The following is a 59,730-nucleotide window of genomic DNA, read 5'->3' as shown; positions in this document are numbered from 1 at the left end:
TCGAAGGAGAGGCTCTTTTTGTCCTCCCCTTTGCCGAACAAGAGAAGAAAGGAAACACCCCCTGACAGAGCAGAGAACGCCAATTCAGGAAGAGGCAGCTGTACTCTCCCAAAAGCAGCCAAAGCCCTGCTTCCGCCCAGGAGGAAAGGGTCCTCCCCAAGCCCGGCTATGGGCCCCACACCTTTCAAGCTTCAGCACAGCCCTCTCCCAAGTGAGCTCCTTCAACAACGGCTCTGCAGCCCTTGCCCCTGCCGCTTCTCGAGCTCGGCAGTAGTGCACAAGAAAGAAGCTCTTGCCTGTGGCCCCACCAGGCAAGGTGAGAGCTGCCTGCTTCCCTCAGCCTAACCCATTTTTTGCCCCTTTCCTACCTCACTTCCCCGCTTGAGCCAGTGGGCCAAGAAGGAGCAGCTGGCAGGAAGGCCAGAAAGGGGAAGCACAGGCTGTCTTCCTGCCCATTTTCCATCAGGGCTCCTTTTGCATGCCAAGGACACGCCACAATCGGCTTGATTGGTGGGCTCTTTCGCCCCGCCTCTCAAATGCCATTCATTTGCTTGCCATCGGTCCTGACACGCACCCGTGATGGCCTGCTGGAAAGTCAAGGGCTGATGTGCGAGACGTCAGAGCCTCCAGTCTCCTTTGCCGGCCGGAAGCATCACTGATTGCCGGGCCTCTTTTCCTGCCCAGAAAGGTGGGCATGTGGCTGCTGAGGGAACACACCAGGGAGGCTCTTGGCACCATCCTCATCGACCATGGGCTCAGCGTCCATTGGTGTCCAATGCCCGTCTCACTATTTCCTTCCATCTTTCCCTCTCTAGTGCAGAGCGCCTTCCTTTCTGTAGACGAGCTCTGCGCCGAGCTACCAGATCGTCTCCCTGTTCTCTCTGGGCTCTGCCTCTCGTATTCGAACCCACCGTTATGCCCAAAACTCGGGGGGGAAACTGTTTTCAGTGTTAAAATGGTTTTTCATTCTAACCTGGCCTCACTCTGCAAGGGAAACTAGATGGTCATCTGCACTTCTTTGAAGTCCCTACCTTGTCGCCTAGAGATGATTCATCCTGTCGGCTCCTCTGTCTGTTTTATCGGGTTCCTTTGTCGTGTAAACTGGCCTCAGGCACATCTGTTGCTTACAGACATGTATCAGGGCAAAGAAGAAAATTACTGACTAAACTGTCTAAACAAACTGTATAAAGAGTCCTTACAACTGGTTCTCAGGGCTCCCACTTCTTTGCAAGCTGGCAGCCTGCATACATGCAGAATAAAGTTTCCTTTTAGATCTCACTCTTGCCTCATGCTTTGACCTCTAGCCTAGGGCTTTGGGGGACACTGTACCCCAGGGGAATGGGGTTCCTCAACAACTGGCATCACAAACAGGATGGCTTGGAGCTCCAGCTGGAAAGGGTGACGACGGAGAACAGGATGGGGCCACAGCGCTCATGTGAACAGTAAGGGATCCATCTAAACTCCCCCGGTCTGCCTCCCTGTTCTCATCGCCGGCTGAACTGCCTGGCGGTTCGAGTCAGCTTTTGTTCCTAAATTTTCTCCAGGAGGCTTGAGAGGGATTTAAAATGTTGGGTGTAGCCAAATGGGTTGTTGCTGGCTGACTGGTGGCGAGTCCAAGCGCATGATTTTGAGTGAGCGAAGTCTGGAACGGAACCACAGCCGCACTGGCGCTGTCAGTGCTACTGAACCACTGCCCAAAGCAGGGGCGGTTTCTCCCCGGCGCGTAAGAAGTGTGAGTGAAGCTGACAGTTTCTCTGGACTCCCCCCCACACCCATCCTTGGAGAGGGTTGTGTTGCTGGACGCCTGTGCTGCACTTGGACAGGGTAACCCCATTAGGCTCCTGTAGTAGACTCCTAGCAGGACATCACCCCTGTTTTTTACCCCTCTTAGTTTAACCCAGAGACTCTCAACATGTCCATGTCCTACATCCATCTCCACCTCAGTACAAGTGTGTCCATTTTTAATATAGAAGGCAACACCTGCGCCCTTTCTTACCTGTCTATCCTGCCGATACCAACATTCCCATCAGGTGTATTATCCCACCACGTTTCCATGACGCCAATGATGTCATAGTCTCTATGGAATTCTTCTAGAGTCTCTGTACCATGGAGAGGAATTCCACAGAGACTTTAATAATCTGCACCCCACCATCAACTTACGCCTCGATTACAACATGCAAGAGATACATTTCCTGCACACTACAGTACTAATCAAGGATGGCCTGATCAGTACCACACTGTACCGAAAACCTACTGATCGCTATACTTACCTACACGCTTCTAGTTTCCATCCTGCACACGTGGCTAGATCCATTGTTTACAGTCAAGCTCTTAGGTACAATCGCATATGCTCTGGTCCAACTGACAGAGACCAAAAACTACAAGAACTTTACCAAATGTTCATAAACCTGAATTACCTACCAGGAGAAGTAAAAAAACAAGTCGACAGGGCCAGACAAAAGCTACATGCCCTAGAAAGGAAAGCTCACTAAAAAGCTTTCCCAGCTGGCCATGATTGTACAGTGGTTAGTACTCTGCACTGTGGCTGCAGAAACCTTGGTTTGAATCCCGGTCATGGCAGTGATAGCCCAGCTCAGGGCTGGTACTGCTTTTATTTTCCCCAAAAGGGCGGTGAAGCACGGCAATGCGTCACCTGAAGAGTTGGTGAAATCTCCATCCCTGGAGGTTTTTAAGCCCTGGCTTGACAAAGCCCTGGCTGGGATGATTTAGTTGGGGTTGCTCCTGCTTTGGGGAGGAGGCTGAACTCAATGATCTCCTCAGGTCCCTTCCAGCCCCGGGTTTCTGTGGTTCTAAGCCCATAGCCACAGGAATGGGCCTGGAAAACACAGGGTCTGTCTGGTGGAAGCTTTGTGGGGTCAGGTGCTGAGAAAGCCCCGGGCAGAGAGAGGGAGTCCTGGGAGACACAGGATCTGCAGAGAAGCAATAAGGACACAGTCCATGCTGCCAGCTGAGGGTGAGAGGTGTCCAGGGGGCAATTTCAGCCAGCCCCAAAGGGTGAGGGGCAGGTGGGGAGGGCTGGAGCCATTGTTCAGGGCTCTGCTTCCTGCAGTTTGAGTTCAATGTCAGCGGCACCTCCTGGGGCTGCCTTACTGAGGCACAGCCCTAAAGCTCTCTGAGCTGCTTCCCTCTCCTGTCCTGCACGAGAGTGAGTGGGGTGACTGGCACCTGGTGGAGCCAGGTCTTTGGCCCAGCCAGATGGAAGGGTTCAGGCGATCGGTTGGTGCGCTGGAACTTGGCAGTGTGCCCAGAGATCCCTGGAGTCCTGATGCTGGTGTGATCTTGTGAGCCTGGGGCAGCCCTCCCTGGAAATGCCGTGTCTCTCCTGCTGAAGGCTCTGGTGCAGTGAGAAGTGATTTAAACTCCCCACTCGCATGTACACAGGGCTCTTCTGACCCCAATAGGCCCCCTGCCGCCCACCCCTGCAGTGTGGGAAACAAAAGTTTGTGACCAAGAGAAAACAAAGGAACGGGACAGGAGGTGTTACAAGGCAGGTCACAGACATACTAAGCCTGCAGAAGCCTTCTTCCACGCCGTGCTGGGGAGTTTGCAGGCCTGATATTCCCTCTACAACACACCCCCAGCTGGGGCGGGTCATTCAGTGCTTTTCTCAGAGCTCTGATTGTACAAAGGTGACCCCAGAGGGGAGGAGCAGGAACCTGGGAAAGGTGCAGCCTCCCTCTGACCTTCCTGGTGATATGTGGCTTGTGTTTCCTCTGTCCCAGCCACAAGCTGCCCAGCATGTAGCCTGGAAGCCTCAGGGTTATGTGCATGGGCATGGCCAAACCCACCTGCTGAGCCTTCAGCTGGGCCCAGCAGCAGCCAGAGCAGTGACCCCACCACAGACTCCCCTGCCCTCTTCCACACACTGGTCACAGACAGCCCCTGGGCAGTGTCTCAGGATGTGTGCTGCTGTGTTGTCCTGGTTACAGGATGTGGCTAAAACACAGCCCTCACTGTGAGCAGCATTTGAACCTACACAGGGAAACCCCATTGGATTTCAAGTCCAACACCTTAACCACTCAGCCATCACAGCTGTGCAACTTTTCTCTGCCCCCCAGGCCAGAGGCCCTGGTGAATGCTCAGTGGGCTGAGGCTGGTCAGGAACACTGCCAGACAGCTGGTGGGGTTTGCTGCCCTCCCCTTTCCTCAGCCCCGGCCCCGGCAGTGTCCCTGGAAGCTGTGTGCTTGGGTGGCTGCTCAGGAGAGATGCAGGTGCTGCCTGGCTAATTAGCAGAGCCTCACGGGCAGCAGCCGGTGTTTCTCTTGGAGGTGCACATCTGCCCAGGCCTTGGTGCACAGAGGAAAATGTATTCTACATCCCCAGGGAGCATTCGAGGGAACTGTGGCCCTGGGGCAGCAGATGGTGGGGGAGCGGGATCATGCTGCCCCGGCTAAAGTTAAATGTAAAATCGGAAAAATCACAGCTTTCTAATTCAGAAAATATTGTTGCCACAAGGTGCAAATAGAAGAACATTTTCATTTACGCTCAGCAGGTTTCCAAAAGCCGGCACCTAGGCACACTTCTCACAGTGGAATCACTTCCTTTGTTATCCTTCCCTCACATCTCTCCCCAGGTGGAACTTCTCCCAATGGCCTCCTTTGAATTTGAACGGCAGCATTTCTAGAGATCCCACACATGGAGCCAAACAAAACAAGGATTAAATGGTCAGCCTGGGCTGTGCAGCAACAATGTACATGTGCCAGAGACACCACAGCGACCTCATGTGCAGCCGCTCTCCCGTCAGGGCTGGTTCTCTATACAAGGCAGGGCACAAACACCCTCCTGAGCTCCAGCTCTGAAAATGCCTCGGAGAAAAGTCATAGAATTAAATAAACAAGAGACTGAAATTCTGTCTGTAGCCAGTCTCAGCTCAGGGAAACACCACTGCAGAACTATGAACTCTGCCTCCTCCGACAGGTGGACTTTCCCCATTTAGAGACCATCCCCGACTCAATGCAAGGGGCCAGATCCTTGCTGCACCTGGTGCAGCTCTGGAGGACCCCAAAGGAGCATCGATGTCACATTTCCACTTTCCCCTCCACACCCCGATCCTGCAGAACTGAGAGCAGCACCAGCAATGCTCTCAGGTGCGCTTACCGGTCTCTGATCACTCGAGGCCTCACCGTCAGCGGCTCATCAAATGCGGCTACACCCGCATCTCTGTGGCTTGCTGTCCTCGCACAGCGCATCAGAGAATGCAGCTCACACGAGCGTTTTCTTCACACAAGTGTTTCCTACAGGCTGAGTGCTTGGGTCACCACCCAGGAGCAATTCAAATGCCGCCCAGCTGATTAGCAGAGCGCGCCCAGCTGGCAGTGTGTGTGTTCATTGGCGGTGCTGATCCGCACATGCCTCGGTGTCTGTCTGTCCCATCCCTCCCCTGGGAAGGGCAGGTCGTTTCGACAGGGCTCATTCCCGCCCCCACACTCTGCTGTCTCTGCTCATGGCCTCTCGTCTGCAGGCTGCTCTGAACATGCTCACCAAGTGCCAGGCCTGGGGGTAAAGTGGAGACGGGATCCTGAGTGGTGTTGTCCCTCCTGGCTGGGTGCAGACAGCCATGGGGAACTCCAGCTCCATCCAGGTAAGTACCGGCCTGGAAGAGGCCAGGGTAGCCAATTATGTGGGTAGATGTTCATTGTTGGGGTATCACCAATTCCTGGTGCTCTTTTCCTGCCCAGAAAGGTGGGTGTGCGGCTGCTGAGGGAACACACGAGGGAGGCTCTTGGCATCATCATCACCATCATAATCAACCATGGGCTCAGCGCCCGTTGGTGTCCGATGCCTCCCTCACTGTTTCCTTCCATGGCTCCCTGCTGTGTGAGCAGCAGCCCAGGAGAAGGCCCAGCACAGTCACCTCCTGAATGGGTGGGGGTGGGGGAGGTGGCACTTGGCCGGACCAGATAGAAGGCTGTGGCCAGGAGCAAGAGGCTGGCAGGGAGGGTTTTGCCTGGGGTGGGTGAGAGAAGAGGCAGTTCCCTTCATTCTGAGCAGTGCTGGGCGAGATGTGCCGCTCGTATCTCTCTCTTCCAGGGTTACGATCGAAGCAGAGGGAGGGGAGGAGGGAGCTTTGCTCCAGGCCTTGCCCCAGGGCCGTGTCTCAGGGTTTCCCTTTCCGCTCTGCAGAGGCAACGGGTGAAGGGGTTTCAGGGACAGCCCTGGCCCTGGGTGCCCCACCCCTGGGAACCACTGGAACAGCTCCCCTGCTCTGAACTCTCCAGCACAGCCCAGTGGTTCTGCAAAACAGCTGAGAGGCTGCCAGAAATATTTGGCCAGGCACCAGTGAGTGCTGGTTCCCTCCCCTCCATTTGCCTGGCAGGTGCACGGCCAGGGGAGCCACAGTGCCTTGCTGGGACTTTTCTCCCAACTCATTTGGGTTTTGTCAGTGACAAAGGGACACGGGAGGAGAGTGACCCTTCTTGTCCTGCCCTGCCCCACCTGCAGAGGTTGCCATCTTCCAAGCAGCTGTCACAGACGCCTTTTCCCAAGCTCCAGGCTGCAACTGGATTCTCTCCACCCCTCCTCTCTCATCCGCCTTTTCCTGCCCCATCATGGGCTGGGCCTGCCAAGGGGGGTCTCCTCTGCTCCCCTGCCAAGCATAGGAGAACTTTAGGGAATACGTAGAACAAGACACCACTAGGGATTAAACCCCAGATCTCCTCCTTATGCGGTAGATATGGTGATCAGCTAAGCCAGGGCGCCCCTCTCTCAGGAGTGCTCTTTGGTGACTGGAAGTCGCTGTGTTAGCCTGTATCTTAAACCAAACAACAGCCCTATGGCACTTTAAAGACGAGTGAAATAATTGATAAAGTGATGAGCTTTAGTGGGGCTGACCGACATGGGCTGCCCATAGCAACACCTTCCAGCTCCCCAGCACAGACGTAAGGGGAGCCGGAGTTGCAGCCCAGAGGGCACTGAGGATGGGAGGAGTTGTTGGGTTTCTTATGTGCCTTTTTTGCTCCAGATCCTTAGGGGGTGTTTACATAAGTGTCTGCCAGGGGCAGGACATGAGCCCTGCAGGGCAGGGGTGGGTGTGGCAGTGACATCACAAGGGCCTGTTGAAGAACCTTAATTGATTGGTTAAAGGCGGTGGGGAGGCGGTGACCTCAGACAGTCCAGAACAATAGGGCCATCTCAGAGCCCAGGAGAGGAGAACTGTCTGCCAGCTGGTCAGCCAAGGAACTCCTCGCACCCGGAGATGGCCGGCTTCCCAGTGACCGCCGTGCTGGGAGCAGCAGGCTCAGAGACGGACGGCCTCCTGACGGAGCACTCTGCACTGAGCTCCCCCTTGGTGCTTGACATAAAACATCATGGCTGTATTGTCCATGAAGACCCAAACCACTTTACCTGCAAGGTGAGGGCGGAAGATCTCGCACGCCCTGTGACCCACCTGTAACGCTTTGACATTTCTGTGGAGGGGCACCTCCTGCACGGGCCAGCTACCTTCGGTGCACCAGCTGCACCTGCGCATGCAGCAAGCGCACACACATCTCCACTGAATGGACACGAGCAACCGCCTGGAGAAGAACTGATAGCAATAAATAGAAATCAGATGGCAGAATGATAAAGAAAACTCTATGGGCAGCAAATTTAAGGACAATAAGAGGGAGTTATTTAAGCACTTTAGGCTAAAAAAGAATCAGTATTGGTCTATTGCTAGATTGAAATGGAGAAAAACATGAAGTTTTGTGCGTAAGCTTGTCTCTTTCACCAACACAGAATCACAGAACTGAAGGGAACCTCGAGAGGACAGCTAGTCCAGTCCGCTGCACTCATGACAGGAGCATCCATTCATTCAATAAAAGCTCTTACTTTGCCCACCTTGTTGCTACTAAGTTTAGACATTTTAAATGCAGCAAATCTGAAAAGATCCAAGAGTTTTAAAGGAGCTAGCCAAGGAGCCTGCTAAACTATGAATGTTGATTGTGAGGAACTGGAAGAAAGTGAATGTGCCAATGTTTAAACAGGGAAAACAGAATGAACTAGGTAGTTCTAGGCCTGTTTGCCAGAACCTGATTTCAGGAAAAATAATGGAGCTTCTGGTATGGGACTTGATAAAAAAATGACAGGAAGATAATGCTAATCACATGGGTTTGTGGAGAACAGCTCCTGTGAAGCTAACCTGAGATTTTCAGCAGATTACAAAGCTGGTCGAATAACATCATAGAGTTGATACAATTGACTTATTCTGGTGTAAAGCACTTGCCTTGGCACCACACAACATTTTGATTAAGAACCGAGAATGATCCAATATAAACACAACACACACGACATGGATTAAAAGAACTGTCTCACCAATTGGTTTCAAAATGTAAGTGTAAACAGGGAGTCCTACTCAAGCTGAGGGTGTTTCTCATGAGGCCTTACAGGGACTCTTGACTCACCGCTATGTAACATTTTTAGGCGTGACCTGGAAGGCAACATCAAGTTATTATGGACCAAGTTAAGAGAGGACACAAAGGGTGAATCCGCACTAGAAACTAACTTCAGAGTTAACTTCCGAGTTCGGCACGACTTCGAAGTAGGGAGCAGAGAGTCTACACACATTTGCCCTTTGGGAGCTAACGTCGAAGTCTTTACTCCATTCCTGGGGATGGAGAAGTGCCCAGCTTCGAAGTCTGGTGTGTGTCCATACTCAACTTCATGGTTATTTTTGTAGTGTAGACGCAGGCAAAGACTGCGGGAGCAGTAAACAATGAAGGGTACAGACAGGTCACTAACCCAAACCAATCTGGACACCTTGATGAACAAAGTGCAATCAAATATGTGTTTCTGTACAGCCCAATTTAAGGTCACACATATAGGAACAAAGGAAGGACCATTATGACAGGGTAGGAAATTTACTGGCAGTGTGGGGGCTCAGGCTAGAGGGTGGGTGGCTGGCCCCAGCAGGGTGGGGCTTGGGCAGCCAATGGCTCGGGTGGCTTGGCCTGGAAGGCTGCCTGGCCTGCTTGATGGCTCATCCTGTACCGCCTCCTATCTTGTTGGCCCATTGGGAAAACAAGGGGAACAGCTGAAGGCTCAGCAGGTCGGTTTGGCCATGTCCATGCACATAACCCTGAGGCTTCCAGGCTATATGCTGGGCAGCTTGTGGCTGGGACAGAGGAAACACAAGCCACGTGGCACCAGGAAGGTCAGAGGGAGGCTGCATCTATCCCAGGTTCCTGCTTCTTCCCTCTGGGGTCACCTTTGTACAATCAGAGCTCTGAGAAAAGCACTGAATGACCCACCCCAGATGGGGGTGTGTTGCAGAGGGACTTTCAGGCCTGCTAACTCCCCAGCACGGCATGGAAGAAGGCTTCTGCAGGCTTTGTATGCCTGTGACCTGCCTTGTAACACCTCCCGTCCTGTTCCTTTGTTTTCTCTTGGTCATAAACTTTTGTTTCCCACACTGCAGGGGTGGGCGGAAAGGGGCCCATTGGGGTCAGAAGAGCACGGTGGACATGCGAGTGGGGAGTTTAAATCACTTCTCTGCACCAGAGCCTTCAGCAGGAGAGACACGGCATTTCCAGGGAGGGCTGCCCCAGGCTCACAAGATCACACCAGCATCAGGACTCCAGGGATCTCTGGGCTCACTGCCGAGTTCCAGCGCACCAAACGATCGCCTGAACCCTTCCATCTGTCTGGCCCAAAGACCTGGCTCCAACAGGCGCCAGTCACCCCACTCACTCTCGTGCAGGACAGGAGAGGGAAGCAGCTCAGAGAGCTTTAGGGCTGTGCCTCAGTAAGGCAGCCCCAGGAGGTGCTTCTGACATTGAACTCAGACTGCAGGAAGCAGAGCCCTAAACAATGGCTCCAGCCCTCCCCACTGGCCCCTTACCCTTTGGGGCTGGCTGGCATTGCCCCCTGGACACCTCTCACCCTCAGCTGGCAGCATGGACTGTGTCCTTATTGCTTCTCTGCAGATCCTGTGTCTCCCAGGACTCCCACTCTCTGCCCGGGGCTTTCTCAGCACCTGGCCCTACAAAGCTTCCACCAGCCACACACTCTGCTTTCCAGGCCCATTCCTGTGGATATGGGCTTAGAACCACAGAAGCCTGGGGCTGGAAGGGACCTCAGGAGACCATTGAGTGCAGCCTCCTCCCCAAAGCAGGAGCTACCCCAACTAACTCATCCCAGCCAGGGCTTTGTCAAGCCAGGGCTTAAAAACCTCCAGGGATGGAGTTTTCAGCACCTCTTCAGGTAACGCATTGCAGTGCTTCACCGCCCTTTAGGGGAAAATAAAAGCGGTACCAGCCCTGTGCTATTACTGTCATGACTTGGATTTGAACCAAGGTTTCTGCAGCTACAGTGCAGAGTACTCAGCACGGTACGACCATGGAAGATTTCCAGGGAGTTTTCCTTTCTAGGGCATCACCCCCCAGTCTGGAGCCTGGACCACTGCTCCAGCTGTAGGCAGGACTCTTTGGGCTCCAGGGGCACAAAGCAAATTAACAGCCAGCTGCCCAGAGAAGGGCTTGAGCCCGGCACTGCCAGATTAAGAGCCTGATGGTCATCCAACTTCTGCTGGTAAAATGGGCTTTTCCTTTTGGCCCTCGATACAAGTGCAGTCAGGGCAGCATTAGAGGAATGTAAAATGTTCAAGAAGACCACATTGGAAAAGGCTGGGGGAGTTGCCTCAGGTGGGAAGCAGATGGTTCTGTCTTTTGTTGTACTTTTACATAACAGCTGTTCTCTGTGCAAGAAAGTGCCTCATTCTCCTGAAAAGAAAGAACCCTCTGGCTTCTTTTACAATGTGTCTCTTTTGACACAGATAGGCTACGTCTACACGTGAAGCCTACATCGAAGTAGCTTATTTCGATGTAGCAACATCGAAACAGGCTATTTCGATGAATAACGTCTACACGTCCTCCAGGGCTGGCAACGTCCATGTTCAACTTCGACATTGCTCAGCACCACATTGAAATAGGCGCTGCGAGGGAACATCTACACGCCAAAGTACCACACATTGAAATAAGGGTGCCAGGCACAGCTGCAGACAGGGTCACAGGGCTGACTCAACAGCAAGCCGCTCCCTTAAAGGGCCCCTCCCAGACACTGTTGCACTAAACAACACAAGATCCACAGAGCCGACAACTGGTTGCAGACCCTGTGCCTGCAGCATGGATCCCCAGCTGCAGCAGCAGCAGCCAGAAGCCCTGGTCTAAGGGCTGCTGCCCACGGTGACCATAGAGCCCCGCAGGGGCTGGAGAGAGCGTCTCTCAACCCCTCAGCTGATGGACGCCATGGCGGACCCCGCTATTTCGAAGTTGCGGGACGCGCAATGACTACACAGTCCCTACTTCAATGTTGAACGTCGAAGTAGGGCGCTATCCCCATCTCCTGATGAGGATAGCGACTTCGACGTCTCGCCGCCTAAAGTCGAAGTTAACTTCGAAATAGCGCCCGACACGTGTAGCTGTGACAGGCGCTATTTCGAAGTTGGTGCCGCTACTTCGAAGTAGTGTGCATGTGTAGACACGGCTATAGAGCCCTCAGCCTACAACCTATCCACCCTGCTCCTCCAGAAGACAGCGACCCACACCTTAAAGCTGCGTCTACACGTGCACGCTACTTCGAAGTAGCGGCACCAACTTCGACGTTAGGCGGCGAGACGTCGAAGTCGCTAACCTCATGAGGAGATAGGAATAGCGCCCTACTTCGACGGTCAACGTCGAAGTAGGGACCGTGTAGACGATCTGCGTCACGCAACGTCGAAATTGCCGGGTCCTCCATGGCGGCCATCAGCTGGGGGGTTGAGAGATGCTCTCTCTCCAGCCCCTGCGGGGCTCTATGGTCACCGTGGGCAGCAGCCCTTAGCCCAGGGCTTCTGGCTGCTTCTGCGGCAGCTGGGGATCTATGCTGCAGGCACAGGGTCTGCAACCAGTTGTCGGCTCTGTGTATCTTGTGTTGTTTAGTGCAACTGTGTCTGGGAGGGGCCCTTTAAGGGAGCGGCTTAATGTTGAGTCCGCCCTGTGACCCTGTCTGCAGCTGTGCCTGGCATCCCTATTTCGATGTGTGCTACTTTGACGTGTAGACGTTCCCTCGCTGCGCCTATTTCGATGTTGGGCTGAGCAACGTCGAAGTTGAACATCGACGTTGCCGGCCCTGGAGAACGTGTAGACGTTATTCATCGAAATAGACTATTTCGATGTTGGCTGCACATGTAGACGTAGCCTAAAAGGGGCAAAAATTATACAGCACACAAAAAATTCAATAAAATCACAGAATCATCCACACAGCACATCAAATACATTTGGAAAAAAAGGCATGAAACATTCAAGAGCATATACATAAAACTCAAATTGTTAACACACACGAAACACAAACTGGGTAAAAATTCTCACACGTCTCTGTACATAGACATTTTTTCGAAGAGAAGAGAAAAGAGAGAGAGAGAAAAAACCAAGGAAGAAATTACACACCAAACCCACTGAAGGAGCTGGAGCTGGGGGAAAGCAAGTTCTTCTCACATCACAGCGCCCCCACAGACAACTCGCAAAGCCTCCCCTTTGTGCAGCCCATTACCCAGAGGTTCTTCCAGCCAAATTTCAGCCCCAGAACCAGGGGCTCCAGGAGCAAAGGCAGCGCATGGATGAGGGACTCTGGACACACCACGCAATGCATTGTGGGTATGTAAAGGAGCATCACTGACTCTGCCCCAGAGAGCAGAGGAGCCGGGGTCTCCCAGCTGTGGTGGCTGCCCCAGAACAGGGGTGATGACAGTTTTTATGCTGTGCCCCCTTTTTGGCCCTGCACTAAGCTGGTCCCCACAACCTGTGGGAGAACCATAGGAAGGGATGCTGGCCTGTGTCTGGTTGTGTAGATCAGTCTATTGCTGTTGGGGCAGAGAGGAGATTGTGACTTTCATTCCCCCTTGGGCAAGTGTCTGTCCCTTTCCCAGCTGTGTACTGCACAGCTCAGGAGCTGGGAGAGACCAGAGCCCCTGAACCAGCCTTGGGAACAGGCCCTTCCCTCAGAGGCAGCTGCCCTATCTCTGGCTGCAGATGAACCAGGGCTGCCCAGTCCTTGCCAGGGCATTAAACAGGTGAGTGTCACACTGTCAGGCTGACGTTGGAGACAGGCTGGGCCCAGCAGCAGCCAGAGCAGTGACCATGCCCCAGGGTCAGCATTTCCCCCAGGCACAGACTCCCCTCACCTCTTGCACACGCTGGTCACAGACAGCCCCTGCACAGTGTCTCAGGGCCTGTGCTGCATTATTGTCCTGGTTCCAGGATGTGGCTAAAACACAGCCCTCGCTGTGAGCAGGAATTGAACCTGCGCAGGGAAACCCTATTGGATTTCTAGTCCAACGCCTTAACCACTCGGCCATCACAGCTGTGAAACTGTCTCTGCCCTCTAGGCCAGAGGCCCTGGTGAATGCTCGGTGGGCCGAGGCTGGTCAGGAACACTGCCAGACAGCTGGTGGGGTTTGCTGCCCTCCCCTTTCCTCAGCCCCGGCCCCGGCAGTGTCCCTGGAAGCTGTGTGCTTGGGCGGCTGCTCAGGAGAGATGCAGGTGCTGCCCGGCTAATTAGCAGAGCCCCACAGGCAGCAGCCGGTGTTTCTCTTGGAGGTGCACATTTGCCCAGGCCTTGGTGCACAGAGCAAAATGTATTCTACGTCCCCAGGGAACATTAGAGGGACCTGTGGCCCTGGGGCAGCAGATGGTGGGGAAGGGGGATCATTCTGCCCCAGTGAAAGTTCCATGGGGCAATCCATGGCCAGTGACCACAGCCCTGTATCCCCCAGAGCCCCCTTCAACCCATCAGAGGTGTGTCAGGAGCCCAGCCAAGGGACGCAGACGAGGGCCCCTCCTGGAGTGAGACTGAGTTTAAGGACTTCTGACGCTCTGGGGAATGAGGAGCTGCTGCTCCACATGACTGGCTGGTGCCAGGATGCTGCAGCCTTCAGCCACCTGTTCTCTGGCCTGAGCTCCAAGGGTCACCCCACCTGAACAGCTGAACTACTGGGGAGAAAAGTGAAGGAACTGTGGCAGGCCAACTACCAGGCCCAGGATGAGGCCAGCCACTCGAGGGGCAGTGGCCGCTACCTGCCCCACTTCCAGGAGCTCAACGGCCTCCTGGGACCCAAGGAGGCAGCACTGACCACCCACGTCCTACAAACCACCAGCTCAGATGGCGCTTGCCAGGGGGCTGCAGGTGTCAGGACCAGTATCAGGCAGCAGCTCCCACCCAACAGGCACAGGAACAGAAGCCCAGAGCCATGACAGGGGTTCCAGCAATGGGGCCCTCATCATCTCTGTGTCCTGAGAGGTCTCCATCTGGGCCCCCTCCATCTGGGCCTCCCTTCAGTTCCTCTAGGGACACCAAGGTAGGTTTTGTGCATGTTGGATGCCTGGCACAAGGGGAGGGGAGGCCAGCAGTGGGCCACTCACACAGCCACCAGCTCCAGTCTGGATGCACCCCACATGGCTGTGCTCCCTGAGCCTCGATGGGGGCCTCATGCAACACTCAGCACCTGCCCCTGAGGACAGCACCACAGGCTGCATGCCCAGGGAGGGAGGCTGAGCTACACTGCATATGTCCCACCCTCGCAGGGACCCCCCAGCCACACAGATCCCTCAGGGACCCCGGGCCAGATGGGGGGACAAGGTGGAGGGGGGCACACAGCCCCCAGGGCCAGGTCATGGTACTGATGGCCTTTCCCTGGGTCCCCTTCTGTCTCCAGAGCTGCACCATCCAGGGGCCAGACAAGGCCTGTACACAAGCCAGAAAGGCCCAAACCAGAGGGCGAGGGGGCTGGAACTGCACCCCTAAGAGCGCCCACATGGGGCCAGTGCTGGGGCATGTGCTGGTGCCACTGTGGGGAGGAGGAAGCTGCTGCTGTCACTGCTCACAGCACCACCCTGCAGGACGTGACTGCTGTCACGCAGGAGAGGCTGGTGATGGAGCAGGAGGCCTGGGGTTGGGTGGCAGGCAGCCTGGACACCCTCACACAGGCTTTGCCCACGTGCCTGGCTCAGCCTCCCACCCCATCACCAGTCCCTCCCACAGCCCCTGCAGCTCCTCCCTCCACATGTCCCTCACAGTGTCCCACAGTTCCCCCCACCCCTCCACCCACAGTCACTGACATTGGTGCCCTGCTCCCACCCAGCCTTTCCCCATCCCCTCCCTCCCTTCCTGTAGCCCCCAGTGAGCCCAAGCCTGAGCCCACTGGACCCCTTCCTTGTCCCCACTTCCTGATGGTCCCAGCTCCATCCCAGCCCTTGTGAGAATATGGACTGTGGCCTCCCACCCGCTCCCCAGAGCCCTTTCTGAGTTCTGTTACCCCACCCCCTCTCCAAGACCTCCTCTAAGTTCCATTGCCCCCACTGCCCACCCCAGGACCCCAATTGTCTATAGTCCCCCATCCCTCTTGTTAATCGTTTACACTTCTGTTTATGCAGTTTGGAATCCATTGCCAGAGTTTCATGAAATACTTTCCTTAGCAACACTCCCTGTCCCTGGTGTCTATTGGGAGGCCGGGAGGGTATGGGAGTGTTGGGGCGGGCGCTGATAGTGAGAGTTGGGTGCGTGGGAAGGGAGTTGTGGTGGTGGCTGGATGTTGGGGGGTCACATGGGCCCCCGCACAAAGGCCTCCCAGAGGAACTTCCTGACCTGCACCCTGACCCTCTGTGCCTGACAGTATGGGAAAGCAGCCAGCTGCTTGGAGCCGTGGCCAGACCCAAAACCCACCCCTGCATGAACGGCTGTTGCTTTACCTCCACGGTGTTGTGGAGGGAGCAGCATGTACCCACCACATCTGGTACATTGCGCGGGATGACCTCCAGTATCCTGAGGGGGCCCTGAAAGTGCCCTTCAGCCACCTAATATTGCAAGCCCAGTTTAGGAACTAAATAAAAATGTCCTGGCTGGGCTCAGTGTGTCCCATGTAGGGCCAACTCAGCCACTCATGCAAGGGGTAAATGGCATTGGGCATTATATCGGGGGGCTAGTGGTGTCCCCATTTGGTAGCTCCCAGGTTGGGATGGATGTCTTCTCCTGCATGCTGCAGCAGAGCCATGAGTTGGAAGATACGGGCATTGTGGGCTCACCCAGACAAACCCACCCAGAATGCCATAAATTGCCCCTTGGTGTCCACGCAGGTCTGGAGCACCCCAACATGGTACCCCTTGCAATTGATGAAGATGCCTGTGCTGCATTCTGGGGCCTGGATAGCAATGTGGGTCCCATCCAGAGCTCTGAAGCACTTGGGGAAGTCCAGCTTCTCAGCCCCCATTAGGGTGACTTGCAGATCCCAGACACGGACAACCCAGTAAAGTAGGTTGTTTTTGATTGCCCAGAAGACCTGAATGGTGTGTGGGGAGAACATGTCCATGTGTGCGTGGTGGGGTGCTCCATGCATCCCCTTCCCCTCCCCTCACCTGGCCCCAGCCACCCCACGCTGTCCCTCTCCCCTGTCTCTGAGGGTCCCCCTTGCCTGGTAGCCCTCCTCCCCATGGTGGGGAGGTGCCCCAAGCATCCCCTACCTCCAGCAGAACAGCCGCAATGGTGGCCCTGCCCACCCCCAATTGATGGCCAAATGACTGGTGGCTGTCCAGGGTAGTGAGCCTCCACATAGCAATGGCTACCCACTTGTGCAAGGGGAGTGTGGGTGCACATGTGTGTCATGGTGCTGGGGGGCAGGGGTGGGCCAATGACTTAGCTCCAGAAATAGCCTCTTTGTCATACTGAAGTTGTGGGGCCAGCGGGTGTCATTCCAGTCCCCCAGAACCAGCCTGTCCCATCACTCGCTGCTGGAGGGTGGCAGCTCGGAGCAGTGCCTACAGGCTGACCATGGCCTGGATGGGTCGGGCATCAGGGAGTCTCTGGGGGCCATTGTGTGCCACCAAGTGGCTTCTCCATGTGGTTGAGTTCTTGGTGCTCTGGGTACAAGCCAGCCCTTGGCATATGCAGAATGAGTGTGTTTTGGAGGAGCCCTTTAAAGGAGCACCAGGCTGCAGCCCCCAGAAGGGCTTATCTGCCTTGCTAGCGCAGCCACGGCATTTTCTGGCCCTTTTCTCCCAAAAGAGCACCCGGTGACATGTGGCTGCTTCCTTGCAAACCAAGGGCCTGGTCTTTTCAAAGAGCGGCTCACAATCTCCTTTCGCTTGGGGCGTGCGGACGCTCGCTTTCAAAAGCTGATCTGTCAGAAGGTGGCTTTGGAAAGTTTGCCTTTTGACATCACTCTGTGGTTCAGATTCAGCCAGCCACGGAGAAAAGGGTAGAAAAGCAGAACCAGGTCCCCTCGTGAAAATTGCAGCATAATGTAACAAAGGAAATGTGTGTGTATATCAAAAAAGGATAAAATTCTTTTAGCAACTAAGGCTACGTCTACACGTGCAGCCAACATCGAAATAGTCTATTTCGATGAATAACGTCTATACGTCCTCCAGGGCCAGCAACGTCGATGTTCAACTTCGACGTTGCTCAGCCCAACATTGAAATAGGCGCAGCAAGGGAACGTCTACACGTCAAAGTAGCACACATCGAAATAGGGATGCCAGGCACAGCTGCAGACAGGGTCACAGGGGGGACTCAACAGCAAGCCGCTCCCTTAGAGGGCCCCTCCCAGACACAGTTGCACTAAACAACACAAGATACACAGAGCTGACAACTGGTTGCAGACCCTGTGCCTGAAGCATAGATCCCCAGCTGCCGCAGAAGCAGCCAGAAGCCCTGGGCTAAGGGCTGCTGCCCATGGTGACCATAGAGCCCCGCAGGGGCTGGAGAGAGAGCATCTCTCATCCCCCCAGCTGATGGCCGCCATGGAGGACCGGGCAATTTCGACATTGTGGGACGCGGATCGTCTACACGGTCCCTACTTCGACGTTGAACGTCGAAGTAGGGCGCTATTCCGATCCCCTCATGAAGTTAGCGACTTCGACGTCTCGCCGCCTAACGTCAAAGTTAACTTCGAAATAGCGCCCGACGCGTGTAGACGCGACAGGCGCTATTTCGAAGTTGGTGCCGCTACTTCGAAGTAGCGTGCACGTGTAGACGCAGCTTAAGAAACAGAAACTTTTAAACACCATTTTCACTCTCTCTGCTCCTGAACATTTCATGCAAAAGCAGCTAACGCAATTCTCCCCACTCTAAAAACTTCTTTTAAACTTTACAATAAAAAACAACCACTCAGACTAGGTTCTCTTCTTCTTGCTTCCAAAAGAAAACAAGAACAATCATCAAGAACAAACAGCAGTACTGCTTGTTTACCTCATGCTCTGAAGAGAACACTTCAATTCATCATCATGGTTGGCAAGACCAAGAACACCCACATGCACTTCTCTACCTACACACTACAGAAATGATCCCTAAAAGTACAGTCTTAAACACATACTCCTCAGCTGCACACCCAGCAGAACAGGCACAAGCTTCCTGACCATGGGGAACATTTTCAAACAGCTGCTTCCACCCTCCTCCAACTAAGGGACAAAAGTCTAAAATCAACCACCCCTTTCACTGAAGCCCAATTCACCCGCTTTGGGACACAGTGTATCACAGGTGGTTGCATGTGGCTGTTTGCAGACACACCCCTCCTGATTAGCATACAGCGCCCTTTGGAGTCAATCAAACCCTCTCTCTTTTACTTCCCCAATCTGCCACTTTTCTTACAGGCTCTCATGTGACAGGTATCAGGCACAGAGGACTCTGACAGGTTAGTTCCTTCTTGCCAGCTGTGCAGGTGATGTAAAAGGAAAGTAGAGAGGCACTGAAATCAACAGGCACCAATTGAAATGAAAACAAAATAGCAGTAAGTAGTTTTTTAAAGACTAACAAAAGAATTTATGAGGTGAGCTTTGGTGGGACAGACCCACTTCTTCAGACCAGAGCCAGCCCAGAACAGACTCAATATTTTTACACAGAGAACCAAAAACAGTAATCAAGGTTGACAAATCAGAAAAAAACTATCAATGTGAGCAAATAAGAGAGCAGAGTGGCAGGGCGGGGTGAGGGTCAAGAATTAGATTAAACCAAGTATGCAAAAGAGCCCCTATAATGTCCCAGAAAATTCGCATCCTGGTTGAAACCAAGTGTTACTGTGTGGAATTAGAATATGAAAGAGAGTTCAGCACTTTCTCTTTCCAAAGCAGACTGAAAATTCTTTTTCAATAAGACGCAAACTCTTCCGTCATTAACAGAATGGCCCACTCCATTAAAATGTAGACTAACTGTTTTGTGGATCAGGAGTGTTTTGATGTCTGTTTTGTGCCCATTAACTCTTTGTCGCAGAGAGTTTGAAGTCTGTCCAATATACAAAGCACCCGGGCATTGTTGGCACATGATGGCATAAATGATGTTAGCAGAGGAACATGAGAATGTGCCTGTGATTCTGTGAATACTCTGGTTAGGTCCAGTGATGGTATCTCCAGAATAGATATGTGGGTAAAGCTGGTAGTGGGCTTTGTTGCAAGGAAAAGTCCCAGAACTGGTGTTCCTGCGGGATAGACTGTAGATATTGGTCAGAATCCTCGTAAGGTTGGGAAGTTGTCTGGAGAAGAGAACAGGCCTGTCACCAAGGGCCTTCTGGAGTGTGGCATCCCGATTAAGGAGAGGTTGTAAGTCTTTGACAATGCATTGCAGTGGTTTGAGTTGGGGGCTGTAGGTGATGACCAGTGGTGTTCTGTTCTTGGCTTTTTTGGGCCTGTCTTGGAGTTGCTGGTCTCTGGGTATTCGTCTGGTCCTGTCAAGTTGTTTTTTTTATTTCTCCTGGTGGGAAATTCAAGTTTATGAATATTTTGTAGAGATCTTGTAGTTTTTGGTTTCTGTCAGTTGGATCAGAGCAAATGCGATTATATCTAAGGGCTTGACTGGAAACAATGGATCTCGTTATGTGTGCAGGATGGAAGCTAGAAGCGTGTAGGTAAGTATAGCGATCAGTGGGTTTCCGGTACAGTGTGGTACTGATCAGACCATCCTTGATTAGTACTGCAGTGTCCAGGAAATGTATCTCTTGCGTGGAGTAATCGAGGCATAAGTTGAAGGTGGGGTGTAGATGGTAAAAGTCTCTGTGGAATTCTTCTAGAATCTCTATACCATGAATCCAAATCATAATAATGTCATCAAGGTATCTTAAGTAGAGGAGGGCTAATAGGGGATGAGAGCTGAGGAATCATTGTCACTTCCACAGCTAGGTCAGTGCAGGGCAGCTGATGTTAACCTAATGGTGTAATATAGACAAGGTCTTTGTCTCACTTCCCAGGTGGTGTTTCCAATTCAGCCGAAGCTGGTGGTGGTGGTCGTATTTGGCTAAAATCAAGGCAACTCATCTTTTAGGCTCTTGTGGACCCAGCTCAGGCATCCTGATGCTCATGGTCTTCCGGCCCCAAATGGTGAAAGCCTGGTCTGTGCCCTTTGCCTCGGGCTGGAAATATTATTTACTAAGCGATGATCCGTCTCTTTCTGGCCCAACCCAATCTGATGAGGCCATTTTTCAGGGCTGGGATGAAAATGGTGTCGGGTCCCAGGAGTTGGGGGTCAATGTTCCCTCTGACCTTTTCCATCCAGGTGTGGAATGCATTTTATGCACACTCGTGTCTGAGCAAATGTGCACCATCAGTAGAAACAAGAAACCGAGCTGGGGATGCTCTGCTAACGGGCTGGGGAGCATTGGAAACTCTGCTGAGCACTCGCACGAGCCCACAGCTTACAGGGAACACCGACGGCAGCTGCAGCACAAAGATGGAACTTGCTCAAGTGGGTGATTTTTCTCCCCAAGTCTCTTTTTGTAAGGCAGCAAAAAGGGAAAGGTGGCTGGGACCCCCCAGTCGTTTGTCTGCCAACTAGGCCTGATTTGGGACAGAACAATTTAGGTGACTTAACATGGAGTCTTGGCCAGGGGCCTGAGACAGGGGAGCGTAAGAGGGGGAGCAGCAGAAGGCGCTGCTGGAGAGGTGCCAGTGAGTGCACTGTGGTTTGGTGGGAGTAAAGTGAGTTCGCTGGGTGTTTGCCCTTTGATGCTGAGTGCAGGTGATTTCTGTGATGGTGTCAGGTGGGATTGTGTGTCTGGGAGGGTTTGATCCCTTGTTCCCTTGGTTGCCTTTGATCAGCCTGAGGCTCAGCCTGCCCCTGTGTGGCTAAGGAGGGGGAAGGCCTGAGCTGGGTGAGCAGCTTTAAAAGCCACAGGCAGAGCAATCGGGGAGGGATGGAAACAGGGAAGTGTAAAAGGGAGTTTGATGGGATCAAGTTAATGCCTTTGGCTCTTTCTGAGCCCCTTGATGCTATTGAAATCTCCACAGCAGTTCCCATCCCCTGTGTGAGCAGAGAGGGACTCAGCCTGTTTTCTTTTCTCCCTTCCCTTCCACACCCCCAGGGCGTTGCAGGCACCACAGACAGGTGTGTGTCTCCCTCCCCGTCCCGTGGCATCCTTCTGGCCACAGGCTGAGACCAGCCAACTAACCCAAGGCTCAGCTACCCGGTGGGGCTGGTGACACAGCTCCTGTGCTGCATTACAGAGCTGGCATTCATGCAGTTCTCAGAGCAGAGAAGAGAAGCCTGGTGCAGATGGTGGGTGTTGGCCCCTTGACTGTGTGGTCACACTGCCAGAGTGGGAGGTTCACCTTCACTCTCCCGAGAGGTTCATATCTGAATTCTGCCTCACTCTTGCCCCTGCTCTAACAGAAATCCAAAGCAACCACTGGTGCGCTGTTCGGTGAGGCATTGAATCAAGGCCAGTTCAGCATGTGGAGAAAGCCACTCGACTCAGGAAATGGATTTGAACCCACCTTTCCTTCTGGAGGCCAGAACATCCAGGGAAAGGAAAGACAGTATTTTACATCTGGCACCTTAGACCACGCAGCCATCCCGACACTGCTGGAAAGAATGCTCTTGAGCCACTAATTTTCTTTAATATTTTATAAGTCAGGCAGACAGTTTCCATACCCAACTGTAGCACAACTCTTTCAACACCAAACAGCCATTCTTCAGCACAGCAGGTTTTTATACACAGTCACCCTGACCTAATGCTCGGACGTGCTTTGACTTTAGCTGAAAAGAAATGGATGAAGGAGAAACTGCCAGTTTGCCACCCTGAGGGTTGGAATTCTTCTATCATCATCTTTGCTAGGAGGTGGCAACCAAGCACCCAAGTGATGGGAGCTCTTATTGGCTCATATTCTCCCCCATCCTTAGATATTAAAGTTTCATGAGAGAAAAAAAAAAAGCAATGAGGAAGAAGGCAGAGCTCTTAAGGATTCTTCCAGAAATGAGCTGGCCCCACAGAAGAGGTAGCAGGACTGTTTCTACCTGGCTTAGAACAAGCAATTATTTACAAGTTCAACCAATGTGCTAACCAGTACACTGCAGAAAATACACACTGGTGTTTTGGTGCTTTTATGAAGTGTTCTCGGGAACCAGTGCATCAGCAAGTTTCCCTTCGAAGAACGGGCAAGCAAAGGGCACAAAGAACTTCTAAAAACTTCATCAGTAGCAGTGGTGCAACAGCTTCTCCAATTTACCTTTTTCACAAGGAGGAGAAACAGAAACAAACCTTCCAACCAACAATGTTCATATCTGCTCAATGTTTCCTGCCACCGCCCAGGGACCCCTTCAACAAACCAGGAAAGCAAAATGCAAGACCCTCAATGGATTCTCTTCTTGCCATTGGTTGCACCCACAGCACTTAGGAGAGGCAGACGTGGTGTTCCCAGGCTCCAGCCCCAGTGCACAGGAGGTCCAGCAGCACAGTCACAGCCCTGCCAGGCCCAGGAGAGGGAGCAGATGCAAACAAGCCCTAAAGGCAGAGTGCAGCGTGTAAGCTGGGGGAGAGAAGAGTCAGTTATACACAAGCAGCCGGTCCTCTGGTGTAAAGCACAGAGCTCAGGACTCTGCCTCTTGCAATCTGAGTTAAACTCCTCAGTAGGACTGCCTCAGTGTCCCTTCCTCACAGCAGTGCAGGCTTGTTCCACCTTTACTGCTCTACCCAGCTCTGAGCCCCTGCACAGGTAATGGCGCACAAGCTGCCTGCTTCAGTGACTGCTCCACTCCTGTCCCCAGCATGTGCAAAAGCTTTCTCCCAATAGCATGTATGTTCCATACTGTTCAGGGGGTCACCGTCATGCCTGCCCTGCAGACAGCCACAGACACCCCAGCCAGGCTGCCACCTCCCCTCCGGCAGCCCCAGGTTTATTTAACACAAACCATCACCTTCCCCTTCTCAATGACACTTTTCCCATCACACTTTTGAACTCTCCATCTCTTGTCCTTGTGTAAGTGAGTCGGATGAGCACCGAGCTCCACATTTCTCACCGTCCCCTGGATAATCATAGCTCATGTACATGCCCAGTGCACAGCTGGAGCGAATGCAGAAAGCCCTGAAGCTGCAGAGCACTGAAGGGGGACAGTCAGCTGGGGAAAAGTTTTCTTCTCTCCTCCTTGGGCAGGTGAGGATAGAAATGAAGAGAAGAAAATCCTCTGCCACACTCCAAAGAGGATGAAATTATCCATTTGCACTGTCTTTGCTTCCACCAAATCGGAGAACAAGAACAGCCGTGTGCTACCAAAGGCCAAGACATCAGTGCAAGCTGGGAGAGACCTGCTGTATTGGCTGAGAAAATCAATATCAATGCAAGAAAGAAACTGCCTAGAAGGGGATGTGATGTGTACCCATGACACTGGGGGAGGGTGGAAGCCTTCTCACCATGTACCAGAGGTTGCAGTCACTACCCCAATTTACCTCACAGTCTGCTGCCCAGCAGATGGAGTCAAGGGTGTATAAGTGTAGGTGTGTATAAGTGTGTATAAGTGTGTTGCACAAAGTCCAGGTCTCCTCAGGGTCTCTCACAAGTACTGAGATGGAAACACAGGTAATATCAGGAAATTCTATGATATAAGTCACTGATAGCAACTCCAGTTCCCAATTCCCTCTCCTCCAGCCCAAAGGCAGCTCTGTGGCGTAAACCGCCCTTAGGATTTAGCCTCACTGTCCCTTAACCCCTTCCCCTTGGTGCCAAGTGGCCCCAGTTCCCCAGCGGGGGCTGCCCTGCAGAAGGGTTTAGTACCTCACAGGAAGTGCCCCCACACCAGCTCTCCTTTGACACTGGAGAGTTTGCCTCTGTTCCCGCACTGAGAGATCCGTTATTTTCTTACAGCCTCTCCTGTGCCAGGAAGGCTTCACGGGCTGAATGACGAGTGTGTCAGGAAAGTGCCAATCAAATTAGCCAGTGATTCAATTTAAATGTAAGACTGAATTTCCCGCCCTTGTGCTCCTGGGCAGCCTCCTCTGTGGGCAGCACCGTGTGAGCGCGGTGAGCCCAGGGTCCGTCACAGACCACACAGATGGGGCTTTGATCCTTTACACAGAACAGTTTCAGAGCCTACTGATGCTCCCCACACACCCCGTCCCCTCCGGCTCCCTTCACTGCCAGCAAACTCAGCCCTCTGAGCAGTTCCACTACGTTTGCAGCTGCCTGTTGGGCTGGAGGTGTCTCTGCCACACAATCTCTCTGCACTGAGGGCAGGAGGGGGCTGGATCGGGCCCCCCCCAGCACTGGCTGAGGCAGGCTGGGCAGAAGTTGTACCCACACTCTGTAATCACGGGGTCCTTGAAATGCTCCAGACAGACGGGACACGTCGCTTCCTCCTGGAGACTTTTCACAGGGCTCACTGCATCCCTGGCTCCCTCTGGGCTGGGGAACAGGGCTAGTTTCAACTTCCTCAGTTCAGACTAGGCCCGGCCTGCTGCAAATACTGGGCATTCCCCTTCCCGGAACTGACTCGGCTCTTGGCTGAAGTGGGCAGAGCCAGCTGGTGTCATTGTAGCCCTGGGGGCTTTGGGGAAAAGCCGACCACACTTGGGCGCCCAGACTGCAATCTGCCACTTGTGCTGCTGTGGCAGGTCACTGGGGCTGAACGTGGACACCAGAATCCCCCACTCCTGATAAGCTGCCAGAACTGGGTGTGTCTAAGGGGTGATATTCAGCCCTAGGCAGAATTCAGTGAATTTAATATATAGTTCTGACAGAATTAATATTTATAGTATTTTACGTTTATCTCCTGACACGCTCCCAGCTGCAAAGGTTTTATCCATTGCAATGGGCAGAGCCGTGGGAAGCTCTGCATGGTAGGAGGTGAAACAATACGGTGCTCAGTCAGTATTTACTGAACGGCAGCAGACACCCATTCCAAACTCCAAACTTTGTAACCGTTAAAACCAAAACTGTCAAGAGCAGATCTGGAACCCTCAGAACTCCACAGCCTGAAATCCAACTCTGCCAAGGGCTCCCGTCGCCTCATTCCTCTGGGCCCTGTCTGTGCCCTTCAGTAATTCCAAACTGGAATTTCAGTTTCTGGAGTGAAATGGATATTTACTGGCATCTACTGATCACAGAATCATAGAGTGCTAGGACAGGAAGGGACCTGGAGAGGTCATTGAGTCCAGCCCCCTGCCCTCATGGCAGGACCAATCACTGTCCTAGACCATCCCTGATACACATCTACCTAACATGTTCTTAAATATCTCCAGAGATGGGGATTACACAACCTCCCTTGGCGATTTATTCCAGTGTCTGACCACCCTGACAGTAAGGAACTTTTTCCTAATGTCCAACCTACACCTCCCTCGCTGCAGTTTAAGCCCATTGCCTCTTGTTCTATCCTCAGAGGTTAACAAGTTCAAGTTTTCTACCTCCTCCTTATAACATCCTTTTAGATACCTGAACACCGCTATCATGTCTCCCCTTAATCTTCTTTTTTCCGAACTGAACAAGCCCAGTTCTTTCAGCCTTTCTTCATAGCTCATGTTCTCTAGACCTTTGGTCATTCTTGTTGCTCTTTTCTTGAGCCTTTCCAATTTCTCCACATCTTTCTTGAACTGCGGTGCCCAGAACTGGACACAATACTTGAGCTGAGGCCTAACCAGAGCAGAGGAGAGCGGAAGAATGACTTCTCGTGTCTTGTTCACAACACGCCTGTTTATACATCCCAGAATCATGTTTGCTTTTTTTGCAACAGCATCACACTGTTGACTCATATTAAGCTTGTGGCCCACTAGAACCCCTAGATCCCTTTCTGCTGTAGTCATTCCTAGACAGTCTCCCCCATTTTGTATGTGTGAAACTGATTGTTCCTTCCCAAGTGGAGCACTTTGCATTTGTCCTTATTAAACTTCATCCTGTTTACCTCAGCCCATTTCTCCAATTTATCCAGATCATTTTGATTTATGACCCTATCCTCCAAAGCAGCTGCAACCCCTCCCAGCTTGGTATCATCTGCAAACATAATAAGTGTACTTTCTATGCCAATATGTAAATCGTTGATGAAGATATTGAACAGAACCAGTCCTAGAACAGATCCCTACAGAACCCCACTTGTTATACTTTTCCAGCAGGATTAAGAACCATTAAGAACTACTCTCTGAGTATGGTTATCCAGCCAGTTATGCACTCATCTTATAGAAGCCTCATCTAAATTGTATTTGCAGAGTTTTTTTACTGGAATATCATGTGAGACAGTATCAAATGCTTTACTAAAGTCTAGGTAAACCACATCTACCACTTCTCCCCTATCCGCAGGGCTCGTTATCTTATCAAAGAAAGCGATCAGATTGCTTTGACATGATTTGTTCTTTACAAATCCATGTTGGCTGTTTCGTATCACCTTACCACCTTCCAAGTGCTTGCAGATGATTTCTTTAATTACCTGCTCCATTATCTTTCCTGGTACCGAAGGTAAGCTGGCTGGCCTGTTGTTTCCTGGGTTATTCTTATTCCCCTTTTGATAGATGGGCACTATATTTTCCCTTTTCCAGTCTTCTGGAATCTCTCCCTTCTCCTATGATTTTCCAAAATGATAGCTAAAGGCTCAGATACCTCCTCTATCAGCTCCTTGAGTATTCTAGGATGCATTTCGTCAGGCCCTGGCGACTTGCAGACATCTCATTTTTTGCAGTGATTTTTAACTTGTTCTTTTTATATTTCAACCTCTAACCCTACCCCTTTCCCACTAGCATTCACTGTGTTAGGCAATCCTTCCTCAGACTTGTCAGTGAAGACCGAAACACAGAAGTCATCCACCCTAAGACTCTGGAAGAACAAAGGAACATAAAAAATAATCTGTCTGTCTGTCTGTCTCTTGAAAACCTTAGGCCCTGCATGGATCAATCTCATTTTTGAATAGTTTTCCTAAATGCTGGGGTCTCAGAGGTGTGTCACTGTGCTGTGAAGGGCACAACCCCAGCTGGGTACATAAAAGAATGAGCTAAGTCCCCGGAGGAGAGGTGCATTGATGGCTCTTAGCCAGGACTGTCAGGGAGGAGACCCCATATGCTGGGTGCCCCTGGCGTCTGAATGCCAGAGGAGAGGATGTGCTGTATAGCACACAGGGCTCTGAGGTGCAATGGAAAACAAGTTAGACTGCTAAGCTGCCCTGGCTGTGTGGAGTTAAGGTCAGTCGTTCAAAGGCTGTGAGTTGAAATGCCACCAGAGTCACTGTAATGCGCATGGCCTGTTGGGAGGGCTGGGGAAGATGGAAGGGCAGGTCCTCCACACAGCAGGGATCTGCCCTCCAGAGACCTCAGTTCTGTCCACTCCCTCACTGGTGCTGCCACAGTTGCCACATGTTTAGGTTGTTATTTCCGCCAGTCACTCTGCTGTCAGGAAACTCCTCCATGGGGCAGCTGCCTCATTCACCAGCATGTCACAACTCAGGGGACAGCTCCTGCTATGGGGAATCTCCTCCATGGGACAGCTGCACCTTTACCCAACATGACAGCCCCACTTCCAGGGACCCCTGCCATGGGGTGGCTGCTGCATTCCCTGGCCCCCCTCCTGGGAGGTTTCACAGCCCCTATTCTCAGCACACACACCCACTAGGAGGCTGTGGATCCCCCATTCTCTGCTCCCCTTCATCTTGCTGTGGCACCTCTATCTCTGGGGCATCATCATGAGGCAGCAGCCCCCTATCACGGAAAGGCCCTGACACATGAGAGCAGCTCCCCTATCGCCAGAGACTGGTGTCTGGTGTTTGCCATAGGGCGATGTGGTCACTCTCTGGAGTTCCCTTTCTACATTGTCCCAGTTTCCCTCTACTCCGTCTCCGGGGAGTCCAAACTGCCCACCCTTAGATGGAACCACTTCTCCAGCGTGACACCAGCTTCCGCACACTAAGACCTTTTATCCCTCCCAAGGCCAGTTCCCTAAGTGCCAGGTTGCAACCCTCACACACCAGGGAGTAAACACCTGCTCTGATGAAAGGCTTCAAGTCCCAGCACGGCCACTTTGGGGCTCACCAGAGACGTCTTCCACCCACTTCCCAAAGATCTCTGTTCAGCTCCAGTCTTGTCACTGACGTGTCTTTATTTGTCACCTCTCACATGGCCAGTGTTCCCCAATCGGTGTTCCCCAAAGTGACAGTCAGGGTTCCCCGGTCGGGGTCAACAACCTGTGGCTCCAGAGCTGCACGGGGCTTAACGCAATATTTGCAGGTCTGGCTGCTGACACTGCCAAGGGAGGGCTCTTCTGTTCCCCAGACACAGGTAGGAAAAAGTTGTTTAGGACTTCCCCCAAGGCACCACTGGGAGTTGAAACCAGGATCTCCTGTTTACTAGACAGGTGCTTTAGCCAGCTAAGCCAGGGTGCTCCCCTTGTTTGAGTTGTGGGTCCTGACAAAGAGGTGTCTGTGTTAGTCTGTGTCTTCAACCAGAAAGCAGCCCTGGAGCCCTTTAAAGGTTATTAACCCAATTTATCAAGTGCTGAGCTTTTGTGGGGCTGAACCACTGTGATGAACTGCCCACAACCAGCCCTTCCCACTCCCCAGCACAGACATTGTGCCTGAGGGAAGCCTCCTCTCTCCCCACCTGCCCCAGTGCAGGATCCCACCAGCAGAGCCTGGAGTCCTGCCCGTCCTCTGCTCCCTCAGCCTGAGTCCCCCCCTCACTTTCACTCTGTGCTCCCCACTCCCTCCTTTCTCCCTCTTCACACCCCAGGGGTGGGGCGAGGAGGGCCCAGCTGTGGGGCACAGTTATCTCCTGTCTCTCACGGAGGGGGGATGGGCTGCGCTGCCCCAGCTGGAGCTCGTCAGGGGGAGTGTTTGATGCAGCGTAACGAGAAGAACATTTTGCCTTTCTGTCTCCTTCTGCCCTTCAGTCCCACTTGTGACCCTCCACACAACCCCTTTGCTCTGTTACCAGCCCAGTGCAAATCCCTGTGCCCTGGGGGTGGGGCTGACTTTACAGCTTTCCCTGTGTGAAACCTTTGAGCAGGGCCGGGGGCTGTGACTGGGCAGTTGCAGGTCAGGGTCCGCTGGGGTCATGGGGCTCCTGCTCGTGTCTGGTGCCCCTCCCCATGTCACGGATGTTTGTGCCGTGTGGGGTGTGTACCTGACCATCCAGTGCCGCGGTCGGGGGTACCCTTGCCTGGGCAAATCCTCCTTGCTGAAGAGCTGCAGGTGGACCATGGGAAGACCCATGTGGGCATCAGTGGGGAGCTACAGACCCCCCCCATCTGCCTTGGATGAAGACTGTGAATGCAGGGACCTGAACTGGGGATCATTGTTGGCCTCTACAGGGTATGAGTAGGATCCATGGCTCTGCACACCTTCCTGGGTGAGGCTCCTGCTTCTGTCCTGGCCGGGGGCTGGGCATCAGTGGGAAGAGCAGAGACCCCCCCCATTCTGGTGCCGGCCTCACAAGCAGAACTCTGGTTCCTTTTCTGACCCCACGGCTGCTCTGCTCTCCCCCCTGCCCAGGCTTTCCTGCCCTTGCTGAAGCAGGCTGCCCAGGGAAGCCCCCAGAGAGGGCTGCGCTGCAGCAAGGTGGCCATCGTCAACATGTCCAGCATGGCTGGCTCCATCCAGAACGTCTGTGGCTGTTACATGGTCCAAATCATCTCCTATCGCTGCAGCAAGGTACAGGGCACACCCAGCAGGGCCTGACCGCTGCCTGGGTTTGCTACTTGCACAAAATCCCTGTCCCTCGGTTTATTCCCCTTGTTCCCCATCCGACTGCCGCCACTCCAGCCTCCAGCGCCGGGTTGGGCAGGGCCGGCAGATTTTGTCTGCCTGCAATTCACTTGGGCTTTAGATCAGAGTTCCCATCCGGTGAGGAACTTTCTGTTGTGCCTCCATCCCGCCAGAGAAATCCCCACACTGAGATGCTGCCTATTGCCTCTGCAGAGCGGAGGATACCAAGAACCCACACCTGACTCCCTGCCAGCCCTGGGCAGGCCCACTTGCCTGGAGCTTTGGTCCAAGCTACCTAAAGGCAGCAGCAGCATAACCAATACCAGGGTAACAAGAAGAAAAAGAGAGAACTTTTATTTTGTTCCAACAATATTCGTGTTGCGAGCCTCATGACTAGATGGAAGAGTCACAAAGTAAAACACTTGGGAAGTCTCCACCATGGGCCGGGAACTGAGTTACAAGGAGAGGAAAAGAACATTTCTAACAAGTGCCCAGACATCAGATCCCACTTCCCACACCAGCAAACAATAAAGCTGAACGGATCTGTCTGAACTTTCCCCACTCACAGAAGATGGGAGGGGCTGTTCTTGGAGGGACCTTTCTGTGTCTCTCCCTCATGGCTGGGAAGAAGAAACAAGAAAAGACAGAGAACAGAAGAGGGAGGAGCCAAAATTCAATTCTTACCCCCCATTCCTACAGGCCAACCCCACCTGGCTGAGGAGGTTAACCCTTTTACTCCCAGGCTGCTGGCGAACCCTCATCATCATGACGCGCCCCCCCAAATCACAGGCATTGCTGGACAGCCTCTGACCACACTGGCTGTGATTTCTACCTGGAGGTCTGAGATAAGACATAGAAAATAAATACATGCACACATTACGTTCTTAGCAACTACATGAGAAATAACAAAATGCTCCGAGTACCAACACAGATATAGGGAATGTCCTATGTACTTGAGTCCAGAAATTCCTTTTTGGAGGGGGCGTCAGCTGCCTTGTTAGAGGCTCCTGAAATGTGCTGCACATCAAAGTCAAAGTCTGGGAGTGCCAAACTCCACCGAAGCAGTTTCTTGTTGGTTCTTTTGACTGAATGAAGCCATCGAAGAGCAGAGTGGTCAGTGTGAAGGTGGAAGCGTCGCCCCCACACATATGGTCTTAGCTTCTCCGGAGCACATACAATCGCATAGCACTCTCTCTCTGAGACAGACCAGTGGCTCTCTCTTTCAGACATTTTTTTTGCTGAGAAATACAACAGGGTGAAGTTGTTGATTTGGTCCTTCCGGCATCAGAACTGCTCCTACGCCCCACTCAGAAGCATCTGTGGTGACGAGGAAAGGCTTGTCGTAGTCTGGGGTCCTCAGCATAGGCTCAGTCATAAGAGCCGTCTTGAGCTGGTTAAAAGCTTCCTGGCACTGGTCAGTCCACTTGACCCCGTTGGGTGGGTTTTTCTTGGTTAGATCTGTTAGAGGTGCAGCGACCTCACTGTGATGTGGTACCAATTGCCTGTAATACCCAGCCAACCCTAAGAAGGACTGAACCTGTTTTTTTGACTTTGGGACAGGCCAGTTTATTATAGCCTCTATCTTGGCCTGCAGAGGGTTGATCGTGCCTTGACCCACCTGGTGCCCAAGGTAGGTCACCCTGTTCAAGCCAATTTGACATTTTTTTGCCTGAACTGTTATCCCTGCCTCCTTTATGCGTTGGAAAACAGCTTGGAGATGTTCTAGGTGCTCTGCCCATGAATCAGAAAATACAGCCACATCGTCGAGATAGCCTTACCTCTGGCCCTTATGGAAATTCAATCATCCCCATCTCAAAGGCACAAATTAAGTCCCTTTGAAATCATTACGGGACGCCCTATGTGAACAATGGCTACCATAACCCCAGTCTCAGACCTAAACTTGACTCACAGCACGCTCCTACAGTATTGCAAGGGGCTGATGCAAGCTGAGTCACCTCCATTCACAGGTACGAGCAGCCTGGCCAAGGAAACCCACTTCTGACACCTGTCACACCCTTGAGCCAGGTGATTGGGTGTACGTGTGACACCACTTTTGAAAGCACACCTTGGAACCCCGCTGGAAGGGTCCAGGCCAGGAACTGCTCATTACCCAGACAGCTGTAAAGCTATCCGGCATGGCAGCATGGATTCACGCTTCACAGTGTCAGAAAGCACCGTCACCAGCGGACCAAGCACCACCTCGGGACCCTGCAGAGCCAATTTTGGCTCCAGAAAAAGACGCAGAGGAACAGCCTGCAATACCTTACAACCTACGCCCCCATAAAGGTTGCCAGAAGCAGACAGTAAGCAGCTAGCAGGACCTGAGAAGAAGCAGTAGTGAGCCTAGCGCCAGCTGCCTGGTGGACATAAAACCGTGACTGCAGTTCCCTCGAGAGAGGTTGTCACAACCAGAAAGGGTCTTGCCTCCAAAATGTGTCCCTGGTGGAGCCTGATCCTCAGCTACAGGTGTCTTAAGGTCTGGGGAATCTGAAGTGACAATGACAATTCTTTTATTCAGCAGCAAGTGTGGATAGCTCAGACTCTCAAGGTCTCTAATTGTTGGGTCTGCAGCCACATCCCAGCTCACTCACGAGCTAGCGTCCCCGTCATGGCAATTCCTCTTAATTCCTCAGACCTAACCGGAGGACCTCATCCACTTGAAAGGACGTGGAAAAGAAATGACACTTGGGGAATGGTGAGAACAAATGCTTCTAAATGGCTAAGTGTGGTGGAGGGAAAGGGCCACTGGTGCTGGGTTTGTAATGGGACGGGGCTGAATTTAGGGGGAAGCAGCTGTCTCCAATAGATTGTGACCCATGGTGTATGGCACTATTCAAATAAGATTGGAGAATGGCGAACCAGGTAGGGGGATATGATTTTTTTCTCAACCTGGGATCAAACAGGAAAATCAATTTCTTGCTCCCCTTACAGCCTCCCTGAGAAAAACAGGACAATCTTTCAATGCCATGCAAATGTTGCCGCTCCCCACAAGGAAGATTATCCTGTGCCCTTTGAGGGATACTACTCGTCTTTTATAGATGCCTATATGTCAGATAGGTGCAGCCAGCCATTCCCGGCTTTAATAGGGCATCATTGGGTGTGTGGGACAAAAGCTTTTTGCACGTTACCAGCTTTCTGGTAGGGTATCTGTTATCCTGCTCAGCTTTTCCCGCAATTCCGTGTGCTTCAATCCCTCCCGCAAAATCGTCTCTGTAATTTTAGACAAAAAAGAAGGGAGTTGTCAGATGCCCAATGGTATGTGGATAATATAAGCCCTTTAGCTTGGGAAGAACTGATCCAGCAGTTTTTGAAGGACTTTGGGCTCACCATCAGCCTAAAGAAGACAAACGTACTCGGTCAGGATGTTGCTGAATCCCCATCAATCAGCATTGACAACTATACATTAGAGGTTGTCCACGAGTTCGTTTACCTCGGGTCTACCATCACTGACACCCTGTCATTGGACACTGAGCTAAATAGGAGGATCGGAAAAGAGGCCACAACTCTGTCCAGACTCAGCAAGAGAGTGTGGAAGAACAACAAGCTGTACACTCACACCAAAATGCAAGTCTACAGAGCCTGCATCCTCAGCACCCTCCTTTATGGCAGCGAGACTTGGACCCTGTATGCCCGCCAGGAAAATAGGTTGAACGTCCTCCACTTGTGCTGACTCAGGTGCATCCTTGGAATATCATGGAAGGACAGAGTGACCAACACCGCCATCCTCGAGCAAGCTGTAATCCCAGCCATGCACACCCTCCTCAGGCAGCGTCGGCTCCGCTGGCTTGGCCACGTCCACAGGATGAATGATGGAAGGATTCCAAAAGACATCCTGTATGGTGAGCTAGCCTCTGGCAAAAGACCTCCCGGACGCCCCCAGTTGCACTACAAAGATGTCTGCAAGAGAGACCTCAGAGAGGTAGACATCGAGCTGGACAACTGGGAAGAACTAGCAGATGACCGCAGCAGATGGAGGCAGGGGTTACATCAGGCCTTCAGAAGGGCGAGATGAGGATCAGACAGCTAGCAGAGGAGAAGCGAGTGCACAGAAAGCACAATAATGACTTACCAGACACCCACCACCTCTGCAAGAGATGCGGCAGGGACTGTCACTCTCATGTGGGTCTTCATAGTCACAGTAGACACTGTAAATGAAGTCCTCAATTGAAACTTTAAAGGGCGCGATCCATAGTCTATGCTGACTGAAGGATGCCTACCACAACCACCACCCCCCATCTCACCAAGGAGCAAATCATCCCCTCTCTAGTTCCAACAGAGGACTTGCTGGGGGAAGAGGAAGTAAGAAGCAAAGCTGTGCTAGCTGGGAATTGAACCCAGGCCAACTTCATGGGAAGCAGCCATGCTAACCACTACACCACCAGCACCTTTCTGGTCAAAATGGGCAACACCCAGAAATATGAATTTCCGAGCATGTGTTCTGCCACTCATGGTTCTTTTTTCATTATCGATGACATATTAATATCATAGAAGCTCTGTTATCCTTCACTTACAGGGCACTGGGGTGGTCAATATTCATATGTGCCAGAGAGAGGGCTTAGCTACCCTGAATGCAAACCCAGCCACACCTGATTCATGGGCTGATGTCCTTCAGTAGATTTTCCCCTACTTCTTTACAATTACTGATGATTCTCCCAGCTGAAGGCAGGGCAATGTCCCCCACACAGAGGAAATCTGCCTCTCTGAATGACAGTGGCTCTGTGAGTGGGACAAGCCAGGTCAGTGAGGGAAGCTGTGTGTGCAATCAAAGAGAAAGTTAAATCTCCACCCATTTGTGAAACCACTCTGGGTTGGGACAGAAACAGGAGCTTGAGGAAGGAGGGTTTGTCCTACACAGGGGCCTAAAGATCGGTGATTCGAGCAAGAGTGAAATGTGGGTGGAGGTCAGTGGTAGATTATTAAACTTCAGACCTAGTGATCTTCTTTCAAATCCATGCCCCCCACTTTAAAAGACAGACACTTGTATGAAAATGGTTGTCTCACCTTTCCCAACACACTCTGAATTTCTGTTCTCTGGGGATCCTTAAAATGGAGATGAACCCTCAACATCTGCCAATGTGGATAAACCTCGTAAACCCTTCCCTCAGTGGAAATCTGGCTACACAGAAAAACTGACAGTTCATACTGATATGAGTAATTTTAGGTCTCATTTCTATAAAAAACGTGCTCATTCAGAATCTATCAGATATATCACATTCAGCAGCAAGGTCTCCACACACTTCGTAATGTGTGCACACACAGGATGTCAATTACTCTGGGAATTCACAGACAGGGCCATTATGTCCTCCCTTGGCTGGATATTCATTCACAATCACGGCCAAGCTTCTTTCTGTTAATTCTCTGCAGGCTGGTTAAAGTAAAAGTAAATTGAGCTCTTATCTTTACTCTGGAGGGTTCAGAGAAATGTCACCTTTCAGCCAGGTGGAGTCAGCAGCAAGAAGGGCTGGGCTCAATGTCTAAGGGAGAAGAGTGGTAGAGATGGGGCAGGAGGGAGTGTCCTGAGAGGTGAAACAGCTGGAGGGTAGCATGGAGTGTAGGGTGCCAGCCAGCCAAGAGTCACAGGTGCCCAGAAGAGCTAAAACTTGCAGGTCCCGTGGTGTAAATGGCTGCACTCAGGACTCTGAATTCTGTAATTGGAGTTAAAATTTTAGTGGGACGCCCTGGTGTTGTGGTGGTTTGCTGTAAATCTCTGTCTCTCCAGTGCTTGGGCTTCTTTATCCACAGGTGCACCTGAGTAAGTGTTTTCTGCTCCTGCTGGATGAGTGAGGCCCACTGGAGCTAGCTAGCTCTCTGGTTGGGCTGGCTCATCAACACAGCTGCAATAGGTCAGGGTTACCAATCTGTGTAGAGACACATGAGTTCTGAGGTTGTGTGTCTCACAGCTTCTCCTGATGCCCACACGATTAGTGCCTGTTCCTGGAGCTCCAGGCTGTTCCTACTGCACACATGGCACTTAAAGGAAGGAGCATCAAGAACAGGCTAAAAAAGTCTGCGGCCAGCAGGTGAGAGGAAGAGTCCCAGGCTGGAGCCCAGCTCACCCGTCCTCCTCTGGGCACCTGGAGGTGGGGCTCCTGGTACTGACACCTCTGTGGGATGGTGCAAATGCCACAGAGCACCGGAGAACAATGAATGAGGAGGGGAGGACCATGACCACATGTAGACTTCTATGAAGACCCCCCAGCCTGGCTGCTCTCACCAACAAAGCCATCACTTAGGCCACCCCGAAACCAGCATGTGTTCTGCCACCAGCATCACAGGGGATCTGCTCCTCTCCCAGATGTGCAGTGCCCAGCCAAGGATCTGGGAGAGACCCGCGTCCCTGAGCCAGCCTTGGTTCCAGGCCCTTCCCTCAGAGGCAGCTGAGCCAGGGCTGCCCCCTCCTTGCCATTGTACGACACCCCTGGCTGTGTTTGGGGCCCTGCTCAGCACCAGGGAGCAGCACTGCAGGGGAGACAGGTGAGTGTCGCACTGTTGGGCTGACATGGACGATTGCTTGGGCCCTGTGAGGGTAAATGAAATCATCCCACTGCCACCTCTGGCAGCCAGAGCTCAGCTCAGCCTCACAGGGTTGGCCTGTGCTTGAATCCTGCCCAGGACAGGAGCTGGGAGGCAACAGGCTCAGGGAGGGGTGTGCAGGAAGTGACATTTCACAATGGGGTGAAACTCAACAAAGCTAAGCAGAATATAAAGAGTCGATGAGGAGGGGATTTGAACCCAGGTATGTAGAGCACAAGGGATTAACAATCCATCACCTTCACCACTCAACCACCTCATCTTCTCTGGTTACCAGCTTTTCCTATGTCCCACAGTCAACCCTGCCAGGAACTTTTCTGCCACTCGCTGGCTGGCTGGCTGGGGACACAGGATGGGCAGGTTTGGCCCAACAGGGCTGTGCTCACTCCTGCCCCTGCAGTGCTGCTTCCTGGGGTGAGCAGGGCCTGTCCCCAAGGCTGGCTCAGGGGCCCTGGTCTCTCCCAGCAGCTGGGCCGGGCTGTGCACGGCTAGGAAGGGAGCAGACGCTTGCCCAGGGGGTAGGAATGTCACACTCCCCTCTCTCTGCCGCTCACAGCAATAGATCAGTCTGCAGCACCAGCCACAGGGCCCACCGCAGATCTCCCTGTGGCCCTCCCGCCCTGGAGCCTGTGGGCCCCCTGCTCAGTGGTGCCCAGAGAATGGCCATTGAACGTTCCTTTTTCTCCTGCTGCCTGGTTGGGAGCTGGGCGCTTCCCCCTGGCACAAGAGCACAGGCAGAACATGGCCCCTGGGCGCCTTAAATGCCGTGTGGGGAGCTCCTGAGAAAGCGCCCGTGGGGAGCACCTGGGGCTGGGCACAGAGAGAGGAGACGAACCCCGGGGGTGGGAGAAAGTGCCTGGGGCGCAGAGACACACACAGGGCCTGGAGCCCAAAGCTCGGCCCCACTCGCTCCTCCTGCTCCCAGGGACTCAGCCTGAGCGGCAGCTGCAGCTTTTGGGGGTGTAATGGCCTGAACGCCCAGCAATCCCCCTTCCCCTGGCGGTGGGTCTGTGCACACCGGAGCCCTTCCTCCCCGGGGGGGAACAACTCGTCTGCAGTGTGGGGTGTCCCTCCCAGCTCCCTCACTGCCTGCAGCCCAGGGGTTAGTGATTGTCCCCTGGACTCCCCTCAGCCTGTCAGACCCACACACTGTCAGGCCAGGCAGCCCTTGCTGGTGCCCTGCTCTGACCTCCTGCCCATGGCCGGTCCCAGGGCTTCACCCCCCTGTAGCTCAGGGAGATCTGTCACTGGTCACTTGTACCCCCCAGCACCCACTCCCACTGCACCCACCGTCAAACGCGGGAGGAGGAGGAGGGGCAGAGACAGGGCAGGGAAGGGGCAGAGCAAGGCAGGAGGGGACGGGGCTGGAGGCAGAGGAGCAGCTGTTCCAGCCCTTCCCAGGGCTGTGGTGCATGTGGCCAGTGCTGCCCCGATCCCCCCTCACCAGTTGCCTCTGTGCGGTGGAATGGAAAACCCTGAGACAAGGACCTGGGCAAGGTCTGCACCAAAGCTCCCTGTTCCCCGGCTGTGGTGCCCAGCCCTGGGAGCTGCACAGCCCACCCATGGCCATGCTCTGCTCTGCTGCAATTCCTGCCCAGCGGTATCAGTGAGGGAAAAACCTGCACGTAAGGGCAGGGACACAGTTTCTGGGCACTGGCAGCAGCACATCTGCTGGGCGCTGCTGCCCAGAGCAGGGTGGGTATTCTCGGCCCACCTGGAGCTGCAGCTGGGGACCAGGGTTGGGGTCCTCTACTCAGCCCAATGCTGCATCCAGGAAGCCAGGCTGGGTGAGGGTCTTGCCCTGCTCTGCCTCCCTGGTGCTGCAGCTGGGGAGTGTACAGCCCCCTTCTCCCATGGCACATGGCATGTCATGTCAGAGGGCACCAGAGCTGGTCCCTGGGAATGCCACGGAGGGAAACGCTTCCAGCCCTGGAGTGCGTGGTGAGCACTGCCCCTGTAACTGAGAGACAAGGGAAGCACATCTAGCCCGAAGCGGCTAAGAATGGGGTCAGGGAGCAGGTGGTTGTATATGGGACTGTTGAGGGGCAGGGGAGAGGTAGGGGAGTTTATGGGGTGCTGGGGAGCAAGGGACAGGTGTGAGATCTGTGGGGCGGTGGGGGGCAGGTGAAGGGTTCTGGGGGGCTGGGTGACAGGGGACAGGTGGGGGGGTCTATGGGGCGGTGGGGGTGGCCAGGCCCATCTCTCCACCATGGCCCCCGAAGACAAGGGATGTCAGCACCCCTGGGCTGGGACCAGGTGGGGGGGGACATGAGGGGCAGAAGCTGGTGGGGGAGCCCCAGGCCCAATCCCTACCCTAATCCAGGCAGGTATGTGCGGCCCAGATCCAGCTCTGGTACTGCCCATGCCTGGCCCGGACCAGATCTCTGCATGTCACTGCACACTCCACATAGAGCAGCCTCTTCCTGCCCCGTGAGCCCCCGGGCCATGGCGAGCAGCCTGCTGTGGGGGGCGCCTGCAGCCTGCCAGCCCGTGGTGCAGAGTGGTGAGACCTGGCAAGGAGGTGCTGGGACTAGCAGTGGGGCAGGGGCTGGGCTGGGGGTCAGAACCAGGCTGTGAGCTGGGGGTGCTGGGGACTGGGTGGCCCATCCATGTGTGCCAGGGTGAGTGCCACCCGGGTGCTTTGCATTTCAGGGGAGGGACAGAAGGACCCAGCTGACATTCTGGGGTGCACTGGTTATCCAGCTGTCTCGCCTGCAAATGTTCCCCAGCTAAAAACAGGAAGAAACACAATATCTCCTTCTATCCTGGCAGGTGTTGCTGCTTCTCTGGCTGGCCGGTGCCCCAGCATTCCCTGCCCCTCTGAGTGCTGACCAGCAGACAGCCTGGAGAGCCTTTCCAGGAGGAAGGGAACACGTTTGGAGTTAAGGAAACAAAAACACCAGGCAGCAGCCTTGGGCAGGTAGCCTGTCCTCTCCTCCCTGGCTGCTATGGGCAGAGGGGCAAGGAGGGAAAGGAAACAGGCCAAGTGCCTGGCAGGGAGCAAACTAGAGCCCTGATGGGAGGAGACTCCAGCATGCACAGGGGCGTGGATGGCAGCCGTTGGGAATGGCCTTTGCCACCTCCTTCCTTCCCGTCACTCAGCTACTTCCTTCACCCTGGGACTGAGAAGGACCAGGCCCTCCACGCAGCCTAGCCAGTCCTTCCCCAATGGCCAGAGAGGGTGTTGATCAGAGGGTTCTCCTCTGCGCCCCATTGCATTGACCCCATGACCCAAATTCTTGATGCCCAAGTGCACCCCATGACAGGCAGGCTCTCCAGCACGCGTGGCAGATGAAGGCTTCATAGTCACGACCTCAGCCTGAGGTAGAGGCTTCTTAGTGGACCCGGGTCAGGTGAGGCTCGGAGATCCCTGGAGCCAGCCTCCCAAAGCTGAGAGACAGTCACCCTCAGCCCACACTGCACGGCACTACTCACACAGGAAGGAGCAGCAGGAGAACCCTCCCAAGGGCCCTCAACAGCAGCTCCGTTGGCTTTCTCTGCTCCTCATTTCCTTGCCCGGCCTTCTGGCCTCAAGGGCTCCCTCTGTAGGAAGCGGGGAAGTCATAGAAACAGGAATCCGGGACCTCAGCCAAACGTGCACGGCCGCACTTTAGCAGAGACTCTTGTGGCACCTCGAGATCCCATTCAGCCCAGGTGAAGTGCCTCTGGGTATGTCTGTGCTACAAAATTAGGTTGAAGTAAGAGGGAGACCAACGTTGGAGAAAAGAGAGACATTTGCAGGCTGACAATAGTGGGCTGTCGGGAGAGAGGAAAACCGACAGTGGGAGAGTATGGACATGGAACCGACTCCAGCTCACCAGCTAACCCCCCACATATGCAAGCAGTTTGAGGCACCAGCCAGGGAAAGTGAAGGCTCCAGAGTTTGAAGGGGAACAGTGTTAGATGGGTGTGGTGGCCACATGCTGGTTTGGAGATGGCCTAGGTGAGCGGGGTCTGCCCCACACAGGCTCTTTATGGAGGCCCTCCGGCAGTCAAGGTCCCCCCTGCATTCCCACACACTGCATTTATGTCAGTGACCCAAACCTCTCAGAGGCTGAACTGCCGTCTGTCTCGTTCATCCAACATAAGGCCTAAGCCCCGCTCCTAAATGTGCATCTGGATGGAGTAGCACAGGCCTGGGAGAGCCAGAGATTTGCAGTGAACCATCACAGCCCTCAGAGATCCCACTGAGATTTGACCTCAGGTTGCAGAATTCAGAGCCCTGCTCATTACACCAGGGGACCTGCAGCTGGACTTTTCTTGGAAATCTGTGACTCTTGGCAGGCTGGTGCCCTGTGCTCCTTGCCTCCCTCCAGCTGCTTCACTTCCTGCTCCTTCTCTGCCACTCTCCTCCTCCAGACATCAACCCCAGCCCTTCTCGCTGCTGATTCCACCTGGCTGCAGGGCCACATTTCTCTGGCGCCCCAGAGTGACGAGAAAGGGCCATTCTTCTTCTACAATAACCAACTGGAGACAAGTAACGGAGATGCAGAGACTGGAAAGGTCGGTGGTGATTGTCGAGGAATATCCGGCCGAGGGAGGAGATAATGGCCCTGGCTGTGAATTCACAGAGTAACTGACATCCTCTCTGCACACACACGTACAATGTGAGGAGACACCATGCGGCTGAATGTGAGACATTTGATAGACTCTGAATGATCATCCACCAAAACAAGAGCAAGCTGCAGACTTTTGCAGTTCACAGAACCGTCCCTGCTGCATGTACAGGACCTGCCCATGTAGCTCAGTAAATCTGTGAGAGCAGGTAGGTGACAGGCCGAGCAGCACGGAGGGCACCCAGAACCCACACCTGACTCCCTGCCAGCCCCAACACCTGGGCCTGCCCAGCTTTGCTGGTGTTTGCATCCTGTAGGGTACCAGGGCGAGCTCAGTTTGTGCTGGGTAGAGTCATGCAGACCAGGCAGGTAAAGGGGCTGGGAAGGACTAAGCCGAGCACCACGAGTCCACCCAGCTCAGGATGTGTGAATCTCACTCTAGGAAGGAGGGAGTGTGGGGAAGGGTTTGGGAGGTGAGGTCAGGTGCAGGTAGTGTGAGAAGAGATGTTTGTTTTTCCTCTACAGCTGGGTTTGTTTTGCAAGGCCGAGTGTTACTTGGGGCACAAGAAGCCTTGAGTTGAACTTCCTTATACTACTCCCAAAGAGTGTGTTTGCTGCTCTCCTTGACTTCGTGTTTCTCGATGTTTTTCTCCCACACAGTGTGGTTTGTGACCTGTTCAGAGTGTGAAGTTGGTTTCTTGCTTCAGATCTGTGAAGAGATCTTGGAAATGACCTTGGAAAGGTGAAGTTAGGTGTGATACTGATCAGAGCACTGGCTCTTTGTTCACAGCTTGTCCTGGAGCATATCCAGGACATTTCTTCTCAAAGGGGCTTCTTGGTTGAGGGATATAACACTTGCTTAGGTTGGAAGGTGTCCTGGGTTTAAGTCCCAGGCAACCCCTTTTTCTGTCTTTCTCAGAGAGCCTTGTGGAGTGTGTTTTTCTTCTGTTCATTTGCTCAGTGTGACAGAGCAACTGCTTTCCACTGGATGGCTCACCCTAGGCATTAGCTCTGCCAGGATGAGCAGTCCCTGTCAGTGTCTACACCCCTCCTGTTAACTGTGGTTGCACCTCTTCCTGCCAGAAGCCAACAGCGCCCAGCTTGCAACTCAGCTGTGTTTTGGATAACTTCATATTTCCCCTCTGTTGGGCTAATGGCCCTTCAATTCTCTGTCACTCCCACAGCGACTCTGGCAGTCTTGTTCCCTGCCACAGGCCCCATCTGTGCTACTCCAGCAGTGGCTGCTGGGGGCACCCAGGCTCATCTCTCTCAGGTTCCAGCCCAGCAGGGACCCGACACTCAGCACTTCTGGGCTTTTCCCTCCCAGCTCCCACTGCTCCTCCCCTGGACTGCCACCTACAACTGCCCCTTCATTTGGCTCTACTGGCTTTGAACCCTCAGCCACACAAGTGACTGTCTTTCCCACAGCCTCTGTGTTACCAACTTCCATCCCTGCCTTATAGCCCCTTCTGCTCCTGCTGGCAATCAAAAGCTGCTCCCTGCCTCTTCCTCCAGGTGCAGCCTGGGCAGTGACTTGGCCTGGCCCTCAGGCAAGCCTGGGCTGGGCAGATGCCCTCACACGTTTATCGTTTTGTTTGGGTCATTCTGAGGCCTCTGATTTGTTCCAGTCTCTGCGTGTGTTTTCTTGCTCTCAGGGTTTGGTTCTTGATCTAGGTTCTTTTTTGTGGCCAAGCAGAGCAGCAGGGGGCCTGGCAGGCATCTGTCCCAGCCCTGGGAGCCCCAAGCCCTTTGGGGCAGGCGTCACTCCATGGGTGTCTGGTCCCTTCATTCTCAGGGCCCCCTTCTGACCCATGGCGGTGGCGCTGGTGTTAGCCTGGCTCACTCATGTCTTGCTTTAGGAGGTTCTGGGCCAATGCATGAGGGCAAGGCGTACCAAGCTTCCCCGGCACCGTGCCTGCCGCATGGTGTGCGCGTGCGCCCAGAAGTAGGATTTAAGTGCGAGTGGAGTTAATGATATGACGGTAAATGGTTGTACAATGACAGCAGAGCTGTACAGGCCAGAGCCCAGAGCCAGTCCTAACTGTGACAGTGGGTGGGCTGGTTTTATTATCCCTGACAGGGCCTAGCCTGTCCCCTGCGTCAGCCCCCCAGGGCCACACTCACCTCAGCAGAGTAGGGACTCAAACACAGCTGGGGGATGTGGTGACTCAGGGTGACTCAGCTGCAGACAGGGCCATGGGCAGCAGCCTGTGAGGGAAGGGCCTGTCCACCAGGCTGACGCATGGGCTCTGGTCTCTCCCAGCTGCTGAGGAGGGCTGGGCAGAGCAGGGGAAGGGGCAGATAATTGCCCTGAGGGACTAAACATCCCACTCCCCCCACCCCTGACAGCAGAAGGTCAAGTCTGCAGCACCAGCCACAGGTCCTCCTGCATTTCAAACCAGACAGGACAATTCTGAGGCCCCCCCCCATACATTACACCCATGTTGGTGGGGCACCCAAGCAGAGATCAAGTTGCAGGGGAACTAATTCAGCAGGCTGGGGGAGAAGCTCACCCCTGGGGACAGCTGTTGAGAACAAAGCCCAGGACTGGTAAAGATTCACAGTGAACCACACAAAGGTCCCACTGAGATTTGAACTCAGATCGCAGGATTCAGAGCCCTGAGTGCTGACCATTACACCAGGGGACCTGCACTTTCAGGCCTTTCTGAGCACATGTAACTTGGCAGGCTGTGACCCTGCACTCCTCCCACCCTCCAGCTCTGTCACCTCTCAGGACACTGCTTCCTGCTCCACTTCTCCTGCTCTCCTCACCAGACGTCCACCTCCACCCTTCCTGCTGCAGCTCCCCAGTGACTAGACAGGGTCATTTTTCTTTGAAAATAACCAGCCAGGTGAGAACTAAGGGAGAAGCAGAGACTGGAGGTGATTGTAGAGGAGTATGTGGCTGAGGGAGGACACAATAGACCTGGCTGGGAATTCACAGAGTAATTGACATCCTGTCTACACACACCTTTACAAGCAAACAGATACATGGGGCTGAATGTGACACATTTGATAGATTTGGGAAGAGCCCCTCTTAATAGAGATGAGACCCAACATTGCTCATGTCACTATCTACTGCCTGTTTAGGGATGGGTTTATGAGGTTTTTGTGCATTGGCACTAGGCAAATGTTGACGGCTCAGCTCCATTTAAAGAATAGAAATCTAGAGCGTGTTTGAGGAAGGGAGATCAGTAACTACCTTTGGAGAGAAGGGTTTGGATGTGAACTAAGGGCCTTTGGAGCCACCATCAAATGCTAAACCTTTGAGCTACCATCTCTTGCACAAGTTTAGTTTTGATTCACTGAACTTGAGCTGCCGACAGGACAAGCCGTTTCCCCAGCTCCTTTCCCTTCCTGAACCCACAGCGGCTTTACAAACAGGGTTTGATTAAACTTTATTTCTCCCTGTGCATACAACAGCTTGTGCCCCGCTGACCTGGCTTCTCCCACTCACAGAGCTACAGCCCCTCAGGGAGGCAGATTTCCGGCATATGTGGGGCAGTTCTCTCCCAGCCACTTGGAGCAACATCCGTGGTTACAAAGAAGCAGGAAACAACCTACGGAAGAACACCCACCAATCGATCAGATATTGTTGGGTTTGCCGTCAGTGGCAGTAACTCCTCTCTCTGGCACACGTGGTGATCCAGCGGCCTGGCTCCCTGAGGTGCTGGACAGCAGAGCTTCTACACTGCTAAAATGTCAGCCCTCGTGACAATATGATGTGTTGTTTTCAGCAGGAAGGTGCTGGGCTGCATTGAACGTGCCCGTACCAGTGAATTTTAACCCATGTAGAGTTTGGGGTTAAAGACTGTCACAATGTCACACACCTTTTAAACTGGTCTGGCTGCACAATTTCCAACAATCCCTTTTCCAGTCATATTCTTATAGGCATGTTCCTGCTTGGAAAGGTGGAGTGGCCTCTACATAGTAACAAAACTCTCCCTGTTGTCCAGCCATAGAGAGCCTGGCTCAGTGGTGGAACACGTGACTGCAGGTGAAGCTATCCCAGGTGCTCCTGTTTGGATGGTTTTCTGAACGGAAATCCATTTTCATCTCTGGCTCCAGTATGTTGGGGGGTTGCACTGGCTGCTTGAAGTGGATTTAAACACTTCACACTTTCCTCTGCAAATGTCCGAACACTGAGCAAACCCGTCCCTCAGCTGCCTCAGTTCCCAGCCTCCAAGGCTCAGGTGTCTGTTCCCATCGATCACACAAAGGTGCAGTGTGATGCACATGCGCAGGGCTCTGCCTGCCATGGGCTGCACTGGGCAGGAGAACCAGACCCACGGCCGGGGGGCTCAGGAGTCTGATACAGAAATGCCCTTGGTGCAGGCTGACACACCTAGGCCGTGCCACACTCAGCCAGCAGCAGCAGCAGCAGGGCCTCACCCAGGCCCAGGAACAAGCCTGTGCTCTGAGCAGTAAATAGTCACCAGGCAGGGGGCAGAGCTGGGCAGAGGGCCAGGCAGAGCCCTACCAGAGAGAGAGCTGCAGAAGGGACCAATGCAGCAGAGAAAAGCACCCAAAGAGACATAACTGCTGAGTCTTACACATTGGCTCAGAGCTACCTAAGCAAGACACGAGTGAGCCGGGCTGATGCCAGCCCCACAGCCACGGGTCAGTAATTCGCCCAGGGACTGAAGGGGTGAGAGGTCCCAGGAGTGACTCCTTCTCCCAAAGGCTCATTTATGAGGTGAGCTCTGGGCACCCAGAGAGATCAGACCCCTTGGGCCACAGCCCCTGCAGAGCACAGTTTAGTAAGTGTAAAAATCTACCCCAGAGCCACAGTTTAAACTCCCACTGCCAGAGACAACGACGTCTCCACTGCGGCTGCTCTCCGAAAATGGAGCATCCATCAAAATGCTCCCAAGTGGCAGACTTGTGCCGTTGGCACCACCAGCCCTGTTGCATGTATCTCACCTGCCCAAGTCGCTCAGCAAATCTGTGTGACCAGGCAGGTGACAGACGTAGAAACACAGAGGACGCCAAGAACGGTAACAGCAGGTTCCTGCCAGTCACCAGCACCCCTGGACAGAGGCATTTGGAATTCTTACGGTGATGCCACCAGTGACACCCATAAACCCCACCCCCCAGGCTGACCCTGCACAGCCCCCTGGGGATAGTAGACCCTATTTGTCCATTGCAGCCAGGACATGTAGCAAAGATGAGCTAAAAGGCATCCCAGGACTTGAACCCACCATCAGAGCATGAGGAGGCTCACAATAACCGGTTCAGCTCACCAGCCCCCCTGGAAAGGAGCCATGGGCAGCTGCAGAGAGTTTGTGGTCTCTGGAATGAGACGCGAGGGTCAGGACGTTGGCTTATTCCGAGGGTCATTGGCTCCAGGGGTAGAACATTTGCTAGTGCTCGTGGCTGAGTGCCCAGGGCTGGGGCTGGGAAGTGGCCGTGTCAGTGTCTCACTCAGGTCAATGCTGGAAGGGGGTTTAGCCGGTCAGAACAGCCCAGGGCAGTGCAGGGTTTCCCTGGACTCTCCAGCGTTTCAGTGGGTCTGGCTGCTTTGGGGCCGGGACACTGACCTGTCCTGCTGCAGTCGTTGTCCCAGAGGGGCTGGGGGGTTCCAGTCTCAGACACAGCACACAAAGCCGGGCTCAGCAGCACTGCAAGAGCCACCCCAGAGTGTGGCAGGCGCCACGTGCGGTTTGCGCTGAGAGCCCAGAGCTGCCCCTTTCCCACAAGGACAGGAGTGTCCAGGAGGGCTGGAGCACGGGCCTGTCACCAGCATGTGAACCTTCAGAACATCCATAGTGGCTCAGAACAAAGGTCCCTCCAGCCCCATGTCCTGTCAGGGCCAACACCAGGTGCCGCAGAAGGCAGCAGCCTGGCACCCCTGGGAGCTGAACCCAGCAGCTCCTGTGTCCTCCTTTCAGCTGTGGGGCAGGAGATGAGTCCCAAAGAGGCTTTTGTCCAGCTGCTGAGAAGCACAGAAGAACTCAGGACTTGCTAAGGGTGGCACAGTTGAATGGAGACCTGCCCCAGGCCCGGTGGCTGCATCTATTGCTCTCAGGGGCAGAGAAACATTCATTGCCCCTTGGCAAGCATCTGCTTTTTTCCCCAGCTGTGCACTGCCCAGCCAAGGAGCTGGGAGAGACCAGAGCACTGCATCAAGCCTTGGGGAACCAGCCCTTCACTCAGAGGCAGCTGCACCTGTGCCTGACCTCAGCTGAGCCAGGGCTGCCACTTCCTTGCCAGGGAACTACACCCCTGGCTGTGTTTGGGGCCCTGCTCAGCCCCAGGCAGCAGAGGTGAGTGCAGCTGACTCTGGAGTCAGTCTTGGCACTTTGAGGGCAAATTAAATCATCCCATCCCTACCTCTGGCAGCCAGAGCTCAGCTCAGCCTCACAGAGGTGTCCTGTGCTTGGAGTCTGCCCAACACAGGAGCTGGGAGGCAGCAAGCTGAGGTGTGGTGGAAGTAGCATCCCACAATAGGGCTCGAAATCAACAAAGAAAGATACCATGAGGGTGGGATTTGAACCCATGCATGCAGAGCACAGCACATTAGCAGTCCTATTGTCTTCACCACTCAGCCATTTAAGCTTTCAGCCTGACTTCTTCCAGTTACTGTAACTCGGCCGAACACAAACAAAGAACAAAGAACCTCAGCTGTTTGGCTACATCAGCCTGGTCAGTGGTGAGGTGCAGTAAAAGCTGAGCGCTGAGTCGTGCTGCCTCCACAGAGCAGAATCTTGGGGCACCCGTCAGCCTCCCTGGCTGCCCACTGGGAAGGGACAGTCTGTCCTAGCGGTTAAAGACTTGGGTGTGGAAAGGCTCACAGACCACTCATTACCCGGCCATTGGCTAACAGAACCTTCCTGTGTAATTCCTCCTTCAGGAGTTTCTGCAGCAATCCTGTTCTCTGGAGCTTTCTAGCACAACTCCTCTCAAAGGCCAGTGGCCTCCTCTTTGAGTCTCTCATTACCACCCACCTCTCACATCCGCACAACCTGCTGCTCAGTCCATGTTTTGGGAGTGAGAGAACTTTGAGGTTTGCCCTGTGAGGATTATGCAGATGAGGTGCTGCATATGCAATACAGCACCTCATTGCAACTCACAGATCTGCCTCATTTACATGTCCCCTTCCCAGGAGGTGGCTCCTGTAGATGAGCCCCAGCTGTGGCCTCACCAGCTCTGAATCAAGCAGGGGATAATGAAGTATTGATCTGAAAGGAACTCTCCTGCCCAGGTACCCCAATATGCTTCTGGCCTCCCTGCCTCTGAGGGTGCAATGTTGACTCACCTACACCCACTGTTGCTGGGCCCATCAGCCCCCAGGTCACAACAAGGCTAAAGTAAGGTTGTGTCAGGAGTGGGATTTGAACCCACGTCTCTAATTAGAGACCAGATTACTGAGAAAGGGTTGTCTTAAGTCTGGCGCCTTAGACCACTCGGCCATCCTGACAGAAACGCTAAAGCTTGAATATAATTCATATACACCTACTACACACCTACAGCTGCTGGATCGGTTCTCCAAAGCATGCAAGGACTTTGGGCTCACCATCAGCCTAAAGAAGACGAACGTACTCGGTCAGGATGTTGCTGAATTCCCATCAATCAGCACTGACAACTATACGTTAGAGGTCGTCCACGAGTTCGTTTACCTCGGGTCCACCATCACTGACACCCTGTCGTTGGAGACTGAGCTAAATAGGAGGATCGGAAAAGCGGCCACAACTCTGTCCAGACTCAGCAAGAGAGTGTGGAATTACAACAAGCTGCACACTCACACCAAAATGCAAGTCTACAGAGCCTGCATCCTCATCACCCTCCTTTATGGCAGCGAGACTTGGACCCTGTATGCCCATCAGGAAAAGAGGCTGAACGTCTTCCACTTGCGCTGCCTCAGGTGCATCCTTGGAATATCATGGAAGGACAGAGTGACCAACACAGCCGTCCTCGAGCAAGCTGGAATCCCAGCCATGCACACCCTCCTCAGGCAGCGTCGGCTTCGCTGGCTTGGCCACGTCCACAGGATGAATGATGGAAGGATTCTGCAAGACATCCTGTATGGTGAGCTAGCCTCTGGCAAAAGACCTCCCGGATGCCCCCAGTTGCACTACAAAGATGTCTGCAAGAGAGACCTCAGGGAGGTAGACATCGAGCTGGACAACTGGGAAGAACTAGCAGACGACCGCGGCAGATGGAGGCAGGGGTTACACAAGGGCCTTCAGAGGGGCGAGATGAAGATCAGACAGCTAGCAGAGGAGAAGCGAGCGCACAGAATGCACAATAAGGACTTGCCAGACACCCACTACATCTGCAAGAGATGCAGCAAGGACTGTCACTCTCGTGTGGGTCTTTATAGTCACAATAGACGCTGTAAATGAAGTCTTAAATTGAAACTTTAAAGGGCACGATCCATAGTCTGTGCAGACTGAAGGATGCCTACTACTGAAGTCAGCGAGCTCATGGTTGAGTCTGGTTCCTGAGTGTTTTGGTAATATAGCAATAACTGTTGTTTGATTAGTTTTCCTCATCTGTTGGAAGATGGGGTTGGATACTTGAGTGGTTGTGAAACCGTCCACGAAAGATATTAAAAGCTGAAATCACAGAGGCTGTGTCTTTACAAACCAAAAGCTTCAAAATGCTTCTTGTGAAGTTTACTAATTAAGTGCTGAAATCTATATTGAGGGTCTCATGAACATGTGGGTGGCTGTAGCACTTTGAAATTGACTTGGCTTGCCCAGATGGGGCTCCTTTTTGAAAGGACCCTGCTTACTTCAAAGTCCCCTTATTCCTCTGAGTAAGTGGGAAAAAGGGGACTTTGAAGTAAGCAGGGTCCTTTCAAAAAGACGCCCTGTCTGGACGAGCTGCACAGCAGGGACCTGCATCCATTTCAAAGTGCTGGGACTGCCTGCATGCTAATGAGGTGCTGAATATGTATTTCAGCATTTTATTTGTAATCTTCTAATTGGCCTTCTGCATGGCCATTTCAAAGTTTTTGGCAAGTATTGACATAGCCAGAGTGGCAGTTGGGACTACAGAGAGCTGAAGTCACAGAGTGGCAGCTGAGGCCACACAGAGCTGAAATCACAGGGTTCTGCCTCAGGGCGATCCCAAGCAGCATGATTGGAAAAGGGGTGGTGGATGACGGCGACCGGTGGGCAGCCCATAGGAGCAGCGGCAGGTGGCCGGAAGGAGCAGTGGCAGACGAGCATTTCATTCTGGAAGATCCCTGTGGGCCACACGTCGGCACACGTATTTTGGAGTCTGCAAGAGCCTTTTCCGGACTCTGAATTATGCACCATATGCTAATGAGGTGCAGGCAATTTACATCTGCTCCTCATTAGCATCTTCTGGACAGCTCACAACCAGGCTGCTTCCAGAAGAAGAGGCACATGTAGACACAGCTGCAGGATCCTCCCGGGCAGGGGCTGCACCCACAGGCTGTCTCTGCTCTCACACAGACCCTGACAGGGCCAAAGCTTCAGCTGCTGATGGTGCCGTGGAGAGGAAGGGGGAGGGCGGCTGCCAGTGGGGAGGGGTGGCAGGTGTGGGGGGAACCCGGCTTGGCTTGTGGCTGAGGGAGGAGGGGAAAAGGGCAGTGGTGGGTCAGCAGGGTCTGAGGGGACAAGGGGATCAGGGCAGTGGGGAGGGTGGGAGAGACAGGGTCTGAGGGACACACTGCAGGGGCCCAGGACAGCTGGCAAGGGGCAGCCGGGGCTGAGGGGACCCCTAGCTGGGCTCAGAGCAGTGGGGGATGGGTGACAGAGGCTGAAAGGGGAGACCAGGCTGGTTGGGGAGGGGAGAAAATCTCACTCAGTGGCCAGGGGCCCTGCAGCTGCCTGTTGCTCATTCCCAAAAAGGCCCCTTGGGAAGCTTTTCTGCACAGTCTGGCTAGCTCTGCTGTTTAGAGTGTGGTGCTAATAACCCCAAGGTCATGGGTTCAAACTCCATGCAGGCCATTACAGGCTTTCCTTGGTTTCCCTTAATTGGGGCAGGAGGCCAAAAAAGCTGCAGGAAAGAGACTAAGAGCCTGGCAGGGAGCAAGATAGAGTCACTGCCCTGGACCAGGTCACCATCCCCAGCCAGGAAGATGTAGAAAACAGGCTCACAATTCCCATGAAAGGCAGCTGGTCAGTGGGCTGGACACCAGGAGCTGCCTGGCTCTGGGACACACCATGGATCTTTCTGGCACCTGGAGGAAAGTGTAAAATAAGGGACAATGATGTCATCATTTCTTCTCTCCTCCTGCACCTACACTGAAGGCAACAGCAATATTGGAAAGACAAAGACAGCTTTAGATTCGGCCTAACTGGAAAAGCAGCCCAATAAGCACAAACTACTAGAAGTTATGGGAAGGGAAACTTTCCCATCTAGCTCAGCACAAGAAGATTTAGGAATTAGATGAGAATTTGCCTTTTCTTTCTTTTGTAACAGTTTTGGACGCCTGCACCAATACCACCGCTCAACACCCACAACTGATCTTTGTGTGGGGAAGAAATACTTCATAATGGTTCATCTAAGCTGCGACAGTTTTGCTTGACGTCTGGGGAGGCTATGCTGGTAACAAGCACAAAACTGGGCCCCATGTGGTAGCTCCAGGTTTGCCCCAGGTGCAGTGGTGGCAGCAGCTCAGGTCTTACCCTTCCTGTTCTAGTACTCTAGGAAAAAGACTGGTTCATTTTCACACTTTTGATTTTCTGAGGCACTCACGAAGGAGCTCGGTCTGATAAGCAAGTCTACAGTTTTGTCATGTTACTCTTGGGTTATAAAGAGTCGGCAGCAATAAGAGACGGGTTCATTATCTTGGGGTCCTTTTTCATCTATCTCACGTAGAACCAACTCGAGCCCCCACCCAGTAGCCTGGGAAATTCACACCCCCCTGGGCGCCTCGGAAAGGCCATGCTTCCTCACTCGCAAGCAGAGTCTGAGTGGAGAAAATAAGCTTTTAATAAAAGAGTCAGAAAAGTCATATGGCATAATCTGGCGAAAATACCACACCCAGAGTTCATAACCAACCCTCAAGTAACTGTCCCAGCTCAAGCAGATGGAGCAGCGCCCTTTGACTCTCAGGCTCACCAGTCCTAAACTGTACACAGCCAATCCACACACCCAAACTTTCTCCCGACCCACTTCAAATGTCCCACTCACAACTCTGTGCAGTGAGGGCAGGCCCTGACACACCACTTTAGCTGTGCCTGCACCAGCCCCTTCCTAAAACCAAAGCGGAAGATGGTGCTTTTGAAGACAAGGGGGGGGTCCTTTTGCTAGGCCCCCGTCTACACAGCGGTGCGCAATATGGAAGTGGCACTTTTCAAATTCCATGTTCACCATTATGCTAATGATGCACTGCGTATTCATGGCAGCACCTCAGTAGCATCTTCCAGCCTCGCTCATTTCCACACCCCCACCGAAAGGAAGAGTTGCGGGTTCGAAGTAGCCCTTGATGCATCCCCTGGCTGAACCAGGGTTAATGCAAACTTTGGGTGCAGCTGAAGGCTCAGCAGGTGGGTTTGGCCATTCCTGTGCACATAACCCTGAGGCTTGTGGCTGGGACAGAGGAAACACAAGCCACATGGCACCAGGAAGGTCAGAGGGAGCTTCATCTTTCCCAGGTTTCTGCTCCTCGCCTCTGGGGTAACCTTTCAACAAGCAGCGCTCTGAGAAAAGCACTGAATGACCCACCCCAACTGGGGGTGTGCTGCAGAGGAACTTTCCTGCCTGTTTTCTCTTCCTCATAAACTTTTGTTTCCCACACTGCAGGGATGGGCGGCAGGGGGCCTATTGGGGTCAGAAGAGCACTGTGTACATGCGAGTGGGGAGTTTAAATCACTTCTCTCTGCACCAGAGCCTTCAGCAGGAGAGATACGGCATTTCCAGGGAGGGCTGCCCCAGTCTCACAAGATCACACCAGCATCAGGACTCCAGGGATCTCAGGGCACACTGCCAAGTTCCACCGCACCAACCGATTGCCTGAACCCTTCCATCTGGCTGGGCCAAAGACCTGGCTCCACCAGGCGCCAGTCACCCCACTCACTCTCGTGCAGGACAGGAGAAGGAAGCAGCTCAGAGAGCTTTAGGGCTGTGCCTCAGTAAGGCAGCCCCAGGAGGTGCCTCTGACATTGAACTCAGACTGCAGGAAGCAGAGCCCTGAACAATGGCTCCAGCCCTCCCCACCTGCCCCTCACCCTTTGGGGCTGGCTGGCATTGCCCTCTGGGCACCTCTCACCCGCAGCTGGCAGCATGGACTGTGTCCTTATTGCTTCTCTGGAGATCCTGTGTCTCCCAGGACTCCCTCCCTCTGCCCGGGGCTTTCTCAGCACCTGGCCCCACAAAGCTTCCACCAGACAGACCCTGTGTTTTCCAGGCCCATTCCTGTGGATATGGGCTTAGAACCACAGAATCCTGGGGCTGGAAGGGACCTCAGGAGACCATTGAGTCCACCCTCCTCCCCAAAGCGGGAGCAACCCCAACTAAATCATCCCAGCCAGGGCTTTGTCAAGCCAGGGCTTAAAAACCTCCAGGGATGGAGATTTCACCACCTCTTCAGGTGACGCATTGCAGCGCTTCACCGCCCTTTTGGGGAAAATAAAAGCAGGACCAGACCTGTGCTGGGCTACCACTGCCATGACTTGGATTTGAACCAAGGTTTCTGCAGCCACAGTGCAGAGTACTAACCACTGTACGATCATGGCCAGCTGGGGAAGCTTTCTAGGGAGTTTTCCTTTCTAGGACATCACCCCACAATCTGCGACCTGGACCACTGCTCCAGCTGCAGGCAGGACTCTCTGGGCTCCAAGGGCACAAGGCAAATCAACAGCCAGCTGCCCAGAGAAGGGCTTGAGCCCGGCACTGCCAGATTAAGAGCCTGCTGCTCATCCAACTTGTGCTGGTAAAGGGGGCTTTTCCTTTTGGCCCTTGACACAAGTGCAGTCAGGGCAGCCTTGTAAGAATGTACAATGTTAAAGACGCCCACATTGGAAAAGGCTGGGGGAGCTGCCTAAGGTGGGAAGCAGATGGGTCTGTCTTTGCTGCGCTTTTACATAACAGATGTTCTCTGTGCAAGAAAGTGCCTCATTCTCCTGAAAAGAGAGAACCTTCGGGTTTCTTTTACAATTTGTCTCCTCTAAGGCTGATAGAGCCATCAGCCAACTGCCTAACCACCCTGTTCTTCCAGAACACACAGCTCACAGATTAGCAAGGCAAAAATTGTACAACAGATAAAATGTTTAAAAAAATCACTGAACCATCTACACAGCTGTGATGGAGTGGGGGATACCTGTGTGTGTGTGTGTGAGTGGCTCACAGAGGGTGTGGGGCTCCTGCTGAGGGTAACCCTGACGACCAGGTGACACCTTTGTACTGCAGAAGAGGAGGAGGTGGAGCCTGAGGGGTTTGAATTGGAACTGGGAGTTGGAAGCAGTTAGTCTGGCCTGGGAGAGAGAGAGACAAAGGAGGGGGCCAGGCCCCAGCTCTGGGGGCCCCTCGGGGCCTCCTCTCCCCAACATGGATGGGACTGGTTGTCTCTGCCTGCTGTACTGACTCCTCTGTACGATGCTGTGTCCTGTCGGCTAATAAACCTGCTGTTTTCCTGCTGAGTGAGAGACTCTCCTGCCTGCGAACAGGGTGCAGAGCTTGGGGGACCCCAAAACCGCATCACAACAGCATAACAAGCATATTTTGCAAAAACTAGGATCAATGCAAAAACCAGAAAAAATGTGTACATGAAATACAAACTGCTAACGTGCATGAACTATACAGAGAATTTTTTCTGTTACTCACAAGCAGCTGGAAAAGCTCCCAAAAAAAGACACCAAAAACCAGGAAACAATCTTGTGTGTTTCACTACACCAAAATTTTTAACAAAAGAGAAAAGATGTACACAAATTGAAAAGAAACCAAATCACACAGCACCCCCTGTAAAAGAGCTGACAGGGAAAAGGAAGTAGCAAGGAACCCCCCAAAAATGGGCACTGAAGAATTGGGTAAAAATTTTACAAGTTTCCCAGCACAAAAACCTTTACAAAAAAGCAAAAGAGACACATGAACTGAAAAAAAAAGCAGATTATACAGCACCCCCTGTGAAGGAGCTGACGGGGAAAAAGCAAGTTCTTCTCACAAAACAGTGTCAACCCGCAAAGCCTCCCCTTTGTGCAGCCCATTGCCCAGAGGTGCTTCCAGCCGAATTTCAGCACCACAACCAGAACCAGAGGCTCCAGGAGCAAAGGCAGCTCATGGATGAGGGACTCTGGACACACCACGCAATGCAAAGGAGCATCACTGACTCTGTCCCAGAGAGCAGAGGAGCCGGGGTCTCCTAGCTGTGGTGGCTGCCCCAGAACAGGGGTGATGACAGTTTTTATGCTGTGCCCCCTTTTTGGCCCTGCACTGAGCTGCTCCCCACAACCTGTGGGAGAACCATAGGAAGGGATGCTGAGGGGGCGCGTGCTGGCGGGGGCTCAGGTGCTGGGCCAGCAGTGGCTCCTCTCTGGGGGAGGGGGAAGTGCTATGAAGCCAGGCCGCCTGCAGTGCCCCTGGGGGACCCTGTGCACCACACTGGGGCACCTGCCAGCCAGGAACCAGCCGCCTCAGCCCAGCAGCAGGGAAGTTGTCACAGGTGCACCTGCCTCCTCCCCCTGCTTGGCCCATCACAAACAGCTCCCATCCCCCAGCTTCCGCTCTGTCCCCTGCGCTCTGGTGCAGAGGCTGAGATTTGGCGACACACCAGTAGCTGCAGGGGGAGGGGACAGGGGATCGTGCTGAGCCCTGGGCTGGTCGGGTCACAGTTATGCCAATGCACATCAGCCCAGCAAACCTGTCCCTCGGCTGAGATCTGGGTACAGAGGGGAAGTGACAGTTGCTACTCATATTGAATAGGAACAGAGAGAAAGCCGGGCTAGTCTGTGTGCTATCAAAGCCAAAAAGCAGTCCAGGAGCACGTCAAAGACTGACACAATAATTGATTAGGTGCTGAGCTTTCACGGGAAACAAAAGCTCTTCACCTCGTAAATTATCTTGTGCACCTTTAAAGTGCGACTGAACTGCTTTTTTCTCAAAATCATAGAATGATACAATACTAGGATTGGAAGGGACCTCGAGAGGCCATCGAGTCCAGCCCCCTGCCCTCATGGCAGGGCCAAGTACTGTCTAGACCATCCCTGACAGACATTAGTAACCTGATCTTAAATATCTCCAGAGATGGAGATTCCACAACCTCCCTAGGCAATTTATTCCAGTGTCTGACCACCCTGACACTTAGGAACTTTTTCCTAATGTCCAACCCAAACCTCCCTTGCTGCAGTTCAATCCCATTGCCTCTTGTTCTATCATTAGAGGCCAAGAAGAACAAGTTTTCTCCCTCCTCTTTATGACACCCTTTTACTTAACTTAAAACCGCTCTCATGTCCCCTGCTCAATCTTCTCTTTTCTAAACTAAACAAGCCAAATTCTTTCAGCCGTCCTTCCTAGCTCATGTACTCTAGATCCTTGATCATTCTGGTTGCTCTTTTCCGATCCGTCTCCAATTTCTCCACATCTTTATTGAAATGGGGCTCCCAGAACTGGACACAATACTCGAGCTGAGGCCTAACCACCACAGAATAAAGCAGAAGAATGACTTCTCGTGTCTTGCTCACAACACACCTGCTAATGCACCCCAGAATCATGGTTGGCTTTTTTGCAACAGTGTCACACTGTTGACTCGTATTTAGCTTGTGGTCCACTAGAACCGCTACATCCCTTTGTGCTGTAGCCATTCCAAGACAGTCTCTCCCCATTCTGTATGTGTGAAGCAGATTGTTCCTTCCCAAGTGGAGCACTTTGCATTTGTCCTTATTAAACTTCATCCTGTTTGCCTCAGACCATTTCTCCAATTTGTCCAGATCATTTTGAACTTTGACCCTATCCTCCAAAGCAGTTGCAACCCCCCCCCCCCCCCCCAGCATGGTATCATCTGCAAAGTTAATAAGCATAGTTTCTTTGCCAATATCTAAATCCTTGATGAATATATTGAACAAAACAGGTTTTAGTTTTCCTACTGATATGAGCAATTTGAGTACCATTTTTAGATGAAAGGGGTGTGCCAGAAGGAGCTCAGTATTGCTGAAGGGTTTGTGGAATGTGTCCTTGAGAGAGCATCTGCATGAAAATGCAAAGTTGTGCTTATGTAATGCCTTGGAAACAAAGCCTGATGGGAACAGGCAAAGCAATGAGCCTTTGTCTATTGTGAACACCATGTTGTTGTAAAGTCACAATTTAGGCTATCACCCAGTGTAAGAACTGAGGGGTCTCATCAATGCTTGAAGTTGTTGTGAGGGTACAGGGCAGTCATCACTGCTGTGTAAGATGGATTGCGCAGGGCTCTCTCCATGGCAGCATTGTGAGGTAAGAACCATGGAGAGAAAGGGGATCTTGGGAAAGGCAGCAGGGAAGGTTCTTGAAGCAGTCGGCAAACACACTTGAGGGACCTCAGTTCTGCCAACTCTGTCAGTGTTGCTACTGCAGTTGTTTCTTCTCTTGGGTTTGGGCTGTCATTTCTGTCAATCACTCTACCGCCAGGGAGATCTCCTGTGGGGCAGCTGCCTCAGCCCCGGCATGCTGCTACTCAGGGAGACAGCTCCTGCTATGGGGAGTCTTCTCCATGGGCAGCTGCCTGTAGGCCAGGACCCCTGCTGTGAGGTGGCTGCTGGGAGGCTTTACAACCCCTATTTTCAGCACATTCTGCACCAAGAGAGTACAACCCACCCTCCACTCCCCTTTGTCTCTGCTGTGTCATCTCCATCTCTGGTGCCTCACTGTGAGTCACCAACACGCCATCGACGAGGAGCCCTGAGACAGGACAGCAGCTCCCCCGTCCTAGAGATTGGTGTCTGGTATTTGCCATAGTTCAAATCTCAGTGGGACCTGGTGGTGCTCCACTGTAAATCTCGTCTTCTCCAAGGGCTGGGCTATTCTGTCCCCAGGGGTACCTGAGTGAGGTCTTTTTCCTCCTGCTGCATGAATGAGGCCCACTGGAGCCAGGTCTTGGGTTGGGCTGGCTCGTCAACCTGAGTGCAAAAGGTTGGGGCTCCAGAACTCAGCAGTGTGTGTAGAGATAAATGAGGTCTGAGGTTGTGTTTCTCATGGCTTCTCCAGATGCCCTCACAACTGGTCCTGGAGCTGCCAGGATACTCCTATAGAACACATGGCACTTAAATGAAGGAGCATCAAGACCAGGCTAAAAATTCAGGGGACAGAAGGGGAGAGGAGGAGTCCCAGGCTGGAGCCCAGCTCACCTGTCCTCCTCTGGGCACCTGGAGGTGGGGCAGCTGGTACTGACACCTTAAGGGGAAGGCTCAAAAGCCACAGAGAACCTGAGGGCAGTGCAAGAGGAGGGGAGGACCATGACTGCATGTGGCCTGAGAATCTTCATAACGTCTCTGAGCCAGGCTGCTCCCCACCACCAACCCCTCACTAAGGACACTCCAAAGCAGCACGTGGTCTGCAGCCAGCGTCACAAGGTGGGAGAAAATCAGCCAGTCTCAGTGGGGTCTCATAACTGTGGGGCTCATTTCAGCTGTGGGGCAGGAGATGTGTCCTGAAGAGGCTTTTCCCCAGCTGGAGACAAGCACAAAACAAGCCAGAGCTTGCACCGGGTTAGGCACAGTCACATGGAGACCTGCCCCAGGCCCGGTGTCTGGTTCTGCAGATCAGTCTATTGTGTTGGGGCAGAGAGGAGATTGTGACATTCGTTCCCCCTTGGGCAAGTGTCTGTCCCTTTCCCAGCTGTGTACTGCACAGCTCAGGAGCTGGGAGAGACCAGAGGCCCTGAGCCAGCCTTGGGAACAGGCCCTTCCCTTAGAGGCAGCTGCCCTATCACTGGCTGCAGCTGAACCAGGGCTGCCCACTCCTTGCCAGGGCATTACACAGGTGAGTGCAGCACTGTTGGGCTGACATAGGAGACAGGCTGGGCCCAGCAACAGCCAGAGCAGTGACCACAGCCCAGGGTCAGCATTTCCCCCAGGCACAGACTCCCCTGGCCTCTTCCACACACTGGTCACAGACAGCCCCTGGGCAGTGACTCAGGGTGTGTGCTGCTGTCTTGTCCTGGTTCCAGGATGTGGCTAAAACACAGCCCTCACTGTGAGCAGGATTTGAACCTGCACAGGGAAACCCTATTGGATTTCAAGTCCAACACCTTAACCACTCGGCCATCACAGCTACAAGGCTCCTTTCTTCCCAAGGCCAGAGACCCTGGTGAATGCTCGGTGGGCCGAGGCTGGTCAGGAACACGCCCAGACAGCTGGTGGGGTTCTGCTGCCCTCCCCTTTCCTCAGCCCCGGCCCCGGCAGTGTCCCTGGAAGCTGTGTGCTTGAGCGGCTGCTCAGGAGAGACATAGGAGCTGCCTGGCTAATTAGCAGAGCCCCACAGGCAGCAGCCGGTGTTTCTCTTGGAGGTGCACATCTGCCCAGGCCTTGGTGCTCAGAGCAAAATGTATTCTACATCCCCAGGGAACATTCGAGGAACTGTGGCCCGGGGGCAGCAGATGGTGGGGGAGGGGGATCATTCTGCCCAGTGAAAATTCAATGTAAAATCGGAATAATCACAGCTTTCTAATTCAGAAAATATTTTTGCAACAAGGTGCAAATAGAAGAACATTTTCATTTCATTTCATTTCTCTCCCCGACCAGGCACAGCTGTGGCTGTCAGTGACCACACCCTGGGCAGTGCCGTGGACAGAGGCAGGCGGTGGTTGGTTCCTGGCATGGGTCTGACTCTCACTGGCTCCCCAGCAGTGCCTGCAGCCTCCGG

The 59,730-nt window shown here is 53.3% G+C and overlaps 7 non-coding genes and 1 pseudogene across 7 annotated transcripts; all 8 read right to left on the bottom strand.

Moving 5' to 3' along the window:
* Positions 1–3,972: 3,972 nt before the first annotated feature.
* TRNAS-UGA (transfer RNA serine (anticodon UGA)) lies at positions 3,973–4,054 on the bottom strand. The gene has a single exon. It is a non-coding gene; the product is annotated as a tRNA-Ser (tRNA).
* Positions 4,055–13,255: 9,201 nt separating this feature from the next.
* Positions 13,256–13,337, bottom strand: TRNAS-AGA (transfer RNA serine (anticodon AGA)). The gene has a single exon. It is a non-coding gene; the product is annotated as a tRNA-Ser (tRNA).
* A 4,791-nt stretch (positions 13,338–18,128) lies between these two features.
* Positions 18,129–18,328, bottom strand: LOC142016233 (small nucleolar RNA U3; annotated as a pseudogene).
* Positions 18,329–34,206: 15,878 nt separating this feature from the next.
* TRNAG-CCC (transfer RNA glycine (anticodon CCC)) lies at positions 34,207–34,278 on the bottom strand. Its single transcript has one exon. It is a non-coding gene; the product is annotated as a tRNA-Gly (tRNA).
* Positions 34,279–43,556: 9,278 nt separating this feature from the next.
* Positions 43,557–43,628, bottom strand: TRNAQ-CUG (transfer RNA glutamine (anticodon CUG)). Its single transcript has one exon. It is a non-coding gene; the product is annotated as a tRNA-Gln (tRNA).
* Positions 43,629–48,299: 4,671 nt separating this feature from the next.
* TRNAL-UAA (transfer RNA leucine (anticodon UAA)) lies at positions 48,300–48,400 on the bottom strand. The gene is given in 2 exon segments: positions 48,300–48,345; positions 48,363–48,400. It is a non-coding gene; the product is annotated as a tRNA-Leu (tRNA).
* A 5,164-nt stretch (positions 48,401–53,564) lies between these two features.
* Positions 53,565–53,636, bottom strand: TRNAH-GUG (transfer RNA histidin (anticodon GUG)). Its single transcript has one exon. It is a non-coding gene; the product is annotated as a tRNA-His (tRNA).
* Positions 53,637–59,057: 5,421 nt separating this feature from the next.
* On the bottom strand, positions 59,058–59,139 carry TRNAS-UGA (transfer RNA serine (anticodon UGA)). The gene has a single exon. It is a non-coding gene; the product is annotated as a tRNA-Ser (tRNA).
* Positions 59,140–59,730: the final 591 nt, after the last annotated feature.

This window comes from Carettochelys insculpta, chromosome 7, assembly GCF_033958435.1.
Source record: "Carettochelys insculpta isolate YL-2023 chromosome 7, ASM3395843v1, whole genome shotgun sequence".
NCBI classification, from domain to species: domain Eukaryota; kingdom Metazoa; phylum Chordata; order Testudines; family Carettochelyidae; genus Carettochelys; species Carettochelys insculpta.
This window is presented reverse-complemented; position numbering and strand designations above follow the sequence as displayed.